Source organism: Hibiscus syriacus, unplaced genomic scaffold (assembly GCF_006381635.1).
Source record: "Hibiscus syriacus cultivar Baekdansim isolate YM2019G1 unplaced genomic scaffold, ASM638163v2 tig00014445_pilon, whole genome shotgun sequence".
In the NCBI taxonomy this organism is placed as follows: Eukaryota; Viridiplantae; Streptophyta; class Magnoliopsida; order Malvales; family Malvaceae; genus Hibiscus; species Hibiscus syriacus.
The window spans coordinates 624770-696858 of record NW_024062327.1 but is presented as its reverse complement, the minus strand read 5'-3'; the positions used below and the strand labels follow the sequence as shown (position 1 = coordinate 696858).

Sequence of the window (72089 nt, the reverse complement as noted above, 5' to 3'; positions counted from 1 at the left end):
TAGTAATAAATCTACTGTAGGTACTAGATGGGTATTTAGAAATAAGCTTGATGAGAGTGGTAATATAGTGAGAAATAAGGCTAGACTTGTTGCTTAAGGGGTATACTCAAGAAGAAGAAGGCATAGACTATGATGAAACATACGCTCCCGTAGCTAGGATGGAAGCAATTAGAATGTTATTAGCATTTGCATGTTTCAATGAATTTAAATTATATCAAATGTATGTTAAAAGTGCATTTTTAAATGGTTTTATAAAAGAAGAAGTGTATGTGGAACAACCTCCAGGTTTTGAAGATTCAAATTTTTCGGATCATGTTTTAAAATTAAAAAAAGCTCTTTATGGTTTAAAGCAAGCTCCTAGAGCTTGGTATGAAAGATTGTCAAATTTTTTAATTGAAAAAGGTTTTTCAAAAGGGAAGGCTGACACTACATTGTTTTTGAAGCATAAAGGTAAAGATTTATTAGTAGTTCAAATTTATGTTGATGATATAATATTTGGTTCTACTAATGATGTTCTTTGCCAAGAATTTTCTAAGCTAATGCAAAGTGAGTTTGAGATGAGCATGATGGGGGAGCTCTCATTTTTCTTGGGACTCCAAATCAAGCAAAGAAAAGATGGCATCTTCATCAATCAAGCTAAGTACGTCAAAGATATGCTCAAGAAGTTTGGACTGGAAAATGGCAAACCTCATGACACTCCAATGAGCTCCAATGATTGGATCTCTACTTTATCTAACTGCAAGTAGACCGGATATTATGTTTAGTGTTTGCTTATGTGCTAGATTTCAATCATGTCCTAAGGAATCACATTTACTAGCTATTAAGAGAATCTTTAGATACCTTAAAGACACTCCTAGTTTAGGACTTTGGTATCCTAGAGACTCTAGCTTTAGCTTGCATGCTTTTTCTGATGCGAATTATGGAGGATGCAAATTAGATAGGAAAATCACCTCCGGTACTTGCCAATTCCTTGGAAATATGCTAATTTCTTGGTTTTCAAAGAAACAAAATTGTGTTGCATTATCTACCACTGAAGCCGAATACATTTCAGCTGGTAGTTCCTGTGCACAAGTTTTATGGATGAAACAACAACTTTTTGATTATGGAATTGAAGTAGGTACCATTCCTATCAAGTGTGACAATACTAGTGCTATTTGTCTCACTAAAAATCCCATCCAACACTCTAGAACTAAGCACATTGAAATAAGACATCACTTCATTAGAGACCATGTCACTAAGGAAGATGTAGTTCTAGAATTTGTTGATACTTTGCACCAATTAGCGGATATCTTTACTAAACCTTTAGACAAGGAACGATTTTGGACACTTAGGAGAGAATTAGGTTTGACCAATCTATCTTCACTGAGTGTTTAAAATAATTTTAGCACTTTTAATAATATGTGAAAAATGCTTATAATAGTAATTTTTTGATTGCATTCATTGCTATTAGTTAGGGGGAGTTTATGATTCTTGATGAAAAATTAATTTTATGTTCAAATATTGTTTAAAGATTAATTGAATTGTTTGAACATGATTAATTTTTAATATATGAGTTGCCAATACCACTAGAGGAAATTAATTTAGCATTTTGGATGTTTAAAATCAGATTTTAGCATTTTGGTGCAGAGGGAATCGATCCCCCCTTGAGGGAACCGATTCCCCCTTTGAAGGGGAACCGATTCCCCCCACAGGGGAATCGATACCCCCTAGGGTTCTGGTTTTAACACAGGCAGAACCCAAAATTTGCTCAAACCCTCTCTTATTCCTTCACGCCATTTTCTTCCCTCTACTCTCTCAAATCTTCATTCTTACCTCAAATCAACGTTTTTAATCGGAATTCACTTCAAATATCATCCTCTAAACCTATTGGAATCATCAAAAACGTGCAAACTTCATCTAATCTCACTCAAATCCGAAATCATTCAAGGTATTTTTCCAAAACTTTGTTTTATCAATTTATGAACATAGAACTAGTTTTAATTAGTTCTAGGTTGAATTTTTGATCGGGCATTTATTATTTAGTGATTAGAAACTAGATATTACAACTACTTTCATCAAAAACACAAGATTTTTTCAAAATTTTTGAAATAAATTTTTTTTTGAAATTATTGTGTTTTGATTAAATTATGTTGTTATTATGAAAACTATACATATATTGTTTCTCAAAACCATATTTTTCAAAAGTTTTTCAAAAACTTTGCCCATTAGGATTGATTTAGAGAACCTTGAAATATTGAGGACTCAATTGAGTTTTGGGATTGATTGAATTGCATACTTGTGTTTTCTAAATTGCAGGTTATCAATTCTATTCCGATTTCCTAAACCATGTCCAATCCTAAACATGCTAGGTCTTCATCTAGTCATTCACACCGTCAACCAAATCCACCTCCAAATCCTCCTTCTATTCCAATTTCTAATCCTAATCCCATTGATCCTAATTTGACTATCCAAAATTCTTGTTTCAATCATCCTGGTCCTAGAAATCATCATTTTTGGTATTATCAATATTTCGACTCTTACAAAATCCGGGAAGAACGTATTCCTTCTCGTCAAGCTATGTTAGCTATCAATTTTAAATATCTTCCTCTTTTACAAGAGTGGAAATTTGATAAACTCTTTGACCTTGAACCCATCGTTTACCATCACCTTGTTCGTATTTTCTATTATAGTGTCGTTTGTGTTAAAAACCAAAATGAAACCAAAACCATAGGAATTCATTCCTACCTTCTAGGACAATTCTTATATATTGACTCGGCTTACATACCCAATACATTCGGATTAGATAATGATGGTATTTCAAATGAAAATCAAGTTTTAGGATCTCGTTATAAAAGAAGGGATAGTGCAAGTGTCCTAGACCTTCATGAACGTTTTCTTCATCTAATAATTTCTTGGTGGTTTCGACCATCCGGAGGTTGTTATTCTACTCTTAGAGCCTTAGATCTTTGGTGGTTACATTGTTTCGAAAACAATATTAAAATCAACCTACCTCAGATTATTTTTGCTGAAATTGTTGAAACCGTAAATCTTGTTCCTAACAAAAAAAACTATGTTCATCTCTTGTTTACGGTTGCATTTTGAGTAATCTATTTTCCAAAGCTGGGCTTAGAGTCGGTCTAGATGTCGTTTTCCCCCTTAAGAAACAAATTAACCTTCTTTCCCTAACGAGAGCGGGATGGATTAAGGATAAGAAAACCGGTGAATGGGTTCGATCTTCTGCAAATACTTCAGGAGCTAGTTCTTAACAAGCTCCACCCGAAGCTGACGAAGATCTCGAGCTTGAGCAATTAGTGCGAGACATCGATGAAGCCGAAGATGAGCCTGAGCAGCCCGAAGAGCAAGCACAACAAACGCATCCAATGCCTCCATATTTCCAATCCTTTATGGAGACAATCGATTTTCGATACGCTACTATGGATTCGCGCTTTACTTCTATAAAGTCCCATTTATCCACAATGAGAGCTCAATAATTAGAAATTCTTCGGGAAATACGTGCAAATAATGAAGCAACCAACGCACGTATTAATGACCTCACTAACGAAATGGCCGCTATGCGAGCTCGTTTTCCTCCTCCTGATCCGGATATGTGATTTAATGTTTTGCTTTGAACTCCAAACTTATTATTTTAACATTTTGAATATTTTGGAATGCTTGAATTTGTGGATTGATTGACTTTGAATTTGTTTGGATTTATGAATGGTTAGAAATTATCTATTTGGTGTGATTAAATTTATTCATTATTGCATCATTTACTTCATGATTAGATATATGACCAATTTTGCCATTTCACATTAATTATGAATATTGATTATGAAACTAATGGCTAACGTTTCTCTTGCTTGTGATCTTAGCAGCTTATATTATATATAATCAATTGGCTAACTGATTTCAAAACCTTGTTTAAATTCTTTAAAATGTCTTTTTGATTTAACAAAAAGGGGGAGAAGTGTTAAAGTGTTTTTAAATGATAAATGGGAGAAGTGTTAAAGTAAGGGGGAGTAATTTAAAACTTGATTTCAAAATCTTAAAATTACTAAAATGTTTTGTTATATCAAAAAGGGGGAGATTGTTGAAAACATTTTGATATTTCAATATAACAAATTAAGTTAAATGAATTTTAAGATTTTCCAAATGATTTTCTAAGTATATTCGATAGAATTATTCAAATATCAAAACATTACTCCAAATCTTTCAAAGATCATTTTTTAATCCTTACTCAAAGTGTAAAATTATGTTTTAATCTTAAAACAATTTCAAAATAATTTTACAAAGTATTTCGAACCATTTCAAAGCCAAAAATTCCAGATTGCTCAGAGGGAACCGATTCCCCCTGAATGGTTTGGCTCCGAGAATTCCAGTATGCTCGGAGGGAACCGATTCCCCCCCCAGGGGGTACCGATTTCCCCCTTGTATAACGGTCGAAATATTTGAATTTTACACTTAGGGAACCGATTCCCCATAGGGGGTACCGATTCCCCCCACGCTCCAAGCTGTTTTATTAATTGTTTTCACACTAAAACGGCTATATGATCTTCACTAATCATCCCCAACGTTTAAAAGTGATTCAAGGTGTATTTAAGCAAGCTTAGAAGCCATTGATCAACAACAAGAAACATCAAGCAATTAGAATCAAGAGAGAATCAAAGAGAAAGCATCAAACCTCAAGTTTTAGCATCTCAAGCCTATTTTTCATTCAATATTCATTTTTTCTTTCAAGAACACTTATTGTGCTCAATTGTATTTATTCTTGAGTGTTCCTTCTTTTTTCTAGAATTATGCAAACATATTTGCCTTGTGAGGTTTTTCTTGTAAGTTTGCAAATTTGTATTTCTCTTTGAGAAAAGAGTTTTCTCAAGAATTGGGGTATATTCTTGAGAGAGTTGTAAGGTTATCTCTTTGGCCTCAAAAGAAAGAAAAAATTAGTGAATTTGTTGGAAAATCCTTAGTGTGGATAGCTAAGGTAGTGGACGTAGACTTTGGTTGATAAAGTCGAACCACTCTAAATCGCTGTGCAATTTCTTTCAATTTTCTGCAAAAGCTTTCACCAAAACTTTTATTGCCAATTCACCCCCTTCTTGGCCGATTCAGTCAATCGATTAACTCAACAACATTGTATGGAGAGGCCCTTGGATGACTCATAGTGACCTCCTTTATCGATGTGGAGACTCAGGAATCATAATGTTACTTGGGTTGTGGGGAGGAGTTGGTTATTCTTCGCTTTTAGCACTTCGACAATATGGGGAACGTCAGTTTGTCCTATTTACACATGAGATATTTGGATCAGAGTTTACATACCATGAGGAGCTCTACAAGAAGAAGGTCAAAGATGTAGCCAAGTCATGGAGGAATATATTTCGTGCAAATGTCGTAGCTGCTAAAGACATGCTTACTTCAGATTATATAGAATTGATGAAGCTAAGGAAAATGACAGTCCTTATACCAGATCATAAAGATACTTAGACAATGGAAGAGCATCTTAAACATGTTCCTTTTGAATTAGAGACAACATAGAATGAATTTGAAGCTGAAAAGGAGGAGCTGAAATAAAGACTAAGGGAACTCGAAGCTGAAAATTCCAATGGAAATTAGATGTCGATACTCAAAAGGATCGAGTAGACAGGTTATAAAAGGAATAGAAGAAACTCTGTTTTGAGTTGGAAAATTTGAGAAAAGGGTATCAAGACCAAGTTTAGAGCAATTCCAATTTAAAAAGGTCTTCCAAGTACTGGAAAGGTGAAGTAACAACCTGAAAAGAAAGTTTGAGGGACAAGATGAAAGAGAGACCCTGAAAGAGCATTTAAAGACTTCCTAAAGACGTTTGTTAGAAAGCCAACACCAGAAAAAACGATTGAAACCTAGGTAATTAATTTGGAAAGATCCCTTCAAAAGAAACAAGAACATAATTATAGAACTATAGCTGAGTTGGAGGTCATTGTAGACAAATCTAAGAAACATGCAAGTGAGTTCCAGATAGTTCCTTTTGATGGAGGACTTTAGTGGCGTTTTCGTTTGGAGCAGGCTCAGCAAAGGGTGAAAGCTAGAAATGTAATCATTCAAGACTTTTTAGAGCTTTTACAAAAAGCAGTTCGTCACCTATATGGCTTGGCAAGAGAAACCGGAGTGGTTCAATAAGGTATTCAGCTAGTGAAAGATGAAGTAAGAAGACTTGTTTGTAATAACAGACACGTTTTTGGATCATTGCCTCGAAAACTTCATGCATCATGCATTCCTGTATATTTTACATTTTACATTTTACATTTTTCTTTTTCTTTTCATTTCTTTACATTCACAATAACTAACAAAAAATTTCTCATCAAAAAGGAACAAACGCTGGACATACCACCTTAAGTATTAGACACACTTCATCCTCACAATACTCGTTCAAAGAAAAAGAAGATGGAAACTAATATCACTCAACTTAAAGAAAACATGATAAGGTTATAAAAAGAGCTTAAAGAAAAAATAAGTCAAAATCAACAAAATACATTGGATTCCATTATTAGGAACCAGTAGTCATTAGTTGATCAAATTATTGCAAGACTGTCTGGCCTGAATCAAATGAATGCTCATAGGGTAGGGACATCTAAAGGGGTGACTGTACCACCTACCCTACAGCATATTATCATAGTTGAGATCTTACCAGGACTTCAAGGAGACTCGTCTGCTGCAAAAGAACAAGTTTTATCTACTGTAAAAGCACAAGCTTCATCAGTTTCAAAAGAACAAGTTTCTGTAACTAACCCTCAAAATAATCTAGATGATTATCGTATTCCAGATTTTGATGAAGAGGATAAAACAAAGAAGATAGAGGAGAAAATTAAGCTGTTGGAAGATCAAATGAAGACAGTTAAGGGAGAAGATAATTATTACGGAGTTGATGCTATATAATTAAGCTTAGTCCTAAATTTAAATCTTCCTCCTAAGTTTAAAGTCCCAGATTTTGAGAAATATGATGAGAACAGTTGACATTCAGCTCACATTATCATGTTCTGTCAAAAGATGACAGGATACGTGTGAAATGATCAGCTCATAATTCATAGCTTCCAGGAGAGTCTGTCAGGTTCAGCCATCCGGTGGTATAATCAGCTGAACTGTTCATACATCAGAACATGGAAAGATCTCGCCAAGTCTTTCTTAGAACAATACAAGCATGTAAATGACATAAGGCCAGATCGTGTCATGCTACAAAGTATGGAGAAAAAACATAATGAAAACTTCAGACAGTATGCACAACGATGGAGGGATTTAGATGTACAAGTTCATCCTCTTTTGGATGAAAAAGAAACAATGAAGCTCTTCGTACATACTTTGAAGGATTATTTCTTCGGGAATCTGGTTGCAATTACATTTTAGAAATTTTCTGATCTGATTATTTCTGGAGAGATGATCGAGGCCACCATTAAACAAGGAAATATATATGAAAGTGAATCAAGCAAGAGACCTCCCATAAATAAGAAAGAATGATAGATCAACAATATCAACACCTTTACTACCAACAAAAATGTTACGATCTCCAAGTCAAAAGCAACTGCAGTTGTACCATCAGGTACTTCTAGACAAGATGCAAGGGAACCAAAAGGGGAAAAGGAGTATTTCGAGCAATTCCCATGATATACAAGGAACTCTACCAGTAACGTTTTGACACACATGTGGTGTCACCATAACCAGTAGAACCACTAAAGCCCTCATACCCAAGTGGTATGATGAAACACACATTGTAAGTATCATGGTGGTGTCCTGGGGTATTCTATTGAAAATTGCCTCGCCTTTAAGAGGATAGTTCAAAGGATACGTAACAGAAACTAGATTCATTTTAATAACTCAGAATCACCTAACATTACACAAAACCCTCTTTCTAACCACCAAGAAAGTAGGGTTAATGCAATCATGAAGGAGAGGGGCAAGATAATTAAAACAAGTGTTTCTGAAGTAAAGTCTCATTTGGCCTGGGTATGAAGGCATATGATAAGGGCATGATTTCTTGCACCACATTCTAGAATACCAGAATACGAATGTGGTAACCATTGTTGTTATAACAATGAAAAAAGACATGAGGTGCAAGAATATTTTGAATTTAAAGCCTTGATCCAACTAATGATGGACAAGAAAAAGTTAGAATTTTATAAGGAAAATAAAGAAACTCCAGAAGTTGATATTTGTGCTACTGGAGATTCATCTGACAAAATATTCGATGTGGGTCGTCTTTTGATAATCACTCCAAATGAAAAGGTGGTAATAATGGCATCAAGACCTTTTCTCTATAAAGACAGCAAATAAGTGCCTTGGGAGCTCCAGAATTTTGGGGAGAAGAGAGAGAGGGGCCCATTAAGGCCGACTTATGGTTAAATGATGTTATATTAATGCTCGATAGTCTTCAATGGACGGATTTGAAAAAGTTGGGAGGAACTGTATCTTTACTTAGAGGATCAACTCGAGTATGGTGGTCAAGTACTACGATGTATGCACTATCGGAGCAAGTGACCTCGTAATTCTTCTTGGAAGAATTCAAGAACAAGTATTTGGGTGAACAGCTCAGACGAGCAATGCTGTTAAAGTTCCTTAATCTGAAGCAAGGTGATCGAGCCGTACATGAATTCAAGGCTGAGTACAACAAGTTGAGCCACTTTGCTACTGAAGTCATTCCAAATGACAAGGTGATAACTCCGTAAAAAGGTCACATTTTGGGACCTTTTCACTTAAGTTATTGAATGTCTAAGAGCCCATTTAGGACCATGCAGATACATTTAGGAGAATATAGTTACATGTGATGGAATTCTATTTGTCACAGTATTTTATTTTGAAATCGGTGATGCTTTATGGGAAAGGTGTTTGTTCACTGAAGTGCATAAATTTAGAGCAAGGAAAAGAGAAAAGGAAATGCAGTGACATAAGGAGATTACTGAGCAGAATGAAAATATCGAGTTGGATTGGCATTTCGAGAACGAACAAAGTGAAAGAAGATATTTTAAAGCCAGCTGTCACCACTTTCACGTGATCTCTGATAGGGGCGAGAAATCCGCCTGGAGGGATCAGCGCTGCTACAGTCGATCCTGATGACCTCGCCACCCTGCTACAGATCCTGTCTGTCCTTGATCTTTTGCAACAGGATTATGTCGGGTACTCAGCTTGCAATCCAGGCTTGATCAATGCCAGCTCTGCCCAATCCTCACGTGATTTAAGCATGGTTTGGGGTATCCTAGGAATTTCAACACCAAGTCCTAGGGTTAATCTTCCCCTATAAATAGATGATGAAGCCACAATGAAGAAGAATTTGGTTTCACGTTGATTTGAGCTTAAAATTTAGAGAGAGAATGTCTTACTTTTCTCCGTCAATTCTACTTGCCGTGGCATTTCTCCATGACAAGCTTGAGGGAGTGGCGTTCTAGGCATCCGAGAGGAGCTAGTTCGCTAGTGGAAGTTCGTGGTGGCCGAGGGAAGCTCCGGCAGTGCACGTCATAGGCTTTCTCTCCTACTCTTAATTCTTTGCTTTCATGTTTTATTATTTGGGTTGTAAGGAACGAATAAAACTTGCTTTGTCCTTGTTTATTTTGAACCCCACCATAAATTAATCCTATTTGGTGGGAGTTCATTTGGATATTTAAGTTTTATTTCAATGAATGGTTGTTTTTCTATGCTATAATCTGTTTTGTTTATGAAACTTAGTGCCTTAAGGTTGTAGGAGCTACGAGAGTAGCCATTCCTTAGGAGATTCTTTAGGTTCGAGAGAATACTGAGACAACACATCCTTAGTGTTCGAGAGAAACTAGGGATAAACTATATAAACAAGGGGTTTTAGGTAGTAACTAGGCCTAATCCACCTCAGAGATAAGGCTAGGATTTCATTCGACTAAAAGGAGTTGTTCATGAACGATAGGTTAGATGTTAATGTTGCCGCAAAAAGGTATTGCTGAGACACATCTTGTTATCTGGACAAATAGGATCACTATAGGGGTTTACGCCAACCAATTTTACCAGGGCATCTTGAATCTGTCGAGTCCCTTACTAGAGATAGCATAGGGCACCTTAGTATACTCTGTCGGGCAGAAGAGGCATAGAGATAAGATCGTTCTGAGAAGTAAACTTAGGTTTTCTAGAGTGAATCCTATCACTCATTCCCATAGTAGCTTGTTGTGTGAGAAAGACAAAGTTCTATCAATTAAATCCTATATTTACATTTTATTTTACCTTGGCATTTCCATTTTTTTTGCACTGAACACAATCTTCTTTGCCACGATATATCCATTTTCTACCATACTACCACCATTCTATTTCTACAACATCCATCTCAGTTTGCCACATCATTCTCATTTGTACATACCATCGCTAACTTTACTTAGGTGACAAAGTAAAGTGCTTTGATAGAACTTATTTGATTTCCTCCAATCCTTGTAGAAAAGATACTCACTTATCACTGTATTACTTGTTCGATTGTGTATACTTGCACATATTTCCATACCCACATATAGTACTCACACAGAGCAGACAGGTTTTTGGCACCATTGCCGGGGATTAACAACTGGAAGTTAATTAGTTTTGTCATAGCATTTTTATTTTACTTGTTCAATTTTTTTGTATAGTTTTACTTGTTATTTTCCTTGTCTTTTTTAGGTTTTTATTTTACATACTCAATGCGCTCAAGCAAAGATGTATCAAATTAAAAATTAAGGCATTGGTCAAGAGGAAGATCAGAATGTCGAGGCAATTCCAAATGTTGGGAATGTAGCTAGGTCTCGTAGTATTCAAGATCATTTAAACCCTATCATGATGACCTAAATCCTAGAATTATGAAACTCATGATTCGGGAAGCCCACTTTGAGCTCAAACCAGTTATGTTCGATATGTTGGACTTTATTGGACAGTTTGGTGGTACTCTTCAAGAGGATGCAAGGCAACATGTTCGGGCATTTTTGGAGTTCTGTGACTCATTTCGATAACAAGGTGTGCATGAACATGTGTTGAAATTGAAGTTACTTCCATATTCTTCGAAAGATCATGCCAGGGCATGGCTCAATGGATTACCATCCGGCTCGATAAGGTCTTGGGCTGACTTGTGCACAAAAAAAAATTACTACGGCACAATCAACCCAATATGAACAACCATCTTAGAAATGCCATAGCATCTTTTCACCAAGGCGATGAAGTGTCTATGTATGAGTGTTGGGATCGATACAAAAGTTTGCTTCGCAAGTGCCCCAATCATGGATTCCATGATTGGACTCAAGTTGTGATGTTCTACAATGGAGTCAATGCACCCACAACGATGATGCTAGATGCCTCGGCAAATGGGACATTACTTGACAAATCACCAGCAGAGGCATTTGACATTCTAGATAGGATTGCCAATAACGATTATCAATTTTCATCTACAAGGCTTGGACTTGGACGAAAATCACATGGAGCTTTCGAGCAAGACTCTAAGGATATTGTGCCCGACCAACTTGCTGCTATCACTAATATGTTGAAGAATTTGCAAAGACCAAGTGAGGTGAAAGAAGTGAAGGTAACCAACTCAGCATATCTATTATTCCATGACAATCACAATGAGAGCGAGTGTCAGACCAATAAGGAGTCCATCAACTATGTAGAGAACTAAAATCGAGGCAACAATAATCCTTATTCTAACAATCTTGGATGGTGTCAGTGTCCAAACTTCTCTTGGGGAAATTAAAGAACCAGCAATGCTAGTCAGTCCGCTAGGCAGCAGAACTTCAGCGACTCCCAAGGTTTCCAAACGAATATTCCATGTCATAATTCTAATGAGGGAGTACCATCTTCATCTAACACAAGCTCTCTGGAGGCCACAATGCTAGATTTTATAGCAACCAAGAAGACCGTGATGCATGACCATGCGACCTCTATAAAAAACCAAGAAGCTTTGCTTCAAAGCCATAGCTCATCTTTGAGGGCCTTGGAGGGTTAGGTTGGTCAAATTGTCACGGCGTTATATTTTTGCCCACATGGAAATCTACCTAGTGATACTGAAGTCACTAAGGCTCAAGACATGGAGCATTGTGGTACATTCATCTTAAGGAGTGGCACCAAAATCTAAAAAGATATTAAGTTTGAGGGTAACACTCGGGGGAGCCTGGTCATGAGATTGTGCACGAAGATCCGAAGGTTCAAGAAGATTCACATTTACTGGAAAACAATGATGAGGGTTCGAACAGTGTAGCCAATGAAGACACAAAAAACATTTCCACAGAAAAAGAAAAGTCCCAATCAGTAGGAGTTGATGACCAAAGGAAATATGCAGAATTTTACCACAACAAATTTTTATGCACTGATAATCACTTGAAGCTTGATGAAGACGATAAAGAGGAGCTCGAGGATATTCCAAAGGAGATGAGTCAGTCTAGCTTACCCATAGCTAGACCAGGTATGAAATTTGAACCTTTGGATTCTATTTAACTCACTCATCCTAAACCCCAAGTGATTGATCATATGTCTAGGCTAGAAATTATAAAAGAATTAAGGAATGAAATGGAGATTAAGGAAAAAATCCATAATGAGAAATTATTATTTGTCGCGGTAATTTTGTGGCAAGCTAACATTGTCAATTTTCTCGTTAGTGTTGTTTTGCTTCCTTACTTGACTAGCCTAGGAAAGAACAAGGTCATAGACGATGGTGGCTACTAGCATAGGGATGACCTCGACCTCTCCAACGAATTTGCTTCCCAAATGATTTCAAGTTACCATAACAAAAAGGAACGAAAAGAGATCTTATTCCACTACCATTCAGCTTTAGGAAAAGAGCACTTTGAAGAAGTAGGACTACTGCAAATGTCCTACAATTCATATTTGAAAGACACAAAATGCCAGGGCAAACTATTTTGAAGGTATAACTATTATATGTGTGGGGAATTTTGGTCTACACTGGTGCTCCAATAGAACGAGACAAAAATGCCATAACAATTTGAGATGTTTCAGAAAGTACACACCCCAAACTTAGAAAGAATACGCAATTGGTGTTGGCACAAACGATGACATTACTGATGTGTCCACCGATATGCACAAATACAACGATAAATTACAATATTTCTGGCCATGCAGACCAAAGATCAAGTGGCAAATCCGACCAGCAACCTGATGACCTTCTTTGCCTATATCAAGCGACGGGATGAGAATGTGGCAATAGCCTTCATGGAGCTCATTCCGCAGCACAATCGAAAATGCCGTAGCAATTCCATTTACGAAGGAGTCAATGCCGACTGAAGAAGGTGTCTAAGTGTAAGGAGCCAAAACTAGTCCCAGAAGGCCCCAGTACTCCCCCTTATGCGCCAACATCCGACTCGAAACACTCTAGCCCCACACAAATGTGTAAGCGCACGAGTCGTACGACCGTCGCACCACCACAAGCATGAAGTTGAGGTACCTTGCATTGCATTTCATAGCATGCAATTTAGATTTTACTTAGTTTTTTATTTTAGCATTGAGGACAATGCTTCTCTCAAGTTTGGGGGAGGTAGGGTTCCCAAATCATTGCATGATAGTATTAGTATAATGAATATGCCATGACATTAATAAGTGTTTGAATAGTTTTCTGGAATTAATTAAGGATGGTCGATGATGAAGAATTCTTGATGGCTATGATAGAATGTACATGACTGGTTGAGGATGATAGAACCACCTCTAGGACTTACTTCTTTGAAACCCTTGAATACACGATTGTATGTTTTCCATGCTTGAGAAACTTAGAAATTTTTTATAAGAGAATTCTTAAATGTCGTGGCATAAAACTTTGAATGATGAAACCCCACAAAAAAAATTGGAAGTTATGAATAAATGCTTCGGCATATCTGTAGAGGGACACTCCGCTATGCCATGACATTTCCTGGAAACTGCATATAAATGAATAGCAGCTATGGCATATGAGTGAATGAAAGATGTCATGGGATGACTCTACCTGACTAGCTTGGGGGTGGAAGGTATGCTCCCTTTCACCTAGAGTATGGGATGGTAGGTGTGATGAGTTGACTTCCCTCGTAGCAGAATTAATGAAAGAAAAGAAAACAAGGTGGTAGTAAAATTTGTAAATATCGTGGCAAATTAAGAAATCTTGCTTAGAAAATTTTTAGGTTTGTTAAGCATGGATTGGATACAAACACGCACACACCCACACAAAGAATCTTTCCCTAGGGGACAATACTTGATTTCTCAAACTAGTCTAGCATGGTGAAGCCAAATGTTGAGGGTTGAAATTTTATCTCATATAACTATTCTTCTTCTGAACTTGTCATGGTATTTTTGTTTTGCTTAACACTATCCATTGCTTGAGGACAAGCAATAGCTTAAGTTTGGGGGTGTGATAACTCTGTAAAAAGGTCACATTTTGGGACCTTTTCACATAAGTTATTGAATGTCTAAGAGCCCATTTAAACCATGTAGATGCCTTTAGGAGCATATAGTTGCATGTGGTGGAATTCTATTTGCCGCGGTATTTTATTTTGAAATCGGTGCTACTTTATGGGAAAGGTGTTTGTTCGGTGATGTGCAGGAATTGAGAGCAAGGAAAAGAGAAAAGGCAATGTAGTGACATAAGGAGATTTCTGAGCAGAATGAAAATGCCGAGTTGGATTGGCATTTCAAGAACGAATAAGGTAAAAGAAGATATTTTGAAACCAATTGTCACCACTTTCATGTGATCTCTGACCAGGGGAGAGAAATCTGCCTCGAGGGATCAGCCCTACTACAGCCGATCCTGCTGACCGTGCTGCCCTGCTGCATATCATGTTTGTCTTTGAGCTTCTGCAACAGGATTATGTTGGGTACTCAGCCTGTAATCCAGGCTGGATCAATGCCAACACTGCCCAATCCTCACGTGATTTAATCATAGTTTGGGGTATCCTAGGAATTTCAACACCAAGTCCTAGGGTTAATCTTCCCCTATAAATAGAGATGAAGCCACAATGAAGAAGACTTTGGTTCCACGTTGATTTGAGCTTAAAAGTCAGAGAGAGAAGGTCTTACTTTTCTCTGTCAATTCTACTTGCCGTGGCATTTCTCCGTGACAAGCTTAAGGGAGTGGCGTTCTGGGCATCCGAGAGGAGCTAGTTCACTAGTGGCAGTTCATGGTGGCCGAGGGAAACTCTGGCAGTGCACATCGGAGGCTTTCTCTCCTTCCCTTAGTTTTTGCTTTCATATATTGTTATTTGGGTTGTAAGGAACGGACAAAACTTATTTTGTGCTTGTTTATTTCGAAGCCCACCATGAACTAATCCTATTTGGTGTGAGTTCATTTGGATATTTAAGTTTTATTTCAATGAATGATTGCTTTTCTCTGCTATAATCTATTGTTTATGAAACTTAGTTCCTTAAGGTTGTAAGAGCTACGAGAGTAGCCATTCCTTTGGAGATTCTTTGTGTTTGAGAGAATACCGAGATAACACATCCTTAGTGTTCGAGAGAAACTAGGGAGGAACTACATAAACAAGGATTTCATTCGACTAAAATGAGTTATGCATGAACGATAGGTTAGATGTTAATGTTGTCGTAAAAAGGTATTGTCGAGACATATCCTATTATATGGACCAATAAGATCACTGCAGGGGTTTACACCAACCGGTTTTGCCAGAGCATCTTGAATTTGTCGAGTCCCTTACTAGAGATAGCATAGGGCACCTTAGTATACTCTGTCGGGAAGAAGAGGCATAGAGATAAGATCATTCTAAGAAGTAAACTTAGGTTTTCTAGAGTGACTCCCATCACTCATTCCCCTAGTAGCTTGTCGTGTGAGAAAGACAAAGTCCTGTCAATTAAATCCTATATTTACATTTTATTTTGCCTTGACATTTCCATTTGTTTGCACTCAACACAATCTACTTTGCCACGACATATCCATTTACTACCATACTACCACCATTCCATTTCTACAGCATCCATCTCAGTTTTCCATATCATTCTCATTTGTACATACCATCACTAACTTTACTTAGGTGACAAAGTAAAGTGCTTTGATAGAACTTATTTGATTTCCTCTAATCCCTGTGGAGACGATACTCACTTATCACTGTATTACTTGTTCGATTGTGTATACTTGCACATATTTCCGCACCCACATATAGTACTCACACAGAGCAGACACAAGGCTAGACGTGATTGGTTCATAAAGGGTTTGAGGCCAAATTTGAAAGAGATGGTGTTGGCCTTGAACTTGTCAAGTCTACAAGAAGTCATAAACATAGCCAAAGCTATTGAAAGAGCTCAGAATGAGACGTTAGTTGTAGAGTAGAGTGTACAGACGAGGAAAATAGTGGGAATTCTTTCCACTCCCCATCATGTTAAAAGAGGCAAAGGCTCGAGTTCCAAATATAATGATAAAAATAGTTTTGCAGCAGCTTCAAAAAAAATAGACAATCTTAGTCTTTTACTGCTAGCTCGGTTATAGCATCTGGGGAAAGAATTTCATGTCAAACATGTGACAAATTGTAAAGTGGAGCATGTAGACTTCTCAGTAGAGTTTGTTTCCAATGTGGCAAGACTGGTCACTTTGCTCGAAACTGTCCTAAAAAATCTGGGGACAATTCGGTGTAATCTAAAAGATCGATGGCAGCCTCAAATAGAAGCAGAGGAAGAGGTAGATCCAGGGGAAAACAGATTCAATGTAGAGACAATAGACTCGGGGAGTCACTAGAATTTACAATATTAAGACTAATGAGGATCGGGATGACTCTAAAATTATAACAGGTATTTTCTATCTTTTTTATGTGACTTTATTTTTTTAGTTGATCCTGGTTCTACACACTCATCATTAATACCAAATTGGTTAAAATTAGGGAAATCCCTTTAGAACTAATTGTGAGTGAGATGATAGCGGTAAACCCCATGGGTCACAATACGAGAGTAACTATAATATGTAGAAAATGCCCTATAAAGACCCAAAAGATTGTGTTTCTTGTAAACTTGATGGAGTTTCACTTCGATGAATTTGAAATTATTTTAGGCATGGATTGGTTGTCTTCACATTATGGATGGGTCGATTGTCATAAGAAATGCTTATTTCTAAAGGATGCCGAAGGTTCAGAAATCGTAGTGATCAACGAAAGAGCGAAATCACTGTCAAATGTGATATCAGCCATGACTGCAAGAAAAATGATGTCAGATGGATGTATAGATTTTCTAGCCAATGTGATAAATATTCGAATTCCGGAGGTTAGAGTAAATGATATTTCCACGGTTAGAGAATTTCTAGACTTGGTGTACCCGAGTACTGAACTTGTTTCTATGGCTCCATATAGAATGGCTCTGACTGAATTGGTAGAATTAAAAGCCCAACTGCAAGGATTACTTGATAAGGCGTTTGTAAGACCTAGTGTTTCTCCTTGGGGAGCACATGTTCTGTTTGTGAAAATGAAAGATGGGCCTATGTGATTATGTATCGATTACCGTCAATTAAATAAAGTCACAATAAAGAACAAGTATCATCTCTCGAGGATTGATGATATGTTTGATCAATTGAAAGGAGCAGCGGTGTTTTCTAAGATAGATCTAAGGTCGGGGGTACCATCAACAAAAGATTAAAGAGGATGATATTTCAAAGATAACATTTTAGACTCGGTATGGGCATTATGAATTTGTAGTGATGCCATTTGGTTTAACTAATGTACTTGCGGCATTCATGGACTTGATGAACCGAGTATTCCAATCGTACTTGGATCAATTCGTGGTTATATTTATAGATGATATCTTGGTATATTCCAAGTCAAGAGAGAAACATGATGTTCATCTTCGAGTAGTTCTTCAGACACTCTGCAAGAAGAACTTGTATGCCAAATTGTAAAAGTGTGAATTTTGGTTAGCCAAAGTTGTTTTCCTTTGTCACATAGTCTCCACTGAAGGCATAAGAGTAAATCCAAGAAAGATCCAAGTTATAGTGGATTTTCAACCTCCAAAGAATATTTCTGAGGTTCGGAGTTTCTTGGGACTTACTGGTTATTATAGACGGTTTGTGAAGAACTTCTCAATGTTATTTTTGCTTCTAACTAAGTTATTACGAAAGAATATGCCATTTTTCTTGATGGAGAAATGTCAAGAAAGTTTTGAAAGGCTCAAAAGGATAGTAATAGAGGCCCCCATGTTGGTACAACGTGATGCATGTAAAGACTATATTGTTTTCAATGATGAATCCCTTAATGGACTAGGATGTGTGTTGATGCAAGATGGAAAAGTTATGGCTTATACCTCAATACAGTTGAAGAATCATGAGAAAAATTATTCGACTCACGATTTAGAATTGGCAGTCGTTGTGTTTGCATTGAAAATCTGGCGTCGTTATTTGTTGAAAACATTTTGATGTTTCGATATAACAAATTAAGTTAAATGAATTTTAAGATTTTACAAATGATTTTTCTAAAAGTATATTCGATTTAATTACTCGAATATCAAGCTATTACTCCAAGTCTTTCAAAATCAATTTTAAACCTTACTAAATGTGTAAATTTGTGTTTTATACTTAAACTACTTTTAAACAAATTTTCACAAAGTATTTTGAACCAAAATCAAGCCTAAAATTAAATTTTCAAAGTGATGCACCGATGCACCAATCCGTTCATCGATGCACCATGGAATTAATTGAACATCAAATGCATTTTATGCATCGATGCACATACCATGCATCGATGCACTTAGTGTATTTGATGTATCAATGCACAAGACTATGCATCGATGCACTTAGGTTTTTTTTAAAACATCAAATGCATTTTATGCATCGGTGCACTCTTAGTGCACCGATGCACTAAGGGTCCAACAGTTAAAATATTTGAATTTTACACTGATACACCGATGCACCATGGGTATGCATCGATTCACTGACGCTCCCAACTGATTTTATTAATTTTTTTCACACTTAAACGACTATATTGACTCCACTAAGCATCCCCAACGTTCAGAATCATTTGAAGGTGTATTTAAACAAGCTTAGAAGCCTTTGATAAAAAACAAGAAACATCAAGCAACTAGAATCAAGAGAGAATCAAAGAGAAAGCATCAAACCTCAAGTTTGAGCATTTCAAGCCTATTTTTCATTCAATATTCATTTTGCTTTCAAGAACACTTATTGTGCTCAATTATATTTATTCTTGAGTGTTTTTTCTTTGTTCTAGAATTGTGCAAACATCTTACCTTATGATGTTTTCTTGTAAGTTTACGAAATTTGTAATCTTCTCTTTGAGAAAGAGTGTTCTCAAGAATTGGGGTATAATTCTTGAGGGAGTTGTAAGGTTATCTCTTTGGCCTCAAAAGAAAGAACAAATTAGTGAATTTGTTGGAAAATCCTTAGTGTGGATAGCTAAGGTAGTGGACGTAGACTTTGTTGAGAAAGTCGAACCACTGTAAATCGCTGTGCAATTACTTTCAATTTACTACAAAAGCTTCCACCAAAATTTTAATTGTCAATTCACCCCCCTTTTGGCCGATTCCATCGATCGATTAACTCAACAATTGGTATCATAGCCTCACTCATTTGAAGGTTTAATCACCTCTTGAGTTGATTCAGGAAGAGTTAAATCGATTATCAAGTCATCAATGGCCTCCGCTTTAAATTTTGACTTTGGTCTCGATTCGATGCCCGTCAACAAGCCTCATTTCTTCAATGGAGCAAACTATGCCTATTGGAAAAATAGGATGATGTACTTCATTCAAGCAAGTGACATGGGAGCATGGAATACCGTAGAAGAAGGATACATCAAGCCTCTCACTCATCTGAGATTGTGGAGTGAATGAGAGACAAGAATGTTCCAGCTCAACTCCAAAGCCATCCATATCATATTTTGTGCTCTTGGACCAGATGAATACGGAAGAGTTTCATCTTGTACAACCGCCAAAGAAATATGGGATAAACTTCAAGTCACTCATGAAGGTACCGATGAGGTAAAGAAATCCAAAATTAGTATTCTAACGCATAGCTATGAAAATTTCAGGATGAAACCAAATGAAGATATCAAAGCTATAACGGATAGATTTTCAACGATTGTCAATGGTCTCAAATCATATGGAGAGAACATTTCAAATGAAAAGCTTGTAAGGAAGTTAGTCTACTCTCTTTCAAAATCGTGGCAATCAAAGAAGACGACAATCATCGAGTCTAAGGACCTAACGTCCTTAACTCTTAAAGAGCTAATCGGTTCCCTTCTCACTCACGAAATGATGCTCACCAAAGGAGAAGGAGAATAAGAAAAACATTGGAGTTGCTCTCAAATCCACAAAAGATGAGAGTGATTTGAATGACGATGATGATGACGAGGAAATGGCATTATTTGCCAAACAATTCAGAAAGTTGATGATGCCCAACCGAGGTAGAAAATTCAAACGCAGTGAAGGCTTCAAAATTGAATCGAAGGAGAAATACCCTATTATTTGCTATGAATGCAAAAAGCCAGGGTATGTCAAATATGATTGCCCACAATTGAAGAAAAAGAGTCAATCTAAAAAGAAACACAAGGCTCATGTAGCTACATGGAACGATGAAGAAGGTTTTGATGAAGAGTAACCAGAAGTTGCAAACTTGTGCTTAATGGCTATCGGGGAAGATTCTAAGGTAACCTCTAACTCATTCGATTCAGATGAATTATCTTATGATGAGTTATTAGAGGATTATAATGATTTGGCTTCGGATTATAAGACTCTATTTTCAAAATACAAAAATGATATTTTAAAATTGAAAAACGAAAATAGTCTTTTATCCAAGACCAACAATGACCTTGAAAGTAAGATAAAAGAATTGCAAATCAAAATTATTGATTTTGAAAAGAAAAATACTGATTTTCATAACTTACTTTCAAAAGTTCATGATGATCATCAAAAGAAGATTGATGATCTTAAAACTTTTTTTAATAAGGTTGGTACAAAAAGTTTTGAAAAAGGTGAGAATTCAAAATCCAACTTTGTTAAGAAAAGTTTTAGAAACTACAATCATAGAAGTCCTCAAAGAACTTCAAATGGTAAAATCAATAGAAGTATATGGGTTCCTAAAGAACTCATTACTTCTAAAGATAAAAATGTCCTTCATAAATGGATACCTAAGGGGACAAGGATTTTAGAAACTAATGAATATGGACCCAAAAGAATTTGGGTACCAAAAATTAGAAATTAATCTATGTTTGTAGGAAAAGGAGCATTGCTACAAGGCACGAGAAACAAATCCAAATTCATGGTACCTTGATAGTGGATGCTCGAGACACATGACCAGAGACAAAAGCCGGTTCATAGAGCTTAACGCCAAAAATGGAGGAGAAGTGACTTTTGGTGATAATTCAAAAGGTCACATTGAAGGTATTGGTACTATAGGTAATACCTCTTCCATACAAATTAAAAATATGTTATATGTGAATGGATTAAAGCATAATCTATTGAGTATTAGTCAATTATGTAATAAGGTATTCAATGTCATATTTGAAATAAATGGTTGTAAAGTCATTGACATTGCATCTAATCGGGTTATGCTTGTTGGTCATAGAATAGGAAACATTGTTTTGCAACGGCTAATTCAAGGAGACTTAGTAAGAGGGTTGCCTAAGCTTAAATTTGATAATGATAAAATCTGTGATGCTTGTGCAAAAGGAAAACAAAAGCGAAATTCTTTTAAATCCATTAATGATGTGTCAACTAGTAGAGTATTACAATTGATCCATATAGATCTTTTTGGGCCAACTAGGACTACTAGCTTGGGTGGAAAACAATATGCATTTGTCTTGGTAGATGATTATTCTAGATATACTTGGGTTCTATTCTTAAGTACTAAAGATGAAGCATTAGAAAATTTCATCACATTTTCAAAAGTGATCCAAAACGAAAAAGGTTACTCTATCACTAGTGTTAGAAGTGATCATGGCACTGAATTTGAAAATCTTGGATTTAATGAGTTTTGTAATTCTAATGGTATTAGCCATAATTTTTCAACACCTAGAACTCCTCAACAAAATGGAGTTGTTGAGAGGAAAAATCGAACTTTAGAAGAAATTGCTAGAACCATGCTTTGTGAAAATAATTTGCCAAAATATTTTTGGACGGAACCCAGAAATACAGCTTGTTATATTGTAAATCGAGTAATGATTAGGCCAATTTTAAAGAAAACTCCATATGAAATTTTCAAAAAAAAAAGCCTAACATTAGATATTTTCATCCTTTTGGATGTAAATGTTTTGTTTTAAACAGCGATAAAGAAAACCTTGGCAAATTTGATGCTAAAAGTGTTGAAGGAATTTTTCTGGGTTATTCCTTAAATTCTAAAGCTTATCGAGTATTTAATAAAAGAACTTTAGTTGTAGAAGAGTCTATACATGTTGTTTTCAATGATAATCTCCTTCCGAGGAAGGATTCTTGTGTTAATGATGATGTAGGTATTATAAATACAAATGATGTTAGACATGACGTTGGAGAATCATCATCAAAGGAAGAAAACAAAGATGAGGAAACTCATGATCCTCTCGAGAATCCAACCATTGAAGAAAGGGAAGTATCTTATCCAAGAGAGTACAACTATGTCAAGGATGGTGAGATTATAGGTGATCCATCCAAAGGGGTAACAACTCGATCTTCTCTTAGAAATATTTGTAATTATGTTGCATTTATTTCATGCATAGAGCCTAAGAATATTAAAGAAGCACTAAATGATGAACATTGGATTATGGCTATGCAAGAAGAATTAAATCAATTTGAGAGAAGAAAGTATGGACATTAGTTGAAAGGCCTAGTAATAAATCTACTATAGGTACTAGATGGGTATTTAGGAATAAGCTTGATGAAAGTGGTAATATAGTGAGAAACAAGGCTAGACTTGTTGCTCAAGGGTATACTCAAGAAGAGGGCATAGAGTATGATGAAACATACGCTCCCGTAGCTAGTATGGAAGCAATTAGAATGCTATTAGCATTTTCATGTTTTCATGAATTTAAATTATATCAAATGGATGTTAAAAGTGCATTTTTAAATGGTTTTATAAAAGAAGAAGTGTATGTGGAACAACCTCCAGGTTTTAAAGATTCAAAATTTCTGGATCATGTTCTTAAATTGACAAAAGCGCTTTATGGTTTAAAACAAGCTCCTAGAGCTCGGTATGAAAGATTGTCAAATTTTTAATTTGAAAAAGGTTTTTCAAAAGGAAAGGTTGACACTACATTGTTTTTAAAGCATAAAGGTAAAGATTTATTAGTAGTTCAAATTTATGTTGATGATATAATATTTGGTTCTACTAATGATGTTCTTTGCCAAGAATTTTCTAAGCTAATGCAAAGTGAATTCAAGATGAGCATGATAGGGGAGCTCTCATATTTCTTGGGACTCCAAATCAAGCAAATAAAAGATGGCATCTTCATCAATCAAGCTAAATACGTCAAAGATATGCTCAAGAAGTTTGGGCTGGAAAATGGGAAACCTTATGACACTCCAATGAGCTCATCAACAAAGCTTGACTTAGATGAAGAAGGTAAATGTGTGGATGTTAAATTATATAGGTCAATGATTGGTTCTTTTCTCTATCTAACTGCAAGTAGATCGGACATTATGTTTAGTGTTTGCTTATGTGCTAGATTTTAATCATGTCCTAAAGAATCTCATTTACTAGCTGTTAAGAGGATCTTTAGATACCTTAAGGACACTCATAGTATAGGACTTTGGTATCCTAGAGACTCTAGCTTTAGCTTGCATGCCTTCTCAGATGCGGATTATGGAGGATGAAAATTAGATAGGAAAAGCACCTCCGGTACTTGCCAATTCCTTGGAAATATGTTGATTTCATGGTTTTCAAAGAAACAAAATTATGTTGCATTATCTACCACTGAAGCGGAATACATTTCAGCCAGTAGTTGTTGTGCACAAGTTTTATGGATGAAACAACAACTTTTTTATTATGGAATTGAAGTAGGTACTATTCCTATCAAGTGTGACAATACTAGTGCTATTTGTCTCACTAAAAATCCCATCCAACACTCTAGAACTAAACATATTGAAATAAGACATCACTTTATTAGAGACCATGTCGCTAAGGAAGATGTAATTCTAGAATTTGTTGATACTTTGCACCAATTAGCGGATATTTTTACAAAACCCTTATATAAGGAAAGAATTTGGTCACTTAGGAGAGAATTAGGTTTAACTGACCTATCTTCACTTAGTGTTTAAAAATAATTTTTAGCACTTTTAATAATTATAATAATAATTTTTTATTGCATTCTATGCTATTAGTTAGGGGGAGTTTATGTTATTTGGTGAAAATTAATTTTATGTTCAAATGTTGTTTAAAGATTAATTTGATTGATTGAACATGATTAATTTTCAATATATGAGTTCTCAATACCACTAGAGCTAATTAATTTAGCATTTTAAGTGTTTAAAACAGATTTTTTGACATTTTTGTGCTTCATGCATCGATACACTTAACATGCATCGATGCATCCCTTTGAATGTGCATCGATTCATCTTACTGATGCACCGATGCATCCGTCGGGTTTTAGGTTAAAATGCCTCATTTTCTTTATTTTACTCAAACCCTAAAACTAAAACACTCACGTCATTCGCCTCTCTCTCACTCTAAATCCTCCTCTTGCTCAAAATCATCAAAAAATCATCAATTTCTTTGTGCTTTTCATCTTCAAAACCTGCTTATATCATTAAATTGTGTAAAATAACTCCTCATTCCTCTCAATCCGAATTTTCAAGGTAATATTTCAAAAACCACTATTTTATTGATTTTTGATTTTAGAACTAGTTTTGATTAGTTCTAGCATGAACATTATATCGGGCATTGATTGCTTGTTGGTTATAAACTAGATTTTACTACTAATTTTGTCAAAAACAAACAATTTTTCAAGATTTTTCTTTGAATTTTGTACTTAAAAAAATTATGATTTCGAAAATTAGTAATATTTTTGATTTAATTGTGTTGTTTTCATGAAAACTATATTATGATTATCAAATATTATTAAATAGTTTTCAAAACATGCCCATTAGGATATGGTTTAGAGAACCTTGAATTATTAAGGACTCATTTGAGTTTTGGGATTGATTGTACATACATGTCTTTCAAATTACAGGTGATATTCCTTATTCCGATTTCCTTTAATCATGTCAAACCCTAAACGACCTAGGTCATCTTCAAGTCGGTCTAATCAAAATCGTCCTCCCGATCCTCAGCCTCCTAATCCCGTTCCTCCTCCACCTTCATCTCTATTAGGATCTTGTTTTAACATGCCTGACCGTCGTAGAGACGAATTGTACTCTAGGTATAGAAACTCTTTCCAAACTTATAGAATCCGTGAAGAGCGTATTCCTTTACTTTAAGCCATGGTTGACATTGATTTCGAATACCTTTTGATTCTTAAAGCTTGGAAGTTTGATAAATTGTTTAAACTTAAACCTATCGTCTATCAACAATTGGTCCGCATTTTCTATTCCAATGCGGTGTGTATTCAAAATGAAACTCAATGTGGAACTATAGCCATTAGATCCTATCTTTTAGGCCAATATATTAATATTGACCCTAAGAATATAGCTTTCCGATTTGGGTTAGATGATAGTGGTGTATATAATGAAAGTGAAAATGTGGAATATCCCTATGTTCCAAACTCAAGTGTTAGTACTCTACGATCTCATCACGATCGTTTTCTCCATTTGATGATCTCTTGGTGGTTTAGACCATCCGGAGGTAGGTACTCCACACTTAGTGCTAGGGATTTATGGTGGATGTATTGTATTAAAAATAAAATCAAAATAAATCTGACCCACATTATATTCAGTCAATTAGTGGACATCATAAACATTATCCCGTCCAAACATGTCGAAACCTTAGTTTATGGTTGTCTTCTAAGTAATCTCTTTATCAAACTGGGTCTAGATGTCTCTCTTGACAATCCTATACCACTTCAAAACCCTATCAATATCACATCCTTAAAGAAATCAGATTGGAAATTGGATGAGATAATTGGTTTATAGGCTTTTAAACCCGGTAAACAAACTTCGGGAGCTAGTTCCTCACGAGCTGCTCCTAGCTCCGCTCGTGCTCCTCCTCTTCCTCCAGCTTCGGCTTCTAAGGATGATCCTGAATTTCAAAAACTTATTCAAGACATCGATGATCACGTACCCGATGATGAGCCTACACCGAAACCAGCTCCACAAGAAGATCAAATGCCTCCATATTTTCGTTCGTTTTTGGAGACATTTGATTTATGGTATGCGTCCATGGATTCGCGCTTCACATTCATTGAGTCCCAGCTCTCTACATTGGGAGCTCGACAACAAGATATGAATGATCGTTTGGATGCACTCACGCTTGAGATGAGAGCTCATTACCCTCCTCCTCCTCCCGATCCTTCGATGGATGAATAGACTTATCTTGCTTTGATTGTTTTTGGGTTTAAACTTGAATTTAAATTGTTAAAACATTTTGGATTGTCTTTCTTTGATTGTTGGATGTTTGTTGGATATTGAACTTTTACTTCATATATATTTTGGTTTCTTTCAATATATGCATCATTTATTTTTAGTTGAAATATGACCAATTTACCATTTCACCTTTTATTATGAATATTGATTATGAACACTAATGGCTAACCTCTCTTTTGATCTTTGATCTTAGCAGCTTAAGCTATATTCAATTAAAATGTTTAATCAATTGGCTATGTTTTTCAAAGCCTTCAATTTTTGAGTCTTTTTTATTTAACAAAAAGGGGGAGAAGTGTTAAGTGTTAAAAGTTTTAAAAGGGGAGAAGTGTTATAGTAAGGGGGAGTAATTTGGAGTAATTTCAAAATTGATTTCAAAACTTATTTTCAAAGAAAATCTTAAAATTACTCAAGAGTTTTGTTATATCAAAAAGGGGGAGATTGTTGAAAACATTTTGATGTTTCGATATAACAAATTAAGTTAAATGAATTTTAAGATTTTACAAATGATTTTTCTAAAAGTACATTCGATTTAATTACTCGAATATCAAGCTATTACTTCAAGTCTTTCAAAATCAATTTTAAACCTTACTAAATGTCTAGATTTGTGTTTTATACTTAAACTATTTTTAAACAAATTTTCACAAAGTATTTTGAACAAAAATCAAGCCTAAAATCAAATTTTCAAAGTGATGCACCGATGCACCAATCCATGCATTGATGCACCATGGAATTAATTGAACATCGAATGCATTTTATGCATCGATGCACATACCATGCATTGATGCACTTAGTGCATTTGATGCATCGATGCACAAGACTATGCATCGATGCACTCAGTTTTTTTTAAAACATCGAATGCATTTTATGCATCGATGCACTCTTAGTGCACCGATGCACTAATGTCCAACCGTCAAAATATTTGAATTTTACACTGATGCACCAATGCACCATGGGTATGCATCAATGCACTGACGCTCCCAACTGATTTTATTAATTGTTTTCACACTTAAACGGCTATATTGACTCCACTAAGCATCCCCAACGTTTAGAATCATTTGAAGGTGTATTTAAACAAGCTTAGAAGCCTTTGATAAAAAACAAGAAACATCAAGCAACTAGAATCAAAAGAGAATCAAAGAGAAAGCATCAAACCTCAAGTTTGAGCATTTCAAGCCTATTTTTCATTCAATATTTATTTTGCTTTCAAGAACACTTATTGTGCTCAATTATATTTATTCTTGAGTGTTCTTTCTTTGTTCTAGAATTGTGCAAACATCTTACCCTGTGAGGTTTTCTTGTAAGTTTGTGAAATTTGTAATCTTCTCTTTGAGAAAGAGTGTTCTCAAGAATTGGGGTATAATTCTTGAGGGAGTTGTAAGGTTATCTCTTTGGCCTCAAAAGAAAGAACAAATTAGTGAATTTGTTGGAAAATCCTTAGTGTGGATAGCTAAGGTAGTGGACGTAGACTTTGTTGAGAAAGTCGAACCACTGTAAATCGCTGTGCAATTACTTTCAATTTACTGCAAAAGCTTCCACCAAAATTTTAATTGCCAATTCACCCCCTCTTGGCCGATTCCATCGATCGATTAACTCAACATTATTTGTATAGGGAACGGTGCCATATTTATACGGATCACAATAGTCTAAAGTACTTGTTGACTCAAAAAGAACTGAACTTGAGGCAAAGAAAATGGATCGAGGTTTTAAAAGATTATGATATAATTATTGATTATCATCCCGGAAAGGTGAATGTAGTAGCGGATGCACTGAGCCGAATGATTTTTGCCTCTCTACGGGCTTTGGATACGTATTTGTCATTAAAGGAAGATGGTGCCTTGATTGCTGAGCTTAAGTTAAACCTGATATTTTTGGATTGGATTAAAGAGCTACAAGGTCAAGATGAGAAATGCTTGGCGAGAATGGCACAAGTTGAAAAGAAAGAGACCAAATATTTCGAAATAAGAGACGATGGATGTTTATATTATCAAGGAATACTTTGCATACCTGATAATGAAGAATTGAAGGAATATGTTCTTTGTGAAGCGCATTATAGCCCCTTGACGATGCATCCAGGCGGGAATAAGTTGTATCATGATTTAAAAAGTTGTTATTGGTGTCCTGGTATGAAAAAAGGTGTATCGGAGTTTGTGGCAAAATGTTTGACATGTCAGCAAGTGAAAGTTGAACATCAAGTACCCTCTGGACTGCTTCAATCGATATCCATTACTGAGTGGAAGAGGGAGTGAGTTACTATGGATTTTGTTACGGGGCTACCTTTATCGCCAGGCAAAAAGGACTCCATACGGGTAATTGTAGATCGATTGACTAAGACAGCTCATTTTATTCCCGTTCGAGTAGATTACTCAATGGATAAGTGTGTGGAGTTGTATATTAAAGAAATAGTCATACTGCATTGAGTGCCTATATCAATAGTATCTGATCGAGACCCAAGGTTTACTTCAAGATTCTGGAAGTCGTTACATGAGGCATTGGGGACTCGATTGAACTTCAGCACAGCTTTTCATCCACAGAAAGATGGGCAATCAGAACGAGCTATCCAGATACTTGAGGATATGCTAAGGGCATGTGTGATTGAGTTTAAGGGATCATAGGAAAGGTATTTGCCTTTAGCCAAATTTGTGTATAATAACAGTTACCAATCAAGTATTAAGATGGCCCCATATGAAGCCATGTATAGGAGAAAGTGTCAAACACCATTAAATTGGTTTGAATTAAATGACCGAGACCTAGTTAGACTGGAATTGATTAAAGAAATGGAGGAGAAAGTGAAGATTATTCAGGATAATTTAAAGGTAGCATCCGATCTACAGAAATCTTATGTTGATTTGAAAAGAAAAGAAATCGAATTTCAAGTGGGAGATAAAGTATTTCTGAAGGTGTCGCCTTAGAAGAAAGTTTTGAGATTTGGGCGCAAAGGAAAGTTGAGTCTGAGATTCATTGGACCTTATGAGATCTTGAAAAGGGTCAGACCAGTAGCATATCAATTAGATTTGCCTCTAGATATGGATAAAATCCAAAATGTTTTTCATGTAACGATGTTCAGAAGATACCGATCAGATCCGTCTCACATTATCACACCAGATAAGATAAAGATCCGATCAGATTTAACTTATGAAGAAGAACCAGTACGGATCATGGCTAGAGAAATCAATGAATTGAGAAACAAAAAGATTCCTTTAGTTAAAGTACTATGGCAAAATCATAAAGTTGAAGAAGCTACTTGGGAAAGAGATGATGACATGAGAATACAGTTCCATACCTCTTCGCTCCAGGTATTTATATAAATTAGAGGATGAATTTTCTTAAGGGGAAATACCCCAAATATCAGATCAGGGACTATATTGAAAAGATTTGAAAATTTAATATTTATTTGAATAAGGGTAAAAGATGAGAAAATGATTTGGAATTCTGTTTAGATTAATTTATATCAATAGATAAATTAAGAGGGCACTTTGGTCGCTTTGGTAACTTTAAGTGACATGTGAGCTTAAGGAATGATTAAAAAAAGATTAAAACTAAGTGGTGGATGTTTTATAGGAAATTTAAAGAAATGGGTTTTTAAATGACATGTTGATATATGTGTTTTTATTGAGGTTTATTAGTAAAATTGACTTGTCAAAGGATTGAACAAGATATTAGAACATGATATATGATTAAAAACATGTTTAGAAAAATGGTATGATTCTTGAGTTAAGATGTTCTGAAGATGTTAGATGTTAAAGGTGGCAAAACGAAGTAAAGTTAGTTGGGTTAAGTAAAGAGGAGTTAAATAGTATTGTTGGAGGTAAAAGTATAAGACTAGAGGGGAAAATTAAGTGAAATTTGAGCTGAAAAATGGTAATTCTTGGAAATGGTATCGGTATTGATAGAACAATATCGATATTATAGGTGTAAATATGTAGAAATGGGAAAAACAGTATCGGTACCAATGCAAGGGGTATCATATTGATAAGGTATCGATACTAACAAAAGGAAGTATCGATATTATGGATCCAGAATGTCAAAATGGTATCGATACTAAAAAAGAGTATCAGTACCATAGTATAGTAGTATCGATACTGAGATAAGGGTATCGATACCAGGTAATACAGAATATAGAAATGGTATTGATACTGAAATAGAGTATCTTACATGTTTGTGCAATCGAGCTCGGATTGGTGTTAAGGAGGTCGGGAGGAGCATTTCGGTGTATTTTGTCTTTTTCTGGCCATCGGGGGCGGTGGCCAGAGCATCAGGCGGGTAGCGGATAGGTCACCAGAAGGTGATCGACTTATAGTCGGATTTGGGGAGGTTGAGAGCATTTAGAGATGAGGTTTTGAAATTTGAGTGAAATGAAAAAAGAAAATTTTTAGGGTTTGATCAACTTTATATAGGGGGACCTTTGTGTAAATACCAAATTTTAAAATTATTTCTGCAGTCCTTATTATTCTGATGCGCAATTCATTTTAGTCACCTATTATAAATTGGCTCAAAAATTTTAAATTAATTCAATTTAGTCCCTGTTTATATTTTTATATTTATGCAATTTAACCCCCTAACCTTTTATTTTTCTTCTTGCAACTTTCAATTGATTTCAATTTAGCCCTTATTTTAATAATTTCTTATTTAATCTTTTTAAATTATCCTGTATTTATTATTTATTTGTTTGTTTGTTTTTTCAATGTAACATTTGTTTATTTTTTAGGACAATTTTAATAGATCAAAGGTAAGTAATTCGGATCGAATTTTAAATTTTAATTTAACTTTTAATTTTAGTAATTAAGACAATTGGAAAATTAAATTGGTACCGAAAGGGCAGTACAAGAGTGCTAATTATTCCTTGACTGTAATCGACTCCCGGATTCGATTAATTCTTGGTAAAACGCAAATCAGGTAAAGTGGTAAATTAAGGTATCCGATCAACCTAATTTTAAATGATCGATGGCGGCTCTAACACGTTAAATTTAAGTCAAAGCCCGATTTTGGGCCCACCCAAAGAACGGTTACAACAGCCATGTTGGTTTTCTTCAGTTAAAAGTTTGGAGTTGTTGGGCGTGAATTGGGCACTGGACGTATGTATAGTGGAGCACCAATTTTTGTGTAAGGTTGGTGATGATTGAAATGGATTAAAGTAATGTTAAGGGACTAGTTTGAGCAATTCAAAAAATGATGGGTTTGATATTAAACAAAAGTGGAATGGTGGTTAAAGGTGAAGTTTTGAAATGTTAGGTGAATTCTTGTGATAATTGATAATTTAAGGGATTTGAAAGGTTATCTTATTAAAGTTAGTTTCAATTGATGAAGGAAAATTAGAATCGAAATTGCGATGATGTCAATTGTTTTAGAATTTTATTCGAACTTAAGTTTATTATTAGTAGTTAAAAATACTAATTCGTGTTTGAAATTGTTATGTTGGGATAATCGACGTTCATGTAGATAGTGATCGTACTTAAGTTCAAAGCAAGATAAAAAGAAAGGATAAAGTTCGAGAATAAATCGATAGTATCAAATAAGCTCGTGAGGCCTCAGGTGAGTGCAACTAAACTTTTTATAATATATAATACGATGAAAACTTACGATGAGTCAACCTCGACCGTTTTTTATAGAAAAGGGTTTTAAAATAGTATTTTATACATATATTTTATTAATTTATTTTATTTCATAACATATGTTTATTTTGGGTATGAACTGCCCAAGACCGTATTTATGAAATTTATTTTATTTGGATATATGAATACTTTTACATGTTAAATAGTATATGATTTTTAAGTAAGCCCACTGTATGAGAATGAGAGCTAGTGGTACAATTCGCATGCGAATAGGTGGAGTGAACAATTACAGGCTTACGTGTTGCACCAAAATAGATTGTTCATATGACTCGTGTGCCTTAGTGGTACCCAGGTGGAGTAATCGGGTGCAATCTACTGGATATTTTATATGTTATATGTTATATGTTATATGATACGATACTGTTACTCATGTGACTCGTGTACCTTAGTGGTGCCAAGGTGGAGTAACCTAATACAGTTAATAGTGGGCCCTCATATGACTTACGTACTATAGATTTCTCATGATAGTACAGTGGGCAACGCTACGAATTGAAATAGAAAAGTACAAATTTGATGCATAATTTAAAGTAAAGGATTTTAATAATTATTTTTATTTTATTTTATGTATAATTTATTTAAATAATGTTTTTATATACGAATATTTATTTTATATGTTATTTATTTTATAAGTTGCCTCACTAAGTGAAACAAAATTGAAAAGACAGAGTATTTATGTTCAAACTTCAATGGGAACCAAAACGATGAAGATGTAGAAGTATGCATAGAAGGACACGTTCTCCCCTCAAAGGATTGTTTCAAGTATCTAGGGTCTATGATACATAAAGATGGGGGTGTAGATGATGACGTTACACACCGTATAAAGGCGGGATGGCTAAAGTGGAGGGCCGCTACTGGAGTTCTGTGTGACAAGAAGGTGCCTCTAAAACTTAAGGGAAAATTTTATAGAATGGCAATAAGACCAGCACTGTTGTATGGATCAGAATGTTGGGCAACCAAGAAGGATCACGTAAGGAGGATTGAGGCCGCAGAAATGAGGATGCTTCGATGGACATGTGGTAGGACTCTATGGGATATGACGACTAACTCTGCTATTAGGATGTCCTTGGGGGTGGTGTTTGTTTCCGAAAAATTGAGGGAGGGAAGACTACGGTGGTTTGGGCATGTCTTTAGACGACTACTGTCGGATGCGGTCAGGAGGGTAGAATCGATTACAGTCGACGGTGCCAGAAGGAAAGGACGACCAAGGCGGAAGTGGGAAGACTGCTTGAGATCTGATTTGAGGGATTTAGCCCTTACCGAAGACATGACCTCTGATAGAAAAATATGGAGGCTAAATACTAGGGTAGTCGAGTAGTGTGGGTCACATCTATAGGGTGTATCATCTCTGTCTTCTTTTAATGTCTTTGTAGTATTTTCCATGACTTCTACTTTTTATATGTTTCTGTTATTGGTATTTATGAAGGATTAGAACTGCGCTTGCTATCGTTGACTTCTGTGTATCATTCTCTTCATGTTTCCTCTTTTAAATTTAGCCGGGTCTTATGTTTCTGTCTATATGCAGAGATTCTTTCGCAAGGATTATTATGCAGGGATTAATTCCCGTTACAGACGCACATATGATTTTAATGACTGCATATGAATATTGTTTAGCTATGTATTTATTTATATATGCACTGCATTTTATCTATATTTTTAATTTTCTGACTGCCAGAGGTCTTCCACGGAAGCTACTCTCAACCTGGCGTTGGGAGCAGCCTACTACCCTACCTCCCCCTTACCCCATACATATGGAAATTGGGTTTTGTTGTTGTTGTTGTTGTTGTTGTTGAACTCAATAGAGTAGGGAGCCAGGCATGACATCCTACATTTTGAGAGATCAATTCAGACATCCAAAATCAATACATCTTTCAGACATCATAACTTTTGTTATGATACTCTGATTCGAATATGTCTGAACTCTTTTAATTATATGATAAATGAATAGTATTTTACACATTTTATATTATAGTTTTTAAATGCAATTATTTATTTTTAATGTCTATTTTAAATGAAACAAAATTTTACCGATTTTTAAATTGTATATGTCGTATACAATTAATTGATGTGATACTTCTACCTCATATATGGGACCGTATACGGGATAGGGGTGTTATATATCCAATTGAAGCAACGAAAAGAAAGAAAAAGAGAAGATACTTACCCAATATAAGTATGTGTTTATTTTTAGTGATAATACATATCTATACCAATATAAGTAGAGAAAATAACTTCAGTGACCGAAAATGCCTTAATATACGATTTTAACCATTTTTTTTGGATTTGCAAAAATAACCAACAAAATCGCAACGCGATTTCAAATTCACAACGCGAACTCTTATTTCGCAACAAAGTTTCCAAATTCACAATGCGATTTTCCAAATTCGCAACGCGAATATGTAAATTCACAACGCAGATCTGAAATTCGCAACGCGGATCTGAAATTCGCAACGCGGATCTGATTTTCGCAACGCGAATATGAAATTCGCAACGCGAATTTGTGTAGCGAAAGTGAAATTCACAACATACGCGAATTTGGAGAAAGGTTAATTGTAACCTTTTTTTTAATTATCTTGTCCTTGTCTTTCTGCAAGATACGAATTTTTCCTCTTTCATCATTGTTTTCGTGAAATATAAGGGCTTCTTGTTTTGTCTTTCTTGAGCTATAGAAGAAATCGAGTATCCTATCACAGGAGAACGAAAACCTTAAGATCAACGAAGCAACAACAGTCGACAACATCAGGGATTTGAAGTTGTTGTGCGATGCAAGCTGTGAAGCTGATGATCCAGAGCGAGTTAAGAAACAAAAAGCTGCAACCAATTCTGCAGATAAAGATCATAAAGAACAACAGGGAAAGAAATCAAAACATAACAGATCAAAATGCGCTTGTTTGAACTTATCATTCCCGAATTACAAAAACAAGGATGCAAATGATGATTCCAAGCTCCCACAGAGAGTAAGTTATGGTGATTCTGACTCGGATTTCTCTGATGATCCACTTAAAGGCTCCATTTTTTATACTACTATTAAATCCTCGAAGACTCCTTCAACATCAAGCTCAAACCATCAAAGGAAAAAGTCTTCATTGACAGATGATGAAGCGATGAATGGGGAGGAGTTTGAGCCCGTTGATACAAGCAATTTCGCGTTGTGAATTCGCTAATTTCACAACTCAATGCTTTACCAAACTCACCATCACCCGTTTCTCTTCCAATTTCCCTCTATTCCTCCTCTTCCTTCAACTTCCCCTTTGCTATTATCATCTTCTCTTCAAGTACTCAAAAGCTTTTAGCTTTTAGTTTTTGCGCTCAGTCTCTCCCCTTTGTTCGTCTCTTAAGGTAGTAGTTTGTCACTATCATCTGGTGTTTGTGTGAAATACGATTCCTTGCCCCGAACTCAGATTCTATGACTTGTTGTTACAGGAAAAATAAGAAGGGAAACCTGCTTCTCTGTTTGGAACAGTAACATAAACAACGATGCTTGGAAATGACAACATAAAATTCACAACATATAATTAAAATTCGCATTGCGAATTTCAATTTCGCAACACACAATTGAAATTCGCGTTGCGAATTTCACTTTCGCAACACAAATGAAATGCTCTCTCTTCTTCATCATCTTCTTCTTCTTATTACCTTAAAACGAGTTGCGCTTGATCAAAACAAAAAAGGCATGCACTTGATCAAATGGACCTTGTCTATAAAAAGGTTTAAAGAGCTTTTGTTGCAAGTCCTAAGGCGCGATGCCCAGTCGCACACCTTAACAATACTGGTTATATGAAGAAAGCACACTTATATAAAGGAATAAGATGAACAAAAGATTCTTGTTCTTCAATTATTAACTTTAGAATTACACCAAATTTCAATAATCAGGAGTGTCATTGTAATTAGATAGCACTAATGGAAGTGAAAGACTATTCTAGCATTACTATTTTCTTAATAAAAAAACCTCGAGTTAAACTTAAAACTGTAGGATACATTCAATGCTTTGTTGCGAATTGTTTAGTTTCGACAGTTTCTCAGTTAGTATCTGCCCATCAAAAGCTTCGTTGCTCATCTTGATGCTTTATGAGCTTTACATAACCTGCAGAAAATGCATATTTAGAAGGGAGAGAAAGGTAGCAGATAAATGTATAATAACATGAAAAAAATGCTTCAAAAATACTCAAGTTCTTCTATAGCTCAAGAAAGACAAAACAAGAAGCCCTTATATTTTTCATGTTAATATGCATTTATATTTGACTTTCGCGTTGCGAATTTGACTTCTGCGTTGTTTATGTTTGCGAAATTGGAATTCGCGTTGCGAATTTGTTGGTCATTTTGGTAAATCCAAAAAAAATTGGTTAAATTTGTATATTATAAGGTATTTTTTGTCACTGAGGTTATTTTCTCATATAAGTATTATGATACAGATTATTTTTACTGAGACTAAAAGAAAACTAACTCCTGAAATACAATTATAATAGAAAGAATTATGCCAGATATTTGGGCAAGTACGCTTGGTCTTAAGTTTGAACATGCAAAAGTTTCAGTACTCCAAATAGTACTGAATCAACTGCGGCTATAGCAGCATTGTTTAATTGTTTAAAGCAAATGAGCAACAAGGAGAAAAAGAAAAAAGCAACGTAAAACTGCAAGACCATTACGAAAACTAACAAGTAAACCACAATCAAAAGCTCAGCATTATTCATGCCCGTTGAACAATGTGCATTGTCAACAGCAATATTGTATCTGCCTAAGCAAGTAAAGCTCACAAAGACAACAGAGGTTGCTCTTGCATCCACAGCAAGCCTTAACCGAATCGCCCTGGCTGCAGACGACAGAGGAACAATGAATACGAAGCAATCCACAACTAATTCAGAAACAAAACTGCACGAACAAAGCTGATGTATGTCAAACTATAAGAGTACAAGACCAAGTTCTGATGGACTCAAAGCATTTCGTATCCGATAATTATAGAGGTAGTAGTGAAGTTGCCCATCACCAGGTCCAAATTTCAGTTCTTTGAGGAAAGACTCATTACGCATGACATCAAGAGCGTTGAAAACATCAAAATCCTTCTGCTTGGCAACAATAAGAGCATCATTCATCAGCTGAAGCAATGGAGTCTTAGTGGAGACGTTGTAGTAAGAATAGGCAGCTTTCAAAATTGAATAATTTTGGTTGCCGAGAATTGAAGAGGGAAGCGTGTAGAAGCTGCAGAAGTCAGTAACGTCATTCGTCTCTGGGCTCTCAACCAAGTAACTGTCCACGACCCCCTCAGTAGGAAGCAGCCAATGCTCCACATCATTCTCATCAAAATCTGGAGAAACAACAAACTGGCTCAAGTAGTTTCTAAGCAACCTGGTAACAGCAGGGACATCACGAAGCTCCATCTTTCTGAACCCGGGGGTGGCTGGAGAATCAGGTAACTTATAGAGTTTGATGGTTCGGCTCATTGTCATCCTAGGCCCAAGCCTAGAAAAGCCAACATCAATAAGCTTCTTGGGGTTCAACGACCGATGCCAGTACTGGCAAGTAGTAATAGGTGTTGGAAGAACAACTCCGGCAGTATAAGCTGCCTGCCAAATGTTCTCCAAATGAACCCTCCTAGTTACCTCCTTAATCATCACAGGTGCAAGTCTTTTTGATCTCAGCTTCTTATGAACACACAGGAAATTGATCTCGGCCATCCTCACAACTTCATCCCGCACCCTTATTCTCGCAGGTATACCAGTAATGAAAGCAACAAGCTTCTTTGAAGCCTTGGCACGAACGCCAATGTGCCAGCTCTTATAGTAACCAGGAGGCCGCAATGCCCAACTAAGAAACTCCTTGGAATAGTTGAACCTAAACATATTCTCATCATCCTCTACATAATTGTTCTTCAAAAGATTATAAACCTCAGTACAAGTATCTTCGGAATCCATATCACAGGTGGTCCATTCATATGGACTTGGAAGGTTATAAGGTTCCTGCTTCACTTCAAACAATGGAGTAGGGGGCTCGATCAGTCCCTCAGGTAAACTCGTGTCCCCAATATCTTTAAATTGTCCAACAGGCTGAGTTTCCCAGAACTTGTGTTTCTTGGATAAAGTCATGGAATCCTGAATCTTTCGAACAATGGTTTCCAGTGAGCTATCATCTTTGGGCAATGGGTTAGTCTCCAAATTCTGATCTGGGTTTTGTTTGGGTGACCCGAGAGGTGAATTTTTATCACTCATTTCAGGCAATCAAATAATTTCAGCTACGATAAAACACCCAGAAGATTATTTCAGTACCTGAATCAATTGAAAAAGAATTGCATGTCCAAATTGAATACTAAAAATAGAAAAGAAAACAAGCACAGAAATAGCAGAAGATAACCAAAAACAATAGAATTTGTTACTATCCAAATAGATTCCCTCTACCAAATAAATCTATTGAAACGACATCGAACAAAAAATTGCAAACATGACACCATGGAATAAAAGATTTGCAGAGTAAGTTGAAAAGTGAATGAGAAACGCATACCTTACTCGGTTTCGAAGGATAAATATCGAGATGAAAAATATAGATTCAGATGAATTAGATCCTCAAAGCCGAAGTAATCGAAGGATTACTTTATGTTTGGTTTAATTTAGGCAAAGGGCGAATGTTTAGGGTTTTCTTCAAGACAGCGGCATTGGATACACCGAAGAAACTCCTTTCGGATAGTGAAAGCTGGAAAAATAGTATTTTGGTTTGTTTTCTTTAATGTTAAACCAAGCTAGAGCAACGAACGGCTTTTTCCTTAAAACCAATCGAGCCCAAGAGGCTCAAACGAATCTTTGACTCTTGGCCCGTTTTGGGGTCCAAAACAATAACGCTGGAATAATACAAAAAAATAACGCAGGCCCAAGTCGTCATATGGGAATGGTCTCTGCAGCATTCAAGACCTCAGTTCTTACAGTGGTTCCCACGCTTCAACAGTACAACAAGGGCAGACCCAAGTGCAAAACAACGATGCCAATTTCATATGTTAAAAGCTGGAGTTTATCAGGTTTGAAAAAGGATCTTAGTGTGTTTAGGGTTGCCAAAAGGATCTCTTAACGCCTTTATTTTTCTTCTCATCGTAGTTATTTCTTATTTCACATATACTTGTCATTAGAGGTGCACAAAAAATCCGAATATCCGATTTTGTGCAAAAAATATCCGAAACCGGATTTGGGAAAAACCGGTTTTTTTAAACCGGATCGGATATTTTAAAACCGGATAGTATAACCTGTTTGAGAAAAAAATTGGACGACCGGATTTTTTACCGGATTAAAAACCGGTTTGAAAAAAACCGGATAAAAACCCAGTTTTTTATCCGTTTAAAAATCCGGTCTGGGGTTTAAAAAATTGGATGATCGGATTTTTTACCGGATTAAAAACCGGTTTTTTTAAAAAAACCGGTTTTTTTCAAACCGAAACCGGTTACACCGGTTACATCATCCGGCTCTCCAAACCGGTTATGATCCGAACCGATTTTTTTATAAACCGGTTTTTTGGCTTAGTGAAAAAACCGGATCGGTTTTTATCCGATCCGGATCGGATTTAAATCCGACTATGTGCATCTCTACTTGCCATAGTAAGGAAGGAGTAGGAACAAGCACTTTTGGAGAGGGCAGTTCGACGGAGAGTTGTATGCTGTGTTTGGGAAGGTTGAATCATTCCCGAAAAGGAAACTATTGATTCTCTCCCAATTGGTTGGACCATAGGTGCGATGATCTACTTCACAGGCGTTGAAGGGAGAGTGAAGGGTCTCTCGAGTTCTAGGTGGCTAAAGATAGTTACTCTAGGGTTGTCTTTGCTTGTTCCATTTTGTCTATTCTGTTGCTGTTTTTTATAGCCTTTGGCGTTTCGTTTAATGGCTTATCTCGAGTTCTCAAATTTGGAGCATCAAAGTCGGCATTTGTATTATAAACTTAAAAGGATTGCTACGGTATACATTGTGATCCGATTAATTAACTGAAATTGCCTTTCGGACAATGATACAATAAGAAACGACGCAAAATAGCCTAAAACTATTAAGGGGAATGTAAGAAACACGAGCGGCAATAAATTTACAGTGCCATCATGTTTCAAACCTCAAGAAGTCGCAGTCAACTGAGAAAGCAATAACCTTAGGATGAAAGAAAAGGGAATCATAAAACAGCAAGTTAAGAAAATGAAAATGACCACACCATGGTACTAGCCCTTCACAGGCAACCAACATTTTATACGGTAATGTCAGCCCAATTTCAGCAGAAACGAATGCTTTGGGTGCACAACACGAGAGCTCAAATGTTTTGTGAAGTCCTTCGAATTCAACCGAGGACAAAACATCAACCACTTCATGGTTTTACAAAATCCATATAGCTGACCATTTTAATAATGATTTCTCTCATCACTCTCAAATTGAAGGCCCACGATCCCCTTGAGGGCAGCTTCATAGTTCTTGCTGTTTCTTTCAGAGATTGCTTGCGTAGACTCGGAAGAAGGTTCAATAGGATATCGATGCTGACTTAAATGTCTGTGCATCATTCCAGAGCTAGCATCGGTTGTACGCGAACACTGCAGGTCAAACTCACTTCCAGCAAGTGCTTTGCGACCGCTGGCTCTTTTTGATGAGGATCAACCTAACTGCCCCATAAACTTCATCCAAGCAAATCCCGGGTTGTAATTAAATATGAAGGATGCAATAAAATATATAATTCTATTGTTAAAAAATTTAAAATATATAAAGGAACTTATATAGGCAGTGCAAAACTACCCCATTCGATACACATGCATGCAGCATACATGCTCCAATACTAATGTACTAGAACTAAAACAATGACTTGCAGATGTCAGAGAACTGATGGTGTTTGACAGCATTTACAACATCAGTCCTCCCTTGTATCAGCAACAATGAAACCTAGATATATATCATAAATGTAAAGGAAGCAGAACAGCATATATTGCATGCAAGACTACCAACAAATCTAAAAAGAAAATATAGCTTCAAATAATTATAAACTTTTAAAAATATAATAATTACCACAGAGTCTTTAGTTGAAGGATCATTAGGAATCAGATTCTTTTGCCTCGCATAATTTCCGGAATACATCAAGGGTCCCGACGAAGTCCTTTGCCGAGAGGAATCCATTGGTGACATACCAGTACTCGCACATCCTGCCCTGCTGCAACCAACAGATGCAAATGCTATTATTCCAAGAAAAAATGACTTTTCAACTTCAAAGAAATGGATTGGACATTTGTGATGCCATGCACTTTCTTATTATATATATCAAAGGTTTTTCTATAAAAATGTAAAAGCAATAATATTGCCAGTGTACTCGCATATGCTCGAAGGTTTGATACACACCCAAATAAAATAAAATAAACTCAATACCTTAGTAGCATTGCCAGTAAGGGACGATCGAATATATGAATAGAGCACTAATTACCTGCATGTTTGTCAGCATTTGCAACTGCAGGGGGCAATCCAGAACTTGTTCCCACAGCAGTGCCCTAATAGAAACAACCATTACAAATTTACATTCCATACCAATTACCACCAGAAAAAAATAAATAAATGAATCCTACTGAGCACTCACAAGGGCTCAAGCTGGAGGAGTGGCAAAATGTGATTGTTGATACTTCAAAATGGTCCAATCAAATACATAATCTAACTGGAAGCCTTTTTAATAAGGATCAACAAGAACAATAAAAGATGCGTAATCACTATTATGATCCATGGAGTTTAAACAAGTTGACAGCATCCACAGCTAAAAATGTAAATGATCAAACCTTCACGAATAAAGAGGTCACGAAATATTCTTTTAAGATAAGCATAGTCGGGCTTAACATCAAATCTTAGCGAACGGCAATAATGGAAGTATGATGCAAATTCTGTTGGATAACCTTGACATAAGGCCTGAAACATCATTGATCTTTAGTCACAATTTCAAATGTAAAATCAGAACTCTATAACAAACATCTCCATTTTTCTATTACCTAAACAATCCATTTACAAAATCCTAATGCAACTGCAAGACTCAAATATATCCTTCTCTCAACTTAAGTAAAAACCTTCATCTCACTAATTTTCTCATATTTCTGTTTCTTAGTTCCCGCTTTCAAACCTTGCCAAGGAAGACTGTCAAGAGAAGATGCATGATAATGAAAACTATTATACATGAACACAAGACAAACGAAAGTAGCATAAGTAGGAAAATTCACCTTCCTCTTAGAAAATACATAAGCACGTATCCAAGAGATTCTAAATCATCCCTACGGCTCTGCTCTACATGGAACCAAAAGAAAGAATCAGAATGAAGATTAAATGAAGGGTCTATACATCAAACAAAAGACACCACACAAAAATTGACCATACATACCAATGCCCAAGTTTGTAATCATGCTTGCATATCTTGCAGTTCCAGTCAGATTCTTATTTCCCTGAGACCATCATGATCGGGTTAAGTATAAGAACTTGTCTTTAAACATCCACCGCAACAAATTACAAATGAATACATTAGTAAAAAGAAAATTAAAATAGGCGTGCCAGCACAAGGGAAAAAAGCTGGATGCTTCATCACTGACATCACTACAACTAATGCATCATTCATTTTGATAGTTCTGCACAATGCTTTATCTTGTGAAATTAACAAATGCATCCCATAATAAAAGATCAAAGAACTTTTAACGCAAAAACAAACATGGTAATATACAAAATTTAAATACATATTTATAGAAGTGAGTTTTAAGCAAGGACTGCTTACAAGCTTGATTGTAACCTCTTCATTTTTCTGAATGTGTGTACCTACGAAGAAGAAAACACAAAATTAAACTCAAAATCAGAAGGGGAAAAAAACGGGAAAAGGAAAAACTGTAACGAACCCAAATAGATCTCTCCAAAAGAGCCGCTACCGATTTTGCGACCAAGCCGAAACTTATTGCCGACAAGAGACTCCATCAATTCAACTTACTAAGCAAAGAAAAAAAATAAAAACTCCAACTATAACACGAAACCCTAACTTAGGAAACTCCCCCAAATAAAAAATGAGGAACGTATACGGCAACACTAAACACCGAATCAACCACAACGACAATTCTTACACATCAAATTTTCGATCACGTAAAAAAAATCAAAAGGAACTATGGTTTTATATTAGATTTAACCTTAAAAAACAAAGAATAAAAATCAATACACCAATAATAATAAGCAGTTGGGGTTAGGTTAGGTTAGGTTAGGTTAGGTTAGGTTAGGTTAGGTTAGGTTAATGATATTAGAGGAATATGGGAAGGAGTAGCTAAGAAACCATAATTATATACTTATGGAAAAACAAAATATTAGCATGTTTTCTCGCATAGTGGATTTGATATAATTGAAGCGACGAAACGCAACAAAGAGAATAGAAGAAAAGCTTTGAACGACGGAAGATGTGTGCGTTTTGGTATGGTTTTTTTCTTTTTTCATTCTTTCGATTCTTTTTAAACGGGTAAACTACAAGATTGATCCCTTTCTTTGAAATTTTTTAAATTGTTTTACTAAATTTAAAAAAAATATGTTATTTGGTCACTTTCATTTTTATTTAATTAAGATGTGATTATTGAGGGTTAATTGTCGTTAGACATTTAACAAATTATTAATGTGGCACAGTGAATATATAAAAGTAAAAAAGATAAATTAAACAAATGATCATCATGTTTGAGTAAGTTTTCAATTTTTTTCCAATAAAATTTACACTTAGTGATTATGATCTATGTGAATTGCACTGAATAATAGTAACACTGCGACAGTGGATCAGTGCTTCAAGATAAGACAATGCAGACCAAGGGTCTATTCGAAACGATGATAAGTCACCCTTGCATTAAGGACACCTCATTTGTGTTAATAGTAAACAAGTATGACCTATTTGAGGACAAGGTGAATCAAGTGGCTTTAAGCATTTGTGAGTGGTTTGGTGATTTCAGTTCAGTGAGACAGGTTCATAGTCACCAATCTCTAGCTCAACAAGCTTACTTTTATATTGCAATGAAGTTCAAGGATCTTTATGCTTCCCTAACCAGAAAGAAGCTTTTCGTGTCGCAAGCTAGGGCAAGGGACCATTGAATAACGATCGAGGAAGCATTTAAAGATATAAGAGAGGTTCTCAGAAGAGAAAGATGAAAACTACATAGGAGGAGAAGGAGGAGGAGGAGGAGAGTCGTTCTACAGTACAAATGTTAGTTACTAATCATAATTACGGGATTTCAAATTCCTATGAATGATTCTCAATCTCGAATCTTGGTGGAGGTAAAGAAGCCGAAGGAATAATAGTGGTAAGATTGTTGAGGTAAAACGAAAATTTAGTGACTATTTGATGTAAGTTTATTTTTTTATTTTATATATTCATTGTGTCAAATCAATAATCTGTTAAAAGTCTAACGACAATTAACCTTCGGTGATCATATCTTAATTAAATAAAATGAAAGTAACCAAATATTATATTTTTTTAATTTAGTGGGAAAATGTATAAAAAAAGGATAAACTATGCATTTAGTGCCTAAACTATCAGTTTTGGTTTATTTTAGTATCTAAACTTTCAATTTTTTCATAATCATATCTAACTTTTAGTTTTCATTTCATTTCAGTACCCATCTTTAAAAATTTAACACGTTTAGAACATAAACTATCAGTTTTATCCGTTTTAGTACCTAAACTTTCAATCTTTTCAAAATTTAATGTTAAATTTTGAACGGGATACTAAAAGGGTACAAAAACTAGAGTTTTCAACGACAAAATACTAAAATGAAATAAAAACTAAATTTTAGGTATGGTTTTGAAAGTTTAGGTACTAAAACGAATCAAAATTGATCGTTTGTGTACTAAAAGTGTAATTTACCCAAAAATAAAGTAATTTTGCTTCACTCTCAATGTGGGGTCTACTGTCACGTGACTTTTATCCGACTGTAATCTGTCGTAGATTTGGTTTAGTGTTAAAAGAGGGTTCATTAACAACTAGTGTATGAAACCTCACCAGATTATATCGAAATTAATTGGGGAACTTCAATTATCATATTTCAAAGAACATGTAGTTAAGTTTTGTACGACTCTAATACCAGTTCAAACACGATTAAATCACACATTATATCATCCTAGTAAAGCACAGCATAATTTCATAAATAAAACCAGTTGTTGATACATTCAATTGAGCCCCAGCAGCAGCATTTAAGGATCGAACAAAGTGGAGCCACATCTGCATTTCCATCCTTCAGGCTCATAATTGGTGTACTGAATCCCCCGTTCACCTGTCGTTGCAGGGATTTGGGTCGCAACACAAGGCGTACACTCTCCGCACTTGCGTTGGCAGTTCGGTGGCCTTGACCCCACCACCATTCTACTGCTATATGTCTCTCCACCATTCCTACTTTCAACACCACCCTGTTTAGAGTCGAAGCTAACTCCTGATAACGCCGGAATAGTATCTGTTTGATTCAAAACAAGGAATTGACAGGGTAAGGTTTCAAGGTTAAATAAAGGACATACGTTAGCAATGAAGATGGGTTTTTTTTTCGATGGAAATACGACAGCTAAATGACAAACCTTGTTTTTGAGGAACATGATGAGATGCTAAAGAGCTGGTTGATGTATGAATCCGACTTATAATCTGCAAAATAATGGTAATTATGAGAATACAACACATTCTTTGCTTCATTTTCCTGAGAAGAAATGACGAGGCGGTGATGAGGAAGGTTTTAAGAGCACAAACGAAACAATTTGAATAGAGAGAAACAAGGCAGTTTATAGCAACAAAACAATCCACATAAACACCTTAAATAATTCAGAATGAAAAAAAAACGACAGAAATAATTTAGACAAAGAAGTTATCAAATCTGTCTGTGGTTCTATCACTCGCAGATGTCTAGACGAATGGATCTTGCTTCACAGACAAGTTATGTGGCCTTCTTATAAAACTGATTGGCAGCTAGGCCTACGGAAACTCACTAGTTAGCCTTTTCTCCTCTTTTCTTTAAAAAAATAAACAAATATACAATACCAGACTATTTTATAATCGTTTAAATTCTTAAAATCAGAGTTACTATACTCAAGTATATTCGTAATTATAATTCTTAAAAATGGCAATAGATACAAAAAATTAATAAAATTCAGTTTATCAATAAAAATAGTCAATGCTGCCCAACGTACTACTTGACTGATGATTCAGCGGGAAAAATAAAAAAGAGAGAAGTACAGGGGGAGGATGCACTTCTGGCATAGCCTGCATGAAACTATCCTGATGAAAACAAACACTGACTTTAGTGATGAGAAGTCACAGTAAAAAGACAAACGGGAGCTGCTCAGAAATAATCGATGGATGATCTTTCTGGTTGATATAATCGTTGTTTTAGCATCATTTTAGCACTGGTCTCATAGGCTCATACTAGGCATTGCCCACTGTCAACTGCTCGTAAAGCTCACGCCCAGCGATCTGTGCATGCCTATGAGCCCATCCTTTGTCTAGACAATACCGCCTACAAAGATATGTTGAAGGTTTATTACACTCTCTGCCTAAAGTTTAGGGTTTTTTAATCAAATATTAATCCACACTTTTTGGAGTTCTATATGCTTAATATATATTTCAAATTTGTCCCCATTTTTGTTTTTAAATTGAAATTTTAATTTATGATTTGATTAGTGTTTTGATTATACTTTCCTTCCGCAATCTCTTACTATTCAAAAGGTAATTTATGACACGAATATTGTTATTCTTAGAGGTCACGAGTCTAAACACTAGTGATTACAGTAAGATGATTGAACGTTCATTGTCAAATAATTCAAAGTATTTAGAATAAATATTATCTTTGTAATCACTTTAATTTAATAAAGGAAAAGTAATTTATGCATGTAAATTGCAGTAGTTGTATCGGACAACCTACATAGATTAACTTTTGTGTTAAATTGTATTTTAGATTATGAAATTATAATTTATAATTATTTTGATATATGAAGAATATTTTTATTTAATTTAAATTTTTTTAAATTTAATAGTGCATGCTATTTTAATTTTTTGGTACAAGCTATTTTAATTTATTTTCATATTGTCGGAGTCGTCTTTCGGTTGGGCCCAGAATTGGGCTTCGATTTAAGAAAATAGATTAGGAGTCGCCACCGATCTTTTATTTTGAAATAAATAGGTAGATCGGATACCTTATTCCTTATATGATCTGCATCTTACCAGTGATATGTCAGATTCGGGAGTCGGTTACAGTCAATGAAGGGTTAGCACCATTGAACTGCCCTTTCGGTACTACGCAATTTCCAGTTGTCTTTAATTAAGAAAGTTGTAAATTTAAATTACAATGTAAAATAAATATCCAAAACTTATCACTGATTGATTTAAAAGTGAACCCTTAAAAAAGTTGAGAAACAAGTTAGATGAAAAAGAAAATGAAAGTACATAAATAAAACAAAGAAAACACATAAACAACGTGAATAAACAAAATGAGAAAAAAAATAAGAAAATAAAAGAAGTAAAAGTAAAAATAAACAAGGAAAATGAATAAAGCAAATAACGTAATAATAATATAACAAATAAATAAATGAAACAACAATAAAAATAAATAAGGAAAAAATATATAAAGAGAATAGAAAATAAATGAAGACAAAGGAAAAAAATAAAAATATAAAATTACAGAAAATAAGAAAATATAAAAAAGAAAAGAAAAGAAAAAAAGGGTAAAATATAAGTTAAAAGTAAAATAGTAATAATAATAATCATAATGTTAATAAAAATAAAATATACATACATACGTTAATAAATAGTAATAATAATAGTTATATAAATATATATATATTAAAGGACAAAATTTGGTATCTTCAGCTGCCCCTCTTTGCTCATTATCATGTAAAGAAAATGGAGCAAAGATTACAAGACACAAATTTCGTCTATATCGAACATCCTCTGTCGTAGAGTAGAAATCCAATATTGAGACTGATTTGTCGAAGTGACTCCCTCGCCGTGAGGTTGAGTTGAACTGAAGACTTTTGAGCACGAAATCCTTCGTCGTGAAGTTAAAATTAAACTTAAAGCATTATAAAGTAGCTCATGGATCGTCTTCTAGCCAAAGATACTTCGTCGTGAAGCTGAAACTTGACTTGAAGACTTTGGTGTTGCTGTGTGAAGTTGGGTCAATCTGTTGGGGGTACGACACCATTCGTTGTGGAGTTGGAATCATATATGGCCCCTTCGTCGTGAAGTTGAGCCTTCGAATTGGATATCCTTTGTCGTGAAGTTGAAATCCAATGTAAGTTGTGATGTTTTGAGGCCAATATCCTTCGGTGTGAAGTTGAAATTGACTCTGAAACTGAAAATTTTATCAACATACATTCCTTCTTTGAGTTGGATATCCTTCGTCGTGAAGTTGAAATTCAATCCAGAGATGGATGTTGCTTGTGTGCACGATTCCCTTCTTCGCGAAGTTGAAACCGTGGGTGGCCCCTTCGTCGTGAAGTTGAAATCTAAGTAAGTTGTATTGTTTTGAGTCTAATATCCTCTGTCGTGAAGTTGAAATTGGCTCTGAAACTGGGAAGCCCCTTCGTTGTGAAGTTGAGCCTCAAATGGCACGATATCCTCCGTCGTGGAGTTGAAATCGTGGATGTGTGGGTACGATATCATCCGTCTTGGAGTTAAAATCGTGGATGGTCCCTTCGTCGTGAAGTTGAACCTTGACTTGAATATCCTTAAGTTGAAATCCAAGTATTGTATGTTGCGGGTGGACACGATTCCCTTCGCCGTGAAGTTAAACCCGTGGATGACCCCTTCGTTGTGAAGTTTGGCTTCGAGTTAGATATCCTTCATCGTGAAGTTGAAATCTACTCTCGAGTAAATTGTGTCGTTTGGAGTCCAATATCCTTCACTGTGAAGTTGAAATTGACTCTAGCTAAAACCTGCAAAGTTATGCATATATGTGATGCTATAGATGTAATACTCTTAGGTATGCCTAAAATGCATATGCAACATATGTTATTTCGGGCTTTGGAGAGAAGTCTCAATCTCCGGTTGCTTGTCTTGTTGACTCTTGATTCTGGAATCTTGAAGTTCTGATTCATGGTCTTGAATTCTTCAACGTTCAAATTTGATGTGCATATTCTATTTTTTTCTTGATTTGGGAAATGCTTCTCGACCATCTCAAGTATGTTCATGAGCCTTGATCGGCTTCTGGGTACCTGTACTTTTCAATGAATCTTTGTACAGTAATATGCGATTATCTTTTGTAGAAGTAAATAAACTATTAAGTTTAAGTTCAATCCAATATGCTCAAAAGGAATTGATTTAAAGGAAAGATTGTCTTTATTCATATGGGAAAAGAACAAATAATATATGACAAACATTCTCGAAAATGAATACATGATGAAGTGTGAATGAATGTCTTAGATTTCGATAATGTGGGCACTTCTTAGCTGACAAGCCATTAGGTGACCTTGAACGCAGCCTTTGCCAAGGAATCTTCAAAAATACGACAACGTTCTGGAAAGTGCAACCTTTTTTCGACTCGTTGAGTTTGTAGAAGATTCAGATGACGGGATGTTTCCACTGTCAATATCCAAATTGCCCTTTTGGGTTTTCAACTTGGATCCATCATTGGTTGCAAGACGCCCTTTGCGGGTTTTCATCTTGAACCCACCTTATTTTTCTTTTCTCTTTTTCTTTTGTTCTTTTTTTTTCTCAATTTAGGGCGCCCTTTCAAGTTTTCACCGTAAACGATTTTTCTATTTTTTGTTTTTTTTGTTTTTTTCTCTTTTTTTCCAACTTAGGACGCCCTCTTCGGTTTTTATCCTAAGCAAAGTATTTCTTAACTGCATTCGAATTAATGGGATATGGCAGTTCAGGTCCGTCCATTTCAGCCAGGACAAGGGCTCCTCCGGAAAAGGCCTTTTTCATGACATAAGGTCCTTCCCAATTTGGCGTCCATTTTCCTCGGAAATCTTTCTAGACTGGCCAAATTCTCTTTAACACCAGATCTCCTTCGCGAAATATTCTCGGGTACACATTTTTTTCATTTGCTCAGATCATTCGTTTCTGATAGATTTGACAATGGTGAATGGCTTTCAGTCTTTTTTCATCTATTAGATTCAGTTGATCGTATCAGGATTGCACCCATTCTGCATCATCCAATTTGACTTCTGTCAAGACTCAGTGTGACGGAATCTCTACTTCAATGGGCAACAATGCTTCTATTCCATAAGCGAGTGAAAATGGAGTTGCCTCAGTCGAGGTTCGTACCGAGGTTTGGTAAGCGAACAAAGGAAAAGGCAACTTCTCATGCCAGTCTTTATTAGGTCTCGGTCGTCTTCTCCACTATCTTTTTGATGTTTTTGTTTGCTGCCTCTACTGCTCCGTTCATCTTTGGTCTGTAAGCAGTAGAATTGTGATGCTTTATGTTGAACTTTTCACAAGCAGCATCCATCATCTTATTGTTCAAGTTTGTAGCATTATCGGTAATGATCCTTTCAGGTAAACCATACCGATATATGATCTTTTTTTTTCAAAAACTTGCAAATAGTTGACTGAGTAACACTGGCAAACGATACAACTTCTACCTATTTTGTGAAGTAATCAATGGCTACAAGGATGAACCGGTGACCATTTGAAGCCTTCGGATGTATTTTCCCGATAACATCCATGCCCCATACAGAGAAAGGCCATGGTGATGTCATCACATGAAGTGGATGGGGTGGAACATTTATTTTATCTCCGTAAATCTGATATTTATGACATCTTCTAGTATATTTGATGCAATCATTTTCCAGTGTGGACCAAAAATAACATCATTTCATTATTTGCCTCGACATCATATGTCCATTTGCATGTATTCCACAAACCCCATCATATACTTCATCTATTATCATCTTTGATTCTTTAGCATCGATGCACCTTAACAGGACTTGATTATGGCTTTTCTTGTACAAGACCTCCCCGTCAAGAACGTATCCAACTGTCATCCTTCTAATGGTTCTTTTATCAGTTTCAGTGGCTTTCTCTGGATAACTTCGATGTTTGATATATTACAGAATATCGTAGTACCAAGGCTTAGTGTCTTTCATTTCTTCAATTTGGTAACAATGAGCCGGGTACTCATACGACTGCATGTTAATTGGCATCATTTCAGACCCCCTACCAGCCTTGAATACGGCTGCCAAGGTAGCTAAAGCATCAGCCATTTGATTGTCTTCTCTTGGCATATAGTGGAAGGTGACTTCATCAAACTTTCGAGCAGATCCATTACTAGTTTTCGGTATTCTACCAGCTTTATATCCTTGGTTTCCCATTCTCCACGGAGCTGATAGATTACTAAGGCTGAGTCTCCGTATACCCGCAAGGTCTTTATATTTTGCCTAGCGCAGCCCGGATTCCCAAGACACAAGCTTCGTATTCTGCCATGTTATTGGTGCAATCGAAGTTCAGTCTGCTAGTGAATGGGTAGTGATTCCCTTCTAGAGAGATCAGGATTGCCCCGATGCCATGTCCTAATGCATTTGATGCACCATCGAAATGCATTTTCCAGGAACCATCGGTAGAAGTACTGGCCTCTTCTAAGGTGATAGCTATCAAGTCTTCATCTGAGAAATCAAAGCTCAGCAGCTCATAGTTCTTATCTGTTCTGTTTGCCAGAAAATCTGTTATGGAACTTCCTTTTATTGCGTTTTGGCTCACGTACTCGATGTCAAATTAAAACAAGAGCATCTACCATCGGGCTAACCTTCCAGATAGAGCATATACACCCATCATGTACTTTAAAGGGTCTAACTTGGAAATCAACCAAGTGGTGTGATACATCATGTATTGTCTAAGTCTTTTCGTAGCCCAGACTAGAGCACAACAAACCTTCTCGATAGGAGGATATCTGACCTCACAATCAGTGAACTTCTTACTCAGATAGTAAATGGCTCTTTCCTTTTTTCCAGACTCATCGTATTGACTCAGGACACAACCCATTGAGTTCTCGAATAGGGATAAATACAAGAACATAGGTTTGCCTGGGTAGGGGACATCAAGATAAGAGTGTGAGACAAATACTCATTTACTTTCTCGAATGCAATTTAGCAGTTTTCATCCCAAGCTCTAGAGTTGTTCTTTCAGAGAATTCAGAAGATTGGGTCACATTTGTCAGTTAATTGAGATATGAACCACGCTATGTAGTTCAATCTTCCCAGAAAACCTCGGACCTCCTTTTATTTTCATGGTAGAGGTAGATTCTGGATAGCCCTAACTTTATCAGGATCAACCTCAATATCTTTCCTGCTGACTACGAAGCCTAACAGTTTCTCGGATGTCACCCCGAAGGTACACTTATTAGGGTTCAGTCATAGCTGGAACTTCCTCAATCTCTGAAAGAGCTTTCTCAAATTCTCGACATGTTCATTCTCGGTCTGTGCCTTGAAAATCATGTCATCGACATAAACTTCGATCTCTTTGTGCATCATGTCGTGGAACAAGGTTACCATAGCTCTCTGATATATTGCCCCGGCAGTCTTCAATCCGAAGGGCATCACCTTATAGCAGAAAGTTCCCCACATTGTGACGAACGTGGTCTTCTCCATGTCTTCAGGATGCATCTTGATCTGGTTATATCCCTAGAATCCATCCATAAAAGAAAAGAAATCATTCTTAGCTGTATTGTCTACCAACGTGTTAATGTGAGGTAGAGGGAAGTTATCTTTGGGACTTACCTTGTTAAGGTCCCGGTAGTCGACACACATACGTACTTTCCCGTCTTTCTTCGGAACATGCACTATGTTAGCCACCCACTCCGGATACTTGGCCACTTGAAGAAAACCGACATCGAATTGTTTTTTGACTTATTCTTTGATTTTAAGGAGCATCTCAGGTCACATCCTTCTTAGCTTTTGCTGCACGGGTTTTCATTCTGGTTTGATTGACAGTTTATAGACTACCATATCTGTGTCTAACCCCGGCATGTCTTGGTACGACCAGGAGAACACATCTTTGTATTCTTGAAGTAAGACTATCAAGTTTTGTCTTGCTTCAACAGAAAGAGTTGTGTCGATTTTAACCTCATTTCTATAATTTTCAATGCCCATATTCAAGATTTCGATGGTCTCCTCATGTGGTAGTATTTGTTTCTCTTCTCCTTCTACCATTCTCAATAATTCGGTAGGTAGTTTGCACTTCTCTTCATCGTTGCATTCATCAAATTCCCCAAGACAAATGGCCGATTCAAAATCCACCTCCGGATCAAAATCATCAGTGCCTATATTATCGTTATCTAGGGTCCTGAAGGAACAAAGAAGATATGTGTGTGTGAGAGGAAATATCTCACACGAAATAGTCAAAGAATTAAATTTGAAAGAAAATATAATAGAGTACTGGAATGAAGAAAATAGACAATGAATTCAAAAAGAAATGAAATAAGAAAACTTGTTTGCCATGAAAATGGGAAAATGCATCTTTTATTGAAATTAAACAAAATGTTTATTCACCCTTACAAAAGATCACGTATTGCCTCGGGTATAGGCAAATAGGGATACTTCGAATATTACTCTGAAAGTTTCTTGTAAACCACAGGTAATTCTTTCACCGACCAGCTGCTAGGCACGAACCCAGGTGGCAGAGGGTATATTTCGGATCTATCTTCATTGTCAACATCTTCTGTGGTCACGACATTGATGGTCAGATCTTCCAGAGCCGCTTCTAAATCTGACGAGGTGGTCTCGAACACATAACCACCTGACTTAAATGTATGGTAAAGAGGTATGAATATCATGGGTTCCCGTTGAAAGTCGTTTCCAGTTAACCTGGCTATTCTTCTTTCCCGATTCTTCTGGACTTCCTTCCCCTTTTCATGGTAAATGAGTTGAAAACCAAGCCAAAACTGATCTAATTTTGAGACATAAATGACTGGATTAATCATTCCTTACAAATGTTTCCCGAAACCTCTTCCAGTCATGTCGACTTTTCCCAAAGTCTGTATGATCTCCATTATGGTACACTTGGAAAGCCGAGGTTTAGGGATTATTCTTTCTTCTACCACGAATATGGCATTCACAAACTCTAGGAAGCGGAAAGAGCATTCTACCGCTTCCTTATCTACTTTGATGTATGGGGCCTCCGTGGTCACACTTGCCACGATATCTTCCTCAACATTGATAATTATTAAGGCCCCGTCAATAACAAATTTAACTTTTTGGTGCTGCGTGGATGATACTGCACCTGCTTGATGAATCCATGGCATTCCAAAAGATAGTTGTAGGAAGGCATGATATCCATCACTAGGAACTCGACATTATAGGTAGCGTCCGATGGTTAGCGGCACCTCGATCTTACCAATAACATCTCTCTTGGTCCCATCAAATGTTCGGACCACGTTTTGCAGCCTCTCATGTGTGAGATATCTATTGGAAGCCTTTTCAGTGTAACCAAGGCACTTGGTAAGGCATGCCCCTTGTAATAGGCAATGATGTGTAATGTCTTAGTTCGACCTCTTCCTCCGGATGAAATCTCATCATCTGAAAATGAGATGAGATTATCAGCTTGAATATTGTTCACAAGTCGATTCGTCTTCCTAACTAGTGTGTTTTGTGGCACGAACGTTTGATTCAGGACTTTCAACAGTGCCTTCCGATATACCTCTGAGTTTAACAATAGTGCCAACATTAAGGTGCATGTTGGCAAGTTGTGGAGCTGTTCTACAACACTGTACTTGCTATGCTTCAGGAATTTGAGAAGTTATTTAGCTTCTTCCTCCTTTATAGGTTCATTTATAGTAAGTAGTGAGTACTTCCATGGCACTTGTCGATTGTCCTTATATTGAAAATGTCGGGGTTCCGTGATCACCACCTTGGCTGGTGTTGTTATTTTCATCTTTGCTTTAGGGGTAATTATCAAATGATTACCTCTACCGAATCCTCTTTATAATGATTCCCCAGTATCGCAAATGTCTGCTTCCGGGGAATCCTGAATCTCTTCATAAAATTCCAGCTCTTTCCGATCCATAATGAGCTGGACTAACGATATGAATTATGGGTATTTTTGCACTTCGTGCCATTCTTCGTTATGGTAATAGCAATGGTTACCACCTTCATTCCTTGATACACATGAATGGGGTGCAAGAATCCCTGCCTTTACCATTTGGCTCCATACCAAAGCCAAAGAAGCTTTAACTTCCGAAATACTGGTTTTGATTCTCCTACAGTTCTCAGTGGTGACTGTGTTAATTTCAGTCTCTTGATGATTTGGCAAGGGATTTTGGGCAACGTTCGGTGTTCCGGAGTTGAAATAGATCCAATTTTTGTTCCTCATTCATTGTACAAGCCTCTTGAATGCAAGATAATTTTTGATTGAATGCCCATGCACACTACCATGATATTAACAGTGGGCGTTCTCGTCAAAGCATCTCAGATATGGGGATTTTATCAGATCTATAGGGTAGGGTGACACGGTGTGAGTGTCGAAGAGTTGTTGGTACAATTCTTTATACATCACGGGAATGGGATCGAATTGCTCCATTTCCCTTTCCTTCCTTGGTTCTCTATGAGCTTGGTTAGAAGTACCGGATGGTATACTGCAGTTGTTTTTGAGCTTGAGATCGTAACACCTTTGTTGGCATTGTAGGTGTTGACATTATTGATCTCTCGTCTTTGTTCTTCATGAGAGGCTTTTTACTGGAGTCCCCTCCCTCAATTTTTCCTTGTTTTATGTCCAGTTCGATCATTTCACCATCCATGACTAGATCTGAGAAAGTTTCTGATGTAATTGCCACCAGGTGCCCGAAGTAAGGTGCCTTCAGGGTCTGTACAAACAGCTTTCTAGTTTCCTTCTCATCTAAGGGTAGATGAACTTGCATGAATAAATCCCTCCATCTCTGTGCGTACTTTCGGAAACTCTCATTGTGCTTTTTTCCAGGCTCTGCAACATAACTCGGTCTGGTCTCATATCATTAATATGCTTATACTATTCTAAGAAAAATTTGGCTAAGTCTTTCCACGTCTTGATATGAGTTTGGTTGAGCTGGTTGTACCACCGGATAGCTGAACCGGACAAGCTCTCCTGGAAGTAGTGAATCAAGAGTTGGTCATTTCCTCCATATCCCGTCATCTTCTGGCAGAACATAGTGATATGGGCTGAAGGGTAGTTGTTCCCGTCGAACTTCTCGAACTCGGGACTTGAATTTTGGTGGAAGCACCAAATCGAGAACCAAGCTCAGCTCCATTACATCCACCCCATAATATCGTGGTCCCTTTGACCATCTTGTCTGATCTAACATCCTGATCTTCTCTTCCATCTTCTTTGACTTATCATCCTCGTTAATATCAGGGATAGGGCAGTTGTCTGGATGACTATCATGGTTGGCTGCAAAAGTTTGTATATTTGCAACCGATACAAATTTCCCTTTGGTGGCAGATGAATCACCTTGTAGTCCGAGTAAGATCCCGAATGAATCAACCACTTGTGGGGTCGGTGGTATAGCTGCCCTTTCGGATGAACTTACCCCTGGTGCACTGGCCTGCATTAAACCCGACAACTTAGCCACGATTTGGTCAACCAAAGATTCCTGGTTTTTCGTGATGGAATCCAATGTACTCTTACTGTTTTGAGCCATTTTATCTTCCATCTCTTTTTTTGTAATTTTACCATGTTCTCTTCGATCTTTTCGATTCTGGCCTCCATTTGTCTCTTCTTTGCTCAAGTATTGTGCGGATGATGCGTATCTAATGTTTGCGGTGGTAAACTTGGTGTTTGCTCTTTCTCTTTCTGAGACATGTTCTATTAGTTAATATGAATGTAAAACATGGAAAATATAAAAATAAACATGAAATAGAAAATGCAAGAAATGTAATGCACGTGTATGCAATTTAGAGGCATTGATCCAGAAAAGTATCCATTATTATAAATAATCCTTATTTAGACAAAAAATGTTTTATCTTTTAAGAAGCATAAAAACAATCAAAGGTACATCCGGACTAAATCCTCTAGACCCCGAATAGCTTCTAGTAGGTTAACAAGTCTTCTGTTTTCATCTGTCACTGGTTGAATGCATTGTCGAACCACTCCAGCTTCCCTTGCCAGGCCATGTAGATGACGGGCTGCCTTCTGTACTTGATCCAAGAAGTCTAAGATGACTTCGTCTTTGGCCTTCACCCTTTGTTGTGCTTGCTCCCAATAGAAACACTACTGTAAACCTCCGTCAAAAGGCACTATCTGAAGCTCGTTCGCTTGCTTCTTGAACCCATCTACAATAGCTTCTAACTCAACTATTATCTTACCATTTCTCTCATGTTGTTTCTCTAAATCAGCCACCTGGATTCTCAAGTGTTGATTCTGATGTTGAATGTCTGCTAAGCGCCTCTGAGCAGTCTTCAGTTGTTCCTTCCAAGCTCTTTCATCAGGCCCCCAAACTTCTTTTTCAGGCTGTGAGCTTCGTCTTTCCAGTATTCAGAGGTTACTTTCAACTTGGAGTTATCCTTGATTTTATCTTGATACCCCTTTCTTAAGTCTTCGAGCTCGAAACGGATTTTCTTCTGCTCTTTCTCCAGTTTGTCTGCCCGATCTTTCTGAGTGTCGGTAATTAGCTTCCACTGATATCGTTCAGCTTCAAGTTTCTTTACCATTTGCTTCAGCTCATTATTCACAGCTTCGAACTATGCCTTGCTATCTCAAGTTTAGAAGGGATAGGCCTGAGATGTTCCTCCATGGTCCGGGTATCTTCACAATCTGGCACCGGGATATTGTCATTTTTTCTCAATCTTCGCCACTCCACATAATCCGGATTAAGCATGTCTCTAGCAACTACAATATCCATCCGGAATACTTTCTTCCATGAATCAGCTACTTCTGTGATCATCTTCTTATAGCTGTCACTGTGATACATAAACTCTGATCTAGCTAGTCCGCATGTTGCTACAAACTGACGTGCCCCATATTGTCTAAGTTCCAAAAGCGGAGAATATCCAACTCCACCCCATAGTCCAATAGAGTCATAGTATAGAATCCCCACACGAAAAAGAACGTCATTGAGGAATAATCAGGGGGCTCTCCAGGCAATATCCCGGTCTTGAAGATGAGTGAAGACCTTCATCCACTTTTCCTTTGTAGCACCTTCATACCATTTCATAGTGATGAACTCTCCCAAAGGTGAATAGGTGGTGCTAAATCGGCGGTAGGAAACCCCGTTAGTCTTCCAAAAGTGGCTGTGAATCCAGACTTGAAGGAGCTAAACACACCCAATGAACTTTCCTCCACCAATTTTGCAATGATTAAGAGACCGAAAGGTCTCGACTAAGATGGCCGGTGGTGGGTTGACTCACCTTGGAAGTTGTTCAAATAGTTCCACCACGGCTGTGTCGATGCACCCCAGGGTCTTCGAAAAGATAATCAAACCGTACAGACCCATTGCAAAAAGGTCTATAGTCTTCCATTCATCAGGGTGGTTCTTCATTAGTTGATTTATGTGGATCCACTCGATTCTTTCCCCATTACCTTTGTGCCGGAGTCGATCAATCACCCATTTTTCATCAACCCCTGTAATTTTGGTCAGTCCGTTCTTGAAAGGATGACTCTTGATGTGTTTGATATATGCCCTCTCTAGTCTGATGCTTTCGCAGTGTAGTAGTGTAGTATACTCTTCGATAGTGGGCACCATGTCCTTCCAGTTAAAGGTGAAGCAACTATATCGGGTTTTGGAATTGAATCAATGCTCGATCAGGGGCTCATCATCTTGACATGGAGTAAGAGGGCATTATCACCATATCGTTGGTTGAACTTCTGCTTTCTGTCATTCTTCCAACTTTCCCAAATGTTCCGCAGCTCTTGGACATCATTCTGTTTCAGGCTGACAGAGGCATAGCTAACCAGCTCTGACACATAGTTCCCCTAAAGACTGTCTCCCTTCTCTTTATGAGTCTTCTCGGACCATAGTTGTGCCTCGACATTTTTAATCTCTTGTATTACAACACCTTTGTCCATTAATTCATATTATTTTATGTGTAATAAATGCTTTTTAGGGATCAATAGCCTCTTCTTTTGATGCAAATGCTAAAAAACAAACACAAAGGCAAAAAAGTTAGTAAAATAAAAATATAAATAAATAAATAAATAAATGACGAAAGGCAAAGACATAAAAACATATTAGGGTAAAAATATCCTAGGTTTTGGAATGTGGTTTTGGGGTAGGCTCTAATTCTCCATAGTCTCCCGATTTAGGTTCTAAAAACGGTACCCGAGTTCTCCTTGCCAGTGCCCCCTTGGGCTTGCCAGACCCTTAGTCCTAATCCCATTACAAGCTTGTGTGGACTAAGTTAAACTCGAGAGGAAACAGTCCCTTATGCCCGCACGGTGAATAAATTCACACGAAGACATAAGGTATATGAATCCTGAAGGCTACTTGCTAGGCTCGCAAGGTGAATAAATGCACACGAAGGCGTCTCTTTCACCCCCCACTTAAATATGGTTTGGAGCTCGTATATAGAGCCTTAGATGAAAAACAAATTTGAAAGGCTGAAATCATTAGAAAACAGTTAGTACAATTATTTATTCGAAAATATAATCAAAAGTAAGCAATAATGATCGAAATGTTACCTTAAAATTTAAACTTACCCTTTTCGTTAAAAAGATAATTGGAAATTACCTTAACCTGACTCACTTACCTGTCCCTATCGGAATTGCCAAGTGTCGGAGTCGTCTTTCGGTTGGGCTCAGAATTGGGCTTCGACTTAAGAAAATGGATTAAGAGTCGCCACCATCTTTTATTTTGAAATAAATAGGTAGATCAGATACCTTATTCCTTACCTGATCTGCATCTTACCAGTGATATGTCAGATTCAGGAGTGGTTATATCAAAGAATGTTAGCACCCTTGAACTGCCCTTTCGGTACTACGCAATTTCCAGTTGTCTTTAATTAAGAAAGTTGTAAATTTAAATTACAAGGTAAAATAAAGATCAAAAACTTACCACTGATTGATTTAAAAGTGAACCCTTAAAAAGTCGAGAAACACGTTAGAGGAAAAGACAATGAAAGTAAATAAATAAAACAAAGAAAACACATAAAAAACGTGAATAAACAAAATGAGAAAATAAATAAGAAAAAAAAAAGTAAAAGTAAAAAAAAACAAGGAAAATGAATAAAGCAAAGAACCTAATAATAATATAACAAATAAATAAATGAAACAACAATAAAAATAAATAAGGAGAAAAATATATAAAGAAAATAGAAATAAATGAAGACAAAGGAAAAAATATAAATATAAAATTACAGAAAATAAAGAAGATAAAGAAAATATAAAAAAAAAAAAAAAGGTAAATATAAGTTAAAAGTAAAATAGTAATAATAATAGTCATAATTTAATAAAATAAATATACATACATACGTTAATAAATAGTAATAATAATAGTTATATATATATATATATATATATATATATATATATATATATTAAAGGACAAAATTTGGTGTCTTCACATATTATAAAATATTTAGATGATATTATAATAACATATCACATGACTTATAATATATGCATACTTTAAAATATATAAAAAAATTATAATAAGATACAATTTTAGAAATCAGAATACCATTTAGTTCTTAACTTTTATGCGAAAATTATATATTTTTGTATATTGTTTATATTAATAACTTTTTTATATTTTAATTCATATCAATTTTAGTTCTTTTTCCTCGGATTGTCATACAAAATAGAAATAAAAAATAATTATTTTATCAGTTTTCCATGAATTATTTATTGTACACAAAAAGGGAAAAAATCAATTAAACTAAACTTAAAATGATGAATTCCTCCTCACATATATTCTCCAACTCTTCCTTTTTGGCACAAGCAGTGCTTTAGAGGGATTGATCAGTAAATCTTTTGAGTCTTTGACCTAAGTCATGCAAATTCGTAAGAAGCCATCTCCCTGGGTGAAGTGGCTTAGTTAGCTTATGGTTAGGGCCTTGGACTAGGCAGTCTCATGCCTACAATCTTTGGGGAAAGATGGACCCTTGGACTCGGCCTTGGTGAAGGAATTGGATCAAACTTGAATCCAGGAGTAACCCTTGGTGATAGATTAACTTGTTCGAGTGCTTTTGACTGCAGATCAGTGGGGTAATCGCGCACGCACCCGATGCGGGGTCCAACCCCTGTGGTCCACTTGGATGATAATCTCTTAGCCGGAGTGGCAACTGGTGCTGGCGCCTTGGAACGATTGGTTCTAATCTTTTCATTACGGTCATGATTGGCTGTTTCCATCCTCCTCATGCTGTTACCACCATCACCTTCCTGGTTTCATCAGAATCGACTGTAGACACTCGTTTTGTTCGGGTCAAAAAAATCAGCCGCCAACGACATTCTAGTCGACCGCCAAGACTTCTTGAAGCTGCCATCGTCATCACTTACGTCACCAGCAGCCCAAAATCAAGCCAAAGTAAAAAATAAACGAATCCCGAAAGATCTGGGATTTTCACTGAAACTACACATAACTATTATAAAAAGAGACCATTCGAACAAGAAAAGGGGAGACAAACGGAGAACAAGCATCCAAACAAGAAAAAATATATAAAAATAGAGAGAAGAGAACGAGAGACTTACCACGATGTCGGGGGTTCAAACATCGACGGAGAAGTCGAAACATCGAAGGTAAAAATTTAAATTATGTCGATCTAGGGGTTTTTAGAAAAAAAAGGTGGTCGGATTCGGCTTTAGGGTGGTGAGATCTTCGATTTGATGTATTTTTATATTTTCCGACCACCGTAATTAGTGACTAACGGTGGTAAATAGTGACCGGCAATGGCCGACGTGACAGCGTACGGTGGCCGATCGTTGGCCGATTTCCCTCCGGTGAGGGAGTTAGAGAGAAGTCAGAGCTCTCTCTCTCTCTGAGAGAAACTCATTTAGGCATGTTATGGGATATAAATACCCTCCCAAAACTACGTCGTTTTTTGGAAAGACCTTTGTGTCATTTCGAAAATGGTCAAACCTCGTCCGCTGTTCCTGTAATTTGTAATTTTTATATTTTAGTCATCAAATTTAATTTTCAGCATTTTAATTTGGATTTTGAATTTTATTATGGTTACATTTTAGTCCCTAATTTATGTTTTATTCGAATATAGCCTAGGAATTTATGCATGTTTTATTTTGGTAACTAATGTAAATTATTTTTTATTTTATTTTTATTTTTTTAGAAATTAATATTTTCTTATTTGTTTATTATTTTTCTTAATTTTTATTTATTTCTCTTGTGACATTTTTTCACATTATTATTATTATTATCTTAAAAAAATTTATTTTTAATTTAATCTTCTAAAAAAATTTCTTTTTGTTTACCATTCAATATTTTATTTTACCATCTAATATTTTGTTTGATTTTTTCAATAGTAATTTCAATCGATAAAAGGTAAGTAATTCGAATTGAATTTTTAAATTTCAATTTCAATTTTCGCAATTAAGACAACCGACAAATTAAATGGTACCGAAAGGGCAGTTCAAGGGTACTAATCATTCCTTGACTGTAATCGACTCTCGAACCCGTTTTAATCGAATCTTTGTAAATGTAGACCAATTTTTTGTCTTAAAAATGATTTTTCTTAAAAAAAATTAAAATGATATTTTTAGGTATTTGGCCTACCTGACTCAAAGGTCAATGGCGACTCTTTTTCAATTATATCCAATTTAATTTGAAAATTACCAAATTTTCCAAATTAAAGTCGTGACCCTTTTTTTTAAAAAAATATTTAATTGTTTACCACGAAAAATGGTTATGACAGCTTGGCGACTCCACTAGGGACAGGTAAGTGAGTCAGGCCGAAATTAATTTTCGGTTATCTTTTTAAGCAAAAATAGTACTTTAAATTTATTCATTCGATTCCAATTATTTATCTTTGATTATTTTTTTTCAAATAAATAGTTGTACTGACGTTTTTTCAATGATTTCATATCTTTAACTTTTTCCATCTAAGGCTCTATACCCGAGCTTCGAACCTTTTTAAGTGAGGGTGAAAGCGACACCTTCGTGAGAATTTATTCTCCGCATAGGCCTAGCAAGTAACCTTCGGATTCATATACCTTATGTATTCGTGTGAATTTATTCACCACACAGACATAAGGGAATGTATCATCTCGAGTTTAACTTAGTCCACACAAGCTTGTAATGGGCTTAGGACTAAGGGTCTGACAAGCCCAAGGGGGCACCAACAAGGAGAATTCGGGTACCTTTTTTAGAACCTAAACCGGGATACTACAGAGAATTAGAGCCCACCCCAAAACCTCATTTCAAACCCTAGGCTACTTTGAGATTATTTCCTACTTTATTTTCTGTTCAAAGCATGTGAACTAGAAATTTATGCAGTTAGGACTGGTTCAAAATTAACATGTGGGATAGAGATCATGTCCGGGTAGGAATAATAAGTATGTGGGGTATGACTTTTTATTTTCATTATTATTATTTTTTTATTATCCTTATCTCAGTAATTTTTTCTCCTTTCATTTTTTCCTTTTTTTATTATTATATTTTATTTTTTATCATTTACATCATTCAAAAGGGGTATTGATCCACTAAAATGTGTTCGTTAAACCTAAATAATTTGTATTAATATACAAAGGGGTTATAATACAATAGGTGAAAAATACAAAAGTCTGGCTCATAAGGGACCGAGATTTACGTTGAGCATACTAAAAGTCAACTTTTTGAGTTGACAAGGGTTGCAGGGGCAAGACGAAAAATATTATTGACCTGGAGAGTTTCTTCAATGACAACAGGTCATTGTTGACCAGTCCAAGAAACAAACTAGTGAGTTTCAGATAGTTCCCTTCAATGGAGGCTTCCAAAGGCGCTTTTGTTGGGGGTAGACTCAGCAGAGTGTGAAAACCAGAGATGCAGCCATTCGAGTGTTCTTGGAACAAGTACAAAAGTAGTTCGTCACCTTCACGGTTTAGCCAGAGGAGTCGGAACGGTTCGACAGAGTATTCAACCAGTGACAGAAAAATATAAATCAACCTGTTAGAAGTTGTTAGGGTCTATACCTTTAAAATGTTTTTTGTCTCTTAAGATGTAACACTTTTGTCCCCAATAAGGATTATTTATAATAACATACACAATTTTGGATCAATGCCTCGAACATTTCATGCATCATTTTGCATGTTTGTTATTTTCATTTCTTTACATTTGCATTAACTAACAGAAGATTGTCTCATCAAAAGGAACAAATATTGGATACACCACCTCAAGCATTGGACACACCCCATCCGCATAACACCCGTTTGAAAAAGAAGAAGATGGAAGTAAGAATCGCTCAACTCGAGGAAAATATGTTGAAGTTACATAAAAAGATAAACCAAAGCAGTCTGAGTACTCTGGATACAACCACGAAAAGCCAAGAGTCATTGGTCGATCAATTATGACCAAGTTATCTGGTATACATAAAGCGAGTGCACTTAGGGTAGGTTCATCAAAAGGGGTAACTATACCACCTACCACACAAGTAGTTGTCTCACCCTGAATCTTACCGAAACTTCAAGGGGACTCATCTGCTGTAAAAGTGAAGACCTCATCTGCTGTAAAGATACAAACTACTGTATTTAACCCTGAGAATAATCCGAGTTATTACCATACACTGGATTTGGATGAAGAGGACAAAGCAAAGAAGATGGAGGAGAAAATCAAACAATTGGATGACCAAATGAATGTAGTTAAAGGAGACCATGACTACCATGGAGTCGATGTCGCAGAACTCAGTCTAGTCCCAGACTTGGTTATTCCTCCGAAATTCAAGTCCCTAAAATTCGAGAAGTTTGACGGGAACAGTTGCCCATCTGCTCATATCACCATGTTTTGTCGAAAAGTGACAGGATATGGAGGAAACGACCAACTCTGATCCACTGCTTCCAGGAGAGTCTGTCGGGCTCAGCCATCCGGTGGTACAACTAGCTAAGCCGATCCCATATCAAGACTTGGAAGGACTTGGCCAAGTCATTTCTGAAACAATACAAGCATGTCAACGACATGATGCCAAATCGAGTTATGCTACAAAGCATGAAAAAGAAGCATAATGAGAGTTTCAGGCAATACACACTGAAATGAAGAGATTTAGTTGTACAAGTTCATCCTCCCTTGGATCAGAAAAAAAACCTGGAAGCTTTTTGTACAGACCCTAAAGGCTCTATACTTCGGACACTTGGTTACAATCACATCAGGAAGCTTTTCAGACTTAGTTATGGTCGGAGAATGATCGAGTCAGCCATAAAGCAAGGCAAGATTAAGGATGGGGAGGCCAGTAAGAAACCTCCTATGAGGGAAAGAGATTGAGAGATTAACAACATCAATAAAGGTGTTACAATCTCTAGCCCAAAATCAACTACCGCTGCACCGTCAGGTACTTCTAAACAAAATTCCAGAGAACTTAGGAAGGAAATTGAGCATTTTGACCCTATTCCCATGACCTACAAACAGCTTTACAAACAGTTTTTTGACACTCACGTAGTGTCACCATATTTGGTGGAACCCATGAAGCCCCTATACCCCAAGTGGTATGATGAGAATGCTCATTGTGAATATCACGACGGTGTCCCAGAGCACACTAATGAGAACTGTTATGCATTCAAGAGAATTGTGCAGAAGATGCGCAACAAGAGTTAGATCGACTTCAACAACTCGGGGGCATCCAAGTGAGGAGGATGATCATTTCATTATTTGTAGCACTTTGTTTAAATTTGATTTTCTCCTTTTCTCAGTTTTTTAAAGACATTTAAATGAATTTATGCTATTTTAAAGATGGTGAACAATAAATCAAATTTGCAGACTTGAAATTCTTTGAATATCAACTAAATTAAAAACTTCGTAAATGTTTGAGGTTGTAAATCTTTGACAAATGACTAGATTGAATCCCTATAAAACAAGGACTCTTTTTATACACAACATACATTGGAATACATACTCTTCTTTTACAGGAACCAAGCTAGCTCTCTCCTCAGATAAAGAGTCCATCAAGGATTTGGCATTCAGGTATGTGTTAGGAGCGAATTAAATAGGACAACTAGCACATGAGATTGCAAATCTAATTGGTTTCTATCTATTTATAACGTTCAATGATGATCATGATCTTTTCAGATGGAATGGCCAAGTGGATGAATTTAGTTTAGGTCAGTTGCTTGGGAATTGAACTCTAACGATGAGATTTTCTGACCTTCGAAAAACACCTAGACTATAACAGGTTCTCCTCAGCGAGCTTAAGAAATAGAATCCGGTTACCCAATAAAAAATATAATATATATATATATATAATAATAAAGCTGAGTTATTCCGCTAAGGCAATTGGTTATAGAGGAAACTCGAAAGCCCTGACTTTATGAATAGATTATATTCAAACCATGACATTGATCGGGTACCTGACAATTTGGTGTATGCTTCACTGTGATTGTCAAGTCAAAGACTTTGTGATGACATGAATCCTTCAGTTAGCCTAATAAAGAAGCTTGAGCTATCCCTTTAGAGTAATTAGTTAAACGCCTCGGCTTTATGGATAAGATTCAGCTAGCCAAACAATGGCAAATTAAATCAAATTTACTAAATAAATAGTTTCGGTGAATATAAACTAAGAGAGTTGAGGAACACCTGTTATAGTCAAACTCATACGAGCACTCAGAAATCTCATTTTTAGACCGATATTTTTGCACTACCTTGATTAGGTGAGTCTACAAAACTTGAACAAATGAAAGATTTCAGAGAACCGAGACAAAAGTGTTTTGATAGGTCTAGCCATTGATTATGCTAGTTGTATCATTTTGTTCACCTCCGATGAAAATACCAAACCAAGAAAGAGGGGCAAGCCATTACCGAATTGAGGAAACAAACCTTGGGATTTAGGTAGCCCACCTCTAAACCAACTTTTCGATCTTGATATTTGTCAAAGATTTGCAGCTATCAAAGATTAAAAGAGCATTTGATTCTTTTGATATCCAATGAACTTCTGTTTTATGATTTGCTTCAATTGTGAAACCTAGAAGGAGGTAATATTTTTCAAAATTCTTTTTGATGTGTTTCAAAAATTTTGAAAATTCAAAGGAAGAAAAGAATTTTCAAACAAGATAAGTTCTCTGTAAGCATATCTTGAAAATCAACGAATATCTCTTCGAAGCTCAAGAATGAAGCTGGGGTAGGAGAAGCTAAATTTTTAGGGGGAAATTTTGATGGGGCAAGTAAAACAAATTATCTCAGATTGAGATTTGTAAGAGTACACCCCGGTAAAAATGAAGACAAAATGAGTCAGGGATAGAATGAAGACTGCTCACGCAACCATTTCCCTCACAAATCAACGTATACATCAATATTATGAAGAATCCAAGATCAAGAATCATAAATTCAAGATTCCAGAATTAAGAGTCATCAAGACTGACAACCAGAGATTGAGATTTCTCTTCAAATCCTATAAGAACATATTTCACATATACATTTTAGGCATACATAAGAGCATTGCATCCATAGCATCGCATATGTACCTTATTTTGCAGATTCAGAGTCAATTTCAACTTCACAGCGAAGGATATTGGACTTGAAAAACCGCGACTTACACAAGATTGGATTTCAACTTCACAATGAAGGATATCCAATTTAAAGCTCAACTTTACAGCGAATGAGCGTCTGTCAACAAACAACTTTCCAATTTCATTCAGAGTCAATTTCAACTTCACAACGAATGATATTGGACTCAAAGCGATACAATTTACTCGAGATTAGATTTCAACTTCACAACGAAGGATATCCAATTTAAAGACAATTTAGTGAAACTTACTCGAGATTGGATTTCAACTTCACGACGAAGGATATCCAACTCAAAACCAATTTGGTGAAGAAACCATTGAATTTCAACTTCACAACGAAGGATATCCAATTCAAAGCTCAACTTCACAATGAATGAGCCATCCACGATTTCAACTTCACGATGAAGGATATTGTGCCCACAAGCAGTATTCATCTCTAGATTGGATTTCAACTTCACAACAAAAGATATCCAATTCAAAGCTCAACTTCACAATGAAGGAGCCATCCACGATTTCAACTTCACGACGAAAGATATCATGCTCGAGTGGATTGACTTAGTTTCACCGTAAATTAGTCATCTGCAATAATAAGGGGATTATCTCCCCATCCTATTACAACATAGCTCAAGGCGAGAAGGTCTATGTCAACAATGAAACCTTCGAGTTCGATTACATTCAGCTCAAGGACATGTCAAATTTACAACATAACTCAAGGCGAGAAGGGTTATCTGTCATCAAAGACCTTCGAGTTTGATTACATTCAGCTCAAGGCATATAAAATTTACAGCATAGCTCAAGGCGAGAAGGGCTATCTATCAGCAAAAACTGATGAGTTTGATTCCATTCAGCTCGACGATACATCAATCATATGGTAGCATCGAGAAACTACTTTCTGGTTGAAGCCGAGGTCTTTAAGTCAAGAAGAAGATCTGGGGAAATCTCTCAGCTTAGTACAACATAACTCAAGGCGAGAAGAGTTATCTGTCAACAAAGACCTTCGAGTTCGATTACATTCAGCTCAAAGACATATCCTATTTACATCATAACTCAAGGCGAGAAGGGTTATTTGTCAACCAAGACCTTCGAGTTCGATTACATTCAGCTCAAAGACATATCAAATTTACAACATAGCTCAAGGCAAGAAGAGTTATTTGTTAACAAAAAAAAACTGTCGAGTTCGATTCCATTTAGTTCGATGGCATATTCACCGAAGAGTAGCATCGAGGAAATACCTTCCGGAAGAATTTTCAAGCCAAGGTCTTTAAATCGAGAAGAAGACCAAGACCCAATTCCAAGCTCAACATGAAGCCCAATTACAGTTGTTCTCCAAAGAAAGAGAATCGGACAAAAACTGGTCGTCTTTTTCATCTTTGCTCTATTCTTGTTGACACAAGAATGTGCAAAGAGGGGCAGCTATAGACACCCGTTTTGTCCGGGTCAAAAAAATCATCCGCCAACAACGACATTCCAGTCGACCGCCAAGACTTCTTGAAGCCACCATCGTCATCACTTACGTCACCAGCAGTCCAAAATCAATCCAAAGTAAAAAAATAAACGAATCCTGAAAGATCTGGGATTTTCACCGAAACTACACATAACCATTATAAAAAGAGACCATTCGAACAAGAAAATGGAGGAGACAAACGGAGAACAAGCATTCAAACAAGAAAAAAATATAAAAATAGAGATAAGAGAACGAGAGACTTACCACGACCGTCGGGGGCTTCAAACATCGCCGGAGAAGTCGAAACATCGAAGGTAAAAATTTAGATCTACGTCGATCTAGGGGTTTTTAGAAAGAAAAGTCGTCGGATTCGTCTTTAGGGTGGTGAGATCTTCGATTTGATGTATTTTTATATTTTCAGGCACCATGAATAGTGACCGGCGGTGGTGAATAGTGACTAATGGTGGCAGGTGGTGGCGGCACATGGTGGTTGACCGTTGGCTGGTTTTCCTCCGATGAAGGAATTAGAGAGAAGTCAGAGCTTCTCTCTTAGAGAGAGAATCAAAAATGAAAAATGAGAGATGTGTGAAGCATTTAGGCATGTTATGGGATATAAATACCCTCCCCAAAACTACGTCGTTTTGGGGAAGGACCTTTGTGTCATTTAAAAAATGGTCAAACCTCGTCTGCAGTTCCTGTAATTTGTAATTTTTATATTTTAGTCACCAAATTTAATTTTCAGCATTTTAATTTAGATTTCAAATTTTATTATGGTTACATTTTAGTCCCTAATTTATGTTTTATTCGAATATAACCTAGGAATTTATGCATGTTTTATTTTGGTCACTAATGTAAATTATTTTTTATTTTATTTTTATTTCTTTAGAAATTAATATTTTCTTACTTTTTTATTATTTTTCTTAATTTTTATTTATTTCTCTTGTGACATTTTTTTTCACATTATTATTATTATTTTTATCTTAAAATTTTTTTATTTTTAATTTAATATTCTAAAATTTTATTTTTGTTTAGCATTCAATATTTTATTTTACCATCTAATATTTTGTTTGATTTTTTTCAGTAGTAATTTCAATCGATAAAAGGTAAGTAATTCGAATTGAATTTTAAATTTCAATTTTAATTTTAATTTTCGCAATTAAGACAACCGACAAATTAAATGGTACCGAAAGGGCAGTTCAAAGGTGTTAATTCTTCTTTGTCTGTAACCAACTCCCGAGCCCGTTTTAATCGAATATTTGTAAACGCAAACCAATTTTTTGTCTTAAAAATGATTTTTCTTAAAATTATTTTTAAAAAGACATTTTTAGGTATTCGACCTACCTGAGTCAAAGGTCGATAACAACTCTTTTTCAATTCTATCCAATTTAATTTCAAAATCATCAAATTTTCCATATTAAAGTCGTGAACCTTTTTTTTAAAAATTAATTATTTACCCCGAAAAATGGTTATGACACTACCAAAGGAGCCGGGGCTTGCCCATATGGATGATCATGATCAATAGCACACCTCTGTTAAATGGAGAAAAATCACATGTAAGCAAACTTATCCAAGTAAACCCTTTATTAATCTAATCTCTCCATAGTTAAGAATATTTTTTACCTTAACATTAGTGAGATTCACATGATTTTCCTCGAGGAAGCTTATGAATTCCATGAAATTATCTTCGGTGGATAGATAATGGAACTGTTGAAGGTACACTTTCGCAACGCTAAACTCAAAATCGCAATGCGAAAGACAAAATCGCAACGCGAAAGTCAATTCGCGTTGGGATTTTTGCATTGCGAAAGTCAAATCGCGTTGCGATAGTCTAATACGCTTTACGATTTTCTCGTTGCGATAGTCAAATTCCTGTTGCGATAATCAAATTCGCGTTGCGATAGTCAAATTCGCGTTGCGATATTCAAATGAATGTGTAATAAGTGATAACAACTGAACAAATCATAGCAATGTTCAAACTCAAGTTACTAATACATGCCTAACTGAAAATGTTAAAAGTTTACACATAAAATACACATAATACAACGTTTGCATTTAAAAATCACCTAAGTTAATAGTCCCAAAAAGTGAAGCCGGTTGTGATTGGGATTTTGATTTTGATTGCGATTTTGATTGCCTTTTGCTTGACACCATATGAGCTTTGGATTTTGATGAGGATCCATATTTTGGTAGAGGAAAAGATGATTGTGATGGCACTGGTGATCCACATGTCAACCTTGTATGACCACTTTCCTTGCACCGACTACATGTCGATCTCTTCTTCTCTTCACCCTTAGACGGTATACGATCGTGACTTTTTGGTCGGCCAGGTAGCCTTCTGTCCATGGCTGGTGGCAAAACTGTTTGTAAGTCATCTGGTATGTCCCACTCAGAAGGATGTGGAATAGGGTAGATAATCTCGGCATAAGTCTGTCGATATACTTCTGTAGTGTAGCAATCCATAGCGTATGCGCTTGAATCATCTTGGTTTAGATGAAGAGCAACTTTTATAACATGGCCACACGGATAACCAAATGTTTTCCATTTCATACAACTACACGTCTTTGCATTTAGATCGACAAGCCCATTTAAGTTATTATCTAGTACTTCAAATAAAGTGTTTGAACATGGTTCAACTCTCCATGACGTTGACTTCACAACACGTTTCGTTATCTTTTTTCAGTCCATAGTGTAACACGATGCTCCAATGTTCTTGTAAATTTAAAAAAATAATACTTAGTAAAATATATGATAAGTTACAAATTTAAATAAATAATACCTGCATGGTTTCTTTTCTTGTAGTATCACTGTTGAATAGAGGCTAGAAAAAACTCTATTAACATAGTAATGGGTAATTTTAGGGAATGACGACTTAGAGCGTTGATTGATTATGCACTATTAGACGTCATGAAACCATATCTTGTATTTTGTTGATGTAATCTTGACCATCTTTCAAACCCAACATCTTCTAGTGTTTGAGCACACTGAGGCAAAACACGTCTTAAACAATTTATATGCTTATTAAAATCCACTTCCCGATAAGCTTTTACAGCCTTCCAGTATGTCCATTTGTGATTTTTTATACCAGCAGACCTTGATTTTAGATTTTTATACAAATGACCACCACAAAGTCCATGAAAAGCATCTGGGAAACACCTTCTAACAGCGTTGTCAATTGAGTTTGCTCTATCGGAT

The 72089-nt window shown here is 36.1% G+C and overlaps 3 protein-coding genes and 1 pseudogene across 7 annotated transcripts; all 4 read right to left on the bottom strand.

The window, feature by feature from the left end:
- Positions 1-35786: 35786 nt before the first annotated feature.
- Positions 35787-38659, bottom strand: LOC120207349 (glycylpeptide N-tetradecanoyltransferase 1-like). 5 transcript variants are annotated; one of them, XR_005524192.1, is made up of 3 exons: positions 38474-38659; positions 36731-38236; positions 35787-36060 (listed from the first exon to the last, which is right to left on the bottom strand). XR_005524192.1 is itself a non-coding variant. In XM_039206829.1 (2 exons), exon 2 carries the CDS (start codon positions 38177-38179, stop codon positions 36875-36877), a length of 1305 nt encoding a protein of 434 aa, XP_039062760.1. In that variant the 5' UTR covers positions 38180-38236; positions 38469-38659; the 3' UTR covers positions 36599-36874. The 5 variants fall into 5 exon arrangements, 4 of the variants coding, with proteins under 4 accessions (XP_039062760.1, XP_039062762.1, XP_039062761.1 ...); XM_039206829.1 differs by lacking the exon at positions 35787-36060 and having other exon boundaries at positions 36599-38236; positions 38469-38659; XM_039206831.1 differs by lacking the exon at positions 35787-36060 and having other exon boundaries at positions 36599-38202; positions 38469-38659.
- A 1326-nt stretch (positions 38660-39985) lies between these two features.
- On the bottom strand, positions 39986-43155 carry LOC120207350 (annotated as a pseudogene).
- A 1947-nt stretch (positions 43156-45102) lies between these two features.
- Positions 45103-45680, bottom strand: LOC120207334 (EPIDERMAL PATTERNING FACTOR-like protein 8). Its single transcript, XM_039206809.1, has 2 exons — positions 45511-45680; positions 45103-45392 (listed from the first exon to the last, which is right to left on the bottom strand). The coding sequence occupies exons 1-2, from the start codon at positions 45620-45622 to the stop codon at positions 45136-45138; spliced, it is 369 nt and encodes a 122-aa protein (XP_039062740.1). The 5' UTR covers positions 45623-45680; the 3' UTR covers positions 45103-45135.
- A 15152-nt stretch (positions 45681-60832) lies between these two features.
- LOC120207326 (IQ domain-containing protein IQM1-like) lies at positions 60833-61192 on the bottom strand. Its single transcript, XM_039206806.1, has one exon. It carries the CDS (start codon positions 61178-61180, stop codon positions 60869-60871), a length of 312 nt encoding a protein of 103 aa, XP_039062737.1. The 5' UTR covers positions 61181-61192; the 3' UTR covers positions 60833-60868.
- Between the last annotated feature and the right edge of the window lie 10897 nt (positions 61193-72089).

Excerpts from the sequence above, each read along its gene's own strand:
- LOC120207326 (XM_039206806.1), bottom strand. The coding sequence starts at position 61,180 with ATGAGGAGGATGGAAACAGCCAATCATGACCGTAATGAAAAGATTAGA.
- LOC120207349 (XM_039206829.1), bottom strand. The coding sequence starts at position 38,179 with ATGAGTGATAAAAATTCACCTCTCGGGTCACCCAAACAAAACCCAGAT.
- LOC120207334 (XM_039206809.1), bottom strand. The coding sequence starts at position 45,622 with ATGAAGCAAAGAATGTGTTGTATTCTCATAATTACCATTATTTTGCAG. Across the intron at positions 45,393-45,510 it reads TCATGTTCCTCAAAAACAAG|ATACTATTCCGGCGTTATCA; the intron begins GTTTGTCATTTA and ends TGAATCAAACAG.